The sequence below is a fragment of the Leuciscus leuciscus genome (genome assembly GCF_965113295.1).
Source record: "Leuciscus leuciscus genome assembly, chromosome: 14".
NCBI lineage: Eukaryota > Metazoa > Chordata > Actinopteri > Cypriniformes > Leuciscidae > Leuciscus > Leuciscus leuciscus.
In genome coordinates this window covers 33836425-33903576 of record NC_138738.1, presented here as the reverse complement: position 1 = coordinate 33903576, position 67152 = coordinate 33836425, and the positions used below count along the sequence as shown (strand labels likewise).

The following is a 67152-nucleotide window of genomic DNA, read 5'->3' as shown; positions in this document are numbered from 1 at the left end:
CCCAGTCTTCCCTATATGCCATTGAATTGATACAAATTTGCAAGACTGAGTGTATGAAGTCATTTGGGTGTTATCTGCCCCAGATAAGAAAAGACATGAATTATTTAAATTAAAATGGAGGTTTCAAGTATTATTTTTAATCTTCTGCGGTTGGTGCTTTTCGTTAATAAAGATGACAGTAGCACAAAAAAAAAAAAAGGTTTACAGCAAAGAGCATGGAGTTGATTGATTCTTACAACATAAAATAGGGTCATATCAGCCACATCAATGAGCTCAAGTTGAAGTTTTGAACCACCCAAGTCTCTCATTATGTCATTAGACAGGGATTTTGCTTGTGAGAAGCTCATTATAAGACTATACTGACACGGAACGTTAAAATGGACAGATTAAGAGCGTAATTTCTTTCTTTTCATTTTAAATATGTGGTGTTCAGAAATGTCATCCAGGAGTACTTATAGCACTGTGTATTCTCCCATTCACTTAATAATCTTGTGAATGTAGCCATTTGTATTCTGTTTGCTTTCACTCTCCAAGGCCAAGTCTGAAAGCTCTGACAGCGACCAAAGCTTTATTTGTTTATTTAAAAAAAACCACACATGCTGCTTCCGCTCTTCCCATGTCAAACTGCGGATAACTGAACCTGCAAATTGAGAGCAGAATATATTTTGAAAAGGGCACCAAAGAGTCAATCAAGATCTGCAAGACAAAAACGCATTAATGTTGGAAATCAAGGATGTGCTCAAAGATGCCAAGTGTGTGCAGGTCTTAAATATAGACATATTCCTTTGAATTTTTAACTGCATGCAATTTATTTTTTAATATAAAGGAATAGTTGATAAACAGATGTTTAAAAAATTATAGGAAGAGTTCAAAATTAAAATGTATTATTTACTTGGAACACAAAATACAGCATGTCCAAACGGCTCTTTTCCATACAATTAAAAGTAAATGTTGACAGAACTTTCATTTTTGGGTTAGCTATTCATTTAATATTAATTACTATTTATTAAGTTTGAGTTCTACTAGTAGCGCTGTGTTTATAGGGTTAGACATCTTGGAATAAAAAAGTATTATTTTTAATATGGTCAGCTTGCTGAGGATGAATAATCTTTAATAAAGTTTGACTCTAATGAAGTTAGACTGTGGAATGAGGGTGTAGGCCAAATGGTAAGATAATTTCTTTAATAAACATAACAAAATTGCAGCCTGAAATGAAAATATTTAGCAAAACTTTGAGAGCAGGTTTGGTTTAGATCCCCAGAGCACTCAAAGGGCACAAGTCAGGAAAAGACAGTGGCTCCCAATTTTCCGTAGAGGTGGAACATTGTTCACTACTTGCCAGACATTACAAATCAACCCAGATGCATATTTTTTCCCTCTGGCACAAGAAGTAAAAACAGGTATTTATCCTGGAATGCACATGGACATGCTGATCCAGAAGTGGATCTCTGTGGATTGGAATGTGGTCTGTGTTGACCAGCATGCAGTTGGTTTCATGTAGTCTGCATTGTGATAATAGGCTCATTTTGTTTTGCTACATTCTGCGTTTGGGTTTTTGCTGATTGCTCATTTGTTTTCTCTAGATCGAGGAATTTTGGATAAGATCCCATTGGAGCTGAAACAAGACACAAGGAATGAGCTGTGGGTAGAACTACTGCAGACACAGACGGGTTTGACGTTATACATCTGTTTTTGTTCCCTCATTTAAATAAAGCGATCAATGGTCTCAGTAATATGATTTCTAAAAGGGCAGAGTCTTCCACTGATTTGTCTCTGTGACATTCACAGTAAGGAAAACAACTAAAGCTATTTCCTTAACCAATTAGCAAAGCAGTTACAGATGAGCGCAAACCAAATGTCTTCTCTAGGAGGCAGATGTGGAAGAAACCAAGGTGCCAGATTGGTTCTTGGAGTCTTGCAATCATTTTAAGATTGACAACTCCAACTATTTAATGATGGCACACGTTGATGTTTTTTTTTTTTACTTCAAAGTTGCAAATCAGCATGATTATGCCATCACTTCAGAAATGTCTTGTCCCTTGGAAAGGTTAACAAAACAAAAGGAATATATAATTGCTCTAAATATCTGATTTACTTGGAAAGATGTATGTGTTTCTGTCAAGATAATTCTTAAAACATTACAAAACCAAAGCCTGAATCGCATAAAATAACTAATAATATTGTGTAAATGGGTCAGGAAGTTTTCTAGAAATAATTCCTGTTGTTAACCTTTATCCTCTGACTGTTTGGCCACAGGCTGAATCTTTGGTTTGAAAGCAAGAGACATGCAAAACCAACCATTTGATCTGCAGCCCAAAATTCCACCCAGCCATGAATCTTTCACAAATCAAATGTGGTTCACCACATTCACATTAAAATGTCAAGGCTTTGAAAACACTCCCCCCTTCTATCGCCTGGCCCACCAAACAGAATGCCAATGTGATGTGGGGTGGACGGGTCAAGAAGTATGAGAGAAACCGCTGGTTCCCATGGGCTGATTTTGGTCATTAGTACGACTTGGACAACATTTCCAGTTTTCCTAAAATAAAAAGCTTTTTTCTGATATTACCTTTCATGTAGTGTGTAGCATAGCTGTTTGTGACTGCAAAAGGTCTGCAAAGTTGAAAGTGCATGACAAATAACGTTTTTGTCTCCTAAAAGGAAGAACCGATTCTGAACTGCCCAAACGAGTCGTCAGCAATTCAAGTCTTACTTCCTGTTACAAACCTATGTAATGATGATGTAACAGATTTGTATAATGCATGGTTTTCATTGGCTATCCACGAACAATGTCTACTTTAACCCGCCCTCAAACACAGTTGTATCTGAGGCCTGGTAGAGTTTGATTCTTGTCAATATATCAAGAAGACGGTGTTTTCAGAGCTGCTATTCCACTTTGCATGCACTTCCAAAGGATGAGGACTACGATAAAGCCGACACCGTTACTGTTCGTAAAACTGTGTATCAAGTGCTGAGGAAGCCTCTGGAGCTGAAATTCAGATAATGGCTGTTAACGCACTGTAAGCGCAATGCGCTGATTTCATGCAGCCGTTATTTTGAAATCGAAAGCGAGGCTCCGGTGGGAAGAAAACCGGAAGTGTCGCCTTTAATCACAGGAGAGTAGTGAATGCGATGGCGTATTGTTGTGTTTAATGATGTTGTGTCAATTCAAAAAATTTACATACATTTCTTTCATACTTTAGACTATATACAGTGAAATTCATTTATAAATAAAATATTTTTTTATATATAATTCAGAATGTAAAAAAATAAGCAGGAATGAACTATATACATATCCTATATTGGATATTAACATCCAATAGTGTAAATCGCGGCAGCAGCTTCAGGTTGGTAATCCAAGGCATTGTTGTTTATCTTTACTTCCGGGGTTCTTCCCACCGGAGCCTCACTTTCGATTTCAAAATGGCGGCTGCGTGAAATCAGCGTATAGACTGGGCCGTCTAACCAATCAGAGCAGAGTACGCTCATGGAAAGGAGGGCTTTAGAGAGACTGAATCTTATATGAACCGTTTTAGACTCTTTGAGAAATTTGGTGATGTGCAGTGTATATTATGAGAAAATGTGTGTTTTTGACCTTTGAAGCATGTAAACCTATTGTAGGAGACCTCCAAAACAAAATCAGGAACCGTTAAAATACTGCGTGTTCACACCGCCGCCGCTGCCCTGCCAACGACGCCGCAGAAAGATTCGTGGACGCTTTGATGCTCTGACGTAGATCGAATGCTTGGTCTTTTTTAAAACTTTATTTAAAGGTGCCGCAAAGCAAACAAGAATGTTGACTGTTATTTGTGTAGACTGACCAAGTAGGGTATAAGTTAACCTCATGGAATCTTTTAAATGTAAAAGTAAGAAATTGATCGATGGAAAGAACTTACCAATTATAGTGACATGTTTGCTAATGAAATAAAACAATTACCCAGATAGCAACATTGTTTCGGCCCGGATCCGGCCCACATCTGGCACTTGTGGAATGCGGATCTGACCCACATGCAGCGTGGAATGACGGCCCTTGGGTGGCCCACTCCTGTTGGCCAGATCTGGGCCAAAAGTAGGCCATAGCAATGCCACATGTCAGCCAAGAGCAAAGAAATAAACCAGAACTGGACCTTATCTGAGCCACAAAATCTGTGTATATTAAATATGGAGTCATCTCAGCCTTAATAAGCCTGTTAACAAGCAGAATCACTGAAGAAAAGAAGAGAACAGAAAAAGAGACGAACAGAAACACAAGAACTACAACTGACTTCAGCCACAGCCTTAGATGAAATCAACTGAAGAGAAAAGAAGACATTAAATCTGTGAAGATCTCAGCAGAGGAGGATTAAACAACTCCACAAACAGCATTACCAGCTTCCCTTATTACTAACCAGACTGACTTTATTTCTGTCAGACGTCTACAGAAGTTTTATTGAGAATTAACAGAGGTTTAACTCTGTTTCATTTAAAGTCACCATAAGAGTGACTAGTGTTTCCATTAGTTGGGCTCTTAACTCTTAGTATATCTTAACTCTTGTCTTTTTTGGCCGCTGTGACAGTGTGTTTGTCAAACACATTTACAACAGCAAAGAAAGCTGAAGTGAAATGAGATCAGGTGATGATGGTTACCTGTTGATGGTTTTATAATCATCATGAAATAACCTTTCACTGATGTCTTTGGAATCTAACAATTGTGTTGATCCATTTATATTTTCACATCACAAATCCTGTGTTTCTGCATAATGGGGTCTAGCAATATTATAACTGTCAGTTTAAAGCTTTTAACAAACATGAGATCAAAAATGTAACTTATGCTGACACACACAGATATCAACAATCAACGTATGAATCTCAACAATGGTGACAATCACAAATATTTAGATAAAAAGAACAATTCACATCACTGAAAAGCTACTAATTCACAACAAAAACAACAGCAAAAAATAAAAGCAAATATTTAGAATCAAACAAAATTATAGGACAATTCAGCTGCATAATTTATTCATGTTGCAATGCATGCTGGGAGTTTTTTACTATGCAGGTACCCAGCATGCATTGCAGCAAAGTACTTTTGATTGTCACCATTGTTGAGATTCATACACTGATTGTTGATGTCTGTGTGCGTCTTATTAAACTGACTTTTTTGTGCTCATGTTTGATAAAGTCTTCTAACTTATTGATATTATATTGTTGGATCTCATGCTGCAGAAACACGGGGTTTGTGATGTGACATTATTAATGGATCAACACAATTGTTACATTCCAAAGACATCAGTGAAAAAGGTTATTTCATGATGATTATAAAACCATCAACAGATAACCATCAGCACCTGATCTCATTTCACTTTAGCTTTCAAATGTGTTTGACAAACACTCTGTCACAGCGGCCAAAAGAGATATAAGATATATTAAGAGTCAAGACCCCAACTAATGGAAACACTAATCACTCTTATGGTGACTTTAAATGAAACACATTAGAGTTAAACCCATTAATTCTCAATAAAACTTTTGTAGACGTCTGACAGAAATAAAGTCAGTCTGGTTAGTAATAAGGGAAGCTGGTAATGCTGTTTGTGGAGTTGTTTAATCCTCCTCTGCTGAGATCTTCACAGATTTAATGTCTTCTTTTCTCTTCAGTGGATTTCATCTTAGACTGTGGCTGAAGTCAGTTGTAGTTCTTGTGTTTCTGCTCGTCTCTTTTTCTGTTCTCTTCTTTCCTTCAGTGATTCTGCTTGTTAACAGGCTTATTAAGGCTGAGATGACTCCATATTTAATATACACAGATTTTGTGGCTCAGATAAGGTCCAGTTCTGGTTTATTTCTTTGCTCTTGGCTGACATGTGGCATTGCTATGGCCTGCTTGTGGCCCAGATCTGGCAAACAGGAGTGGGCCACCCAAGGGCCGTCATTCCACGCTGCATGTGGGCCAGATCCGTATTCCACAAGTGCCAGATGTGGGCCGGATCCGGGCCGAAACAATGTTGCTATCTGGGTAAAAGCCATTTGTGAGGTGTGGCTTTTGTGGTCATGGTTAAGTGCTAATCTAATTTGCATTCCCGCTGAAAAACAAGCGTTCTAGCGTGAAAATGTTGCCTATAAATAGTGTTGCGCGCCTTCTTATCAAATTCACATGATCAACCTCTCCTCTATTTTGCTTGGGAACTAATGTGGTCAGAACCAAAGTTTACTTGACTGCGTTCTCTGGATTCCTCTCAAGTGGAGGACTTCTACATATTTTTTTCTTGTTTGAGAATGGTTTCACTCAGATATACAAGACTATCACAACTTCCATTTCATGCCGACTTCAATAACAGAGCTAAACTGTTAAGTGTCAAAACATTATTAAACATATAATGTTGAAAGTAACTAGGCAGCACAAGTAGCATTATTAGAAACTGTTAAATCATATAGTTTTACTTTTCATCAGGATTAGAACAAGATTATTGCTTTGATGGTGCCGGTGGGCTCAAAAGTTGTCATGAATCTTATATATCTATATATTTTTATATTTATAGTATGCACACATGATAAAAAGCCTCTGTCTAATATCTTCATGTAATTAAAGAATATGCAGCGAAAGCACTTTCTTCAATTCACCGTAAGCCACTAAAAAAAACATAATGTTCAGAACAGAAGAGAACAGAGCATTTTCTTCCGATATATACTGCAGCTGTCACGATAATTAGTTGGTTAGAGATTGCAGACAGAGAATGGGGACAGACAGTAACATGATTCATATTAGGAAAAGGGAGAAATAACCCTGTGATCCCATTCAGTAGATGTGCGAACACAGACACGCACCAGAAGATGACCATTTATAAACTTTTTTAATCTAGCACTCATCTGAACATCAGGCTCTGGAAATGAATTTCAAACATTGTTCTTTAAAAAAAAGGTGTCATGACTCATCAGGACATGGTCGGCATGGTTTTCTCTGTATCTCACGTATTCACCAGCCTCAGGGCACCGGGGGTCAATAGGGACAAAAACCTGCGTATGAAGGTCTTGCTTAAGGCCACATGAGACAAACGAATGGCAAATCCATTGAAATCAAATTAGGCTTCAAGCATACTCTTAATTTGCTTTCAAAATACTGTGAGCAAAGCAGTGCAAGTTAGACTGTAAAGGCGTAGGGTACATGCATCTCATAATAAAATTTTTAGCTATAACAAGACTATTTTGCCATGCACACTTGCTTGATAATATTACTGATTCAGTATTGGCTCCATTACCAGATGGTATAGACACAAATCAATTAATGGACTTTTCTCACAAAATGTTCTGTCACTTCCGCTGATTTATTGTATGCATGTTGACCCTTAATGGCTTAGTTAGCAATACTGAAGCTTGCTATTTTTCATTCCATGCTGGCATGTGTTTTATGCGCTTGTGAGTTCTTCAAAATGGCTCTTACAAGAAAACCTTGCTTAAGAAAGTATAGAGGATTATTATGGAAAAGCTCTTTTACCACAGTCTTTTGATCTGAATATCATTTTCTAAATGTGAAAAATGATTAATTGCAGTGATAAAATGCTAGCTGAGCAACTATGATAGTGTAAGAGTAAAATGTTTCTACAGTAGGCCTATGTGATAAATAACTGGCAATAATAATTATCGGTCTATTCCACACTGGCAATAACAACTCTTGGTCCATTAGATTTGCTGTAATTTGTAAGACTGTCATGGGCTGAAAATTGAACATATGGTTGGTGGGTGGCAAGAGGACAATAATTACATTGGGAACGATGTGTAAGAAGATTCATATACTGGGGAACATCCATGGAGTCAACATGAATCAGACAAATTACCTCAATACAGGCATGGTTCGGCTTTGATTATAGAATGGACACTATATTGGCAAGGTAAAGACCGAACACAAACGGTCTCGCTCTCTCTAAAGCCGTCTAATTAACTAATGATGGTTTATAAATGCTTTAATGCGAGGTTGAGCTCACATAAAATGTCAATGAGCGCCACACTAAAAAAAATTAATTCTGCATCTAAAGACAACAACCTTGCAGGGTTTCTTAGCCACAGAAATAGCCTGTTTTTATAGCCAAACATGGTCAAACTCTTGACCTATAATTTCAGAGACATAATCAAAATCCACGTCCTGTAGTCTGGAGGTTATGATCATGGCTAAATGTTGAATTTACCCTGGTGGATAAAAAGCCACTGTTGGATATCAGATGTTAAATAAAACCAAAGTTCGTTGGAGTTGTAGAAACTTGATGGCATGTCTGATTAAATCACGGGACAAATACCAGTCCTGTAGTCTCTTTTATTTTAGGTTCAAGATGCTTAAGTCTTGAGTAATTCACATAACATGAAGTTCATGGATTCACATGAAGCAGATTCACAAGATGTAAATGGACAGGTGTTAACAGATGGACAGGATGAACAGGATGTAAAGGATGGTCTTAAGTCACTACAATCAATACAATAAAGGAAATCAAACTCATATAATTCATCAATAAACATATCAACAACATATATATATATACTCAATCCAAATAATGATTAAATATCCAATCCAAACAATTCATAAACAAATTCAAACAATACAATTGGCAAAACAGACTTACTCTACTCAACACATCCTAAGGAAAGGACTCAAAGGACATGCTTGAGTGTTCATTCAAACACCCACACCTCACCAATATAAAAGAAACAAAGGAAAGAAGTGAGGTCTACTTATAGACCTTGACCAGGGGTGGTTGGGTAATGTAGTGCACTAGATTTGGTAGTGTAGTCTGGAATAGTGGGATATAGTGTCATTTTGTTTTATCTGGACCAAGAATAAAAGTGACACTAAATAAATAAAACATTTTTGAACAAACTTCAGCTTTACTAAAGCAATATCACATGAGCAAGAGTGTGTTATGGTCGCTTATTTGCATGCTTGTGATTACCCGTGTTAACAAGAGGCAGCACATTTGTGTGATTTTACTTTTATACACAGTTCAATAAACAAGAAGTTAATGTAACTTAAATTTTAGGCACAATATTGGCAGTTACTTTGTCTGTTTTTGCTTCGTCAATAAAAATAATTCCACACAAAGCCTGAACAGACAGCAGTGGTGTTGCAACATTTTCATGGCAATTCGTAACTATTTTACATTTTGGATTATTCATAAAAAATATTTATGATCCACTACACCATTATGAAACCCCTTTGTACGAATTCATACGAAATTGCCATCTGGTAAACACTGTCACGTTTTCTCATGAGATCGGGTTGGGTTTCCTTTCTGAACAGATCAGCGTTTTGATCGATTCGTTTGAATGAATGATTCAGTGATCACATGTAATGATGATGTCACCTGCAGAGAGACAATGAAAAACCCCCACCATTAAGGCAAAGACTAACAGTGTGTCTGAAAGAAAAACAGACAAGTGGAGAGATACATTGAAAAATGTGTGCTTTTGGACTGTCAATGTTGTTTGACAAATCAGATTTAAGGACCAGTGTTTACATTTTAAATCTAATAAAAAAATTAAAGGTATAATTTCTACAGATAATATTCCACTTTCTTTTGAAAATATTAGGAAATTAGCCTTTAAGAACAAAGATAGTAGTATCTTAGCCTATATTTGATTAAACAGCATGTATGTTTTTAAAGGTATTTTGTGAAATGAATGCCTTGACTGCAATGTTTTCTCATAAAGTGCAATAAAAGATCTAATTCTGATGCTTTTACTGTGGCTTGTGCTTCGAAATGCCTGAAACACAGATAGAATATTGTGCTGGGAATCTGGATGAGACCTTTCAAGCTGTCTTTAACCTCTTCCCTGCATGAGAGCAGAAAACATCTGGAAGGTTATGTGTGTGGAAGTGTGTTTATCAATGGTCCTTCCGTGGAAAGTTTCATCCCCCTGTCATTCCATGGAAAGCAAATTTCCTCCCCCTGTGGTATTATATAAATAAATGAAACTATAAATGTTCTGAACCCTCTCTATAGCAGCGTCTTCAGAGCGGCCTGTGACCCTAGGTGGTCTGTAGCGGTACAGGGGTCAGCCAATTATTGTTTGATCTCAAACTAACTTTAACTGCATTACACAAAAATACTATAAGTTGTGTAAAATTTGGTATTGACCCTGTCATATTTATCCAAAGCAACTTATAAATGAGGACAAACAGATTTAGTAGATTTCCTGCTTTTATGGTCCTTGTTCTTCCACAGCTGCAGAGGCTGGTGTATCAGATTACAGCTGTACAGAATCCAGACTGTGAATGAACTGGTTTTAGTAATTTGGGAAATCTACTCCCTAGCCATCACAGGACCTCTAGTGTTACCAGTTAATATTGTCAGCTTTCAGGATATGGATATGTGTTTCCACTAATGGACTTTAGATAAATGAAAAGTCTGACTGCATATAACAAACTGCTAAGACTTTTGGGTAAAAAAAAAAAAAAAAAAAAAGAGGTTGCGGTGAGGCAATGTGGACAACAATACAATAGGACAACAATATGCAAGTGCTATTACCCTTCCCAGTACCTGTATTTATTTATTTATTTTTATTTAAAGATGATAGATATAGAATAGAAGATAAAGTGTTAGTATTAATGGATCAAGTGTTGCCGAAAAAGATGCGTCTTCAGGCGTTTCTTGAAAAGGGACACGGACACGGACACGGACACGGACACGGAGTTGGGCAGGTCATTCCATCAGCATGGAACAGACCAGGAAAAGGTCCGAGAAAGAGATTTAGGGCCTCTTTGAGATGGCAGCACAAGACGGCGTTCACTTGCAGAGCGCAAGTTTCTGGATGGCACATAAGTCTGAAGTAATGAGTTTACAGTAAGTAAAAGGGAGCAGAGCCAGTGGTTGTTCTGTAGGCAAAAGTCAGTGACTTGAATTTGATGCTAGCAGCAACTGGCAACCAGTGCAATTTAGTGAGGAGAGGAGTGACGGGTGCTCTCTTTGGCTCATTAAAGACCACTCTAGCTGCTGAATTTTGGATCAGTTGCAGAGGTTTGATATTGCAAGCTGGAAGACCTGCCAGGAGAGTATTACAATAGTCCAGTGCTTGGACAAGGAGTTGTGTATATGCTCTGATAGGAAGGGCCTGATCCTCCTGATGTTGTATAAGGCAAATCTGCAGTTCTACCAATGTGGTCTGTAAAGTTCAATTGATCCTCAATCACAGCTCCAAGGTTCCTGACCTTGATGGAGTTATGGATGACGAGCCTATAGCTGATATAGCTGAGATGCGAGCACCTACCGTCGGATCATCAGGCTGGAATGAGAGGTAGAGTTGTGTGTCATCAGCGTAGCAGTGATAGGAAAAGCCTATCACACACACACACACACACACACACACACACACACACACACACACACACACACACACACACACACACACACACACACACACACACACACACACACACACACACACACACACACACACACACACACACACACACCCCCCGTTAATTCTTCTTTTAAAGCATATACTGTGAGAATCGGTGAAACACCTATGAAAAATCAATACAGACATTTCCTTCATATTAACACAGGACATATTTTAAAATACTTTTCTTATAGTGTAATATCATACATTTTAGGCTTTTAGATTTTTTAGCGCCACACTGATGACATAATAAAATTGTATTTTTTTACAGTAATATACTAAAATCATATTAACATGCATATCTTGTGAGACAGACCTTTGAAGCAGTGAGTATTTTAATGTACTGATTGGCCTCATTCAATTCCATTGTAGTTGTTTTTTTAAAGACATGTAAGGGTGAATATATAAAAAAATATTCTTAACTTGTTCGGAACCCATATTCCTTTAATGATTCTCTCCAGTGTTTTTGATGTCCTTGAGAGCTTTATTTGTTTAATGAAGCTTGAGTCTTTTACCGCTCAGGCAATAATAAACGTCTCCGCTGACTTTTTAATTGACTTTATATGTGAGAATTCAAGCTGTGAGGTGTAGTGTCCAAAGGCTGCCATGGCCTGGGTTGTTTTTCTTCCTGCTTGACCTGGATGAATTCCTGCTTTAATCTTCTTTTTCAAAAGCAGGGTCCATATTACATATCCATAAAGGCAGCTGCCGCTTAATTCCTCTATATCTCATTCTGCCAAGTTTAACACATAAGTTTTCCTTTGAACTGCACTCTCAACATTCTGGATCTGAAAAAGACAAGAAGATTAAATCCAGAAGATTGAAATATTTTGTGTGAACTACTCACAAACCCTTCATTTCTGACAAAGGAATCAATGTAAAATGAAAGTTGAATACATTTTACATCCCACACAACACCTTAACCCTTATTCTCATTCTGATTTATATCAGTAAATGCAACAGATATTTTGTCTTTTGATGAAATGCTAGAAATACTCCATCATAGGGTCCAAAATGATGTGACCATATTGAAAATCAGTGATTTAAAATCTAATTTAAACCTTTAAAAGAAAGGTTATAAAAGAAATCATAGTCTGCACCCTTTCTAGGTTACTGATCAAATGAGAAAATAAATAGCATTATTAATCATGTGAACTAAAAAGGTCAGATTTTAAAGGTGAAGTGTACAATTTGCACAAATTGAATTGCACAAATATTGATTGTTTTCAGACAAGTTTCTGAAACACTCCCCTCCATCTTCTATTGGCCAGTAAACAGATGACCCCGCCCCGCGATCACACCATTGGTCGAGCCAGTGTTCCTGTGTTTGCTGGTTGGATTGCAGAATTCAGGGGAATATATAAGATATGGTACAATGTGTTTAACGGAAAAAAGAATAGGCCTATTAGACACTTTGATAACTGAAAGCATAAAATAAACATACTATAATATAACAAAAACACAAGTTTGAGCATTTGTAGAGCTTTGTGAATGACAAGTGGCCAAATCTTTGGTGTTGATTCTGTTGGATAAGAACCGAGAGAAAATATTTTAATATAAATGTACACATTTCAAATTTAAGATTCAATAGATAATATATTGAGAACAGATCAAATAAATGCATGTGCCAATAAAATCGGAAGGATTACACTCTTTTGCATCTGGAAAAGGTTGATGTTGTGACCAAAACACCATTAGTTAATGTCTCTGGCAATCACAATGGATTTCTCAATGGATTTGATCTTTCCGGAGGCTCTGTGCTCTTTGAAGACTCCTGAGAAATGAAAAGTATGTCCAGAGTCATTAATCATGAGTGGACATACATCTCCAATGTGAGATGTTGAATAAAAAGTGCAGATGATGAAAGATTGTCTCATAACTCATTTACTTCATAGAATAAGCACACACTGGTGCTCTTTGTTGGATTTGCAGTTACGGTCAGTCTGTTCTCCTTGAATAAAACACAAATGGTTTGTCTCTTCTGGGATTGAGGTCTGTTGAAATTACAATAAATGTGCAGAAAATTGTGCAAATGGCTGATTAACATGGACTATAGCAGTTATCTGGCTTTGGTGTAAGAATAATGTTTGTAATTTTTTTTACAATTACATGATTTGAAATGTTATATAAACAATCTAACAAAACAAAATTAATATGAAAAACAGCTTATTTTAAACATCAAATATCTGGCTATTTTTTATGCATACAATATATTTTTCATAATGCATGGTTTAATTTTTATAAATTGATTTATAAAGAGTCTATTTAATTTTGATGTTTATAGCTAGAAGATTACAAATTAATGAATACAATACAAAAAAAATCAGATTCTGAACAACAAAGGCTATCTATCCCGTTTGGCCCGAGCCAACAGAAGGTCTACTGTGCCACAAGTCATTTAAAATTTTACACACATTGCATTGCCCTCTGTTGTGTAGCCTCAGACCAATCAGAGAGCCTATGACCCTTGTCTACAGTTGAAAGCAGCTACAATGGGCACACAAGTGTTAGAACTGGACCTTGGAGCAGTGGAAGAAGGTCGTCTGGTCCAATGAGTCTCGTTTTCTTTTACAGTGCAAAAGTGTGACCCTCTGGGCAATGTTCCGCTGGAAAACCCTGGGTCCGGCCATTCATATAGACTTAAATTTGACGTGCCACCTACCTAAACATTGTTACAGAGCAGGTCCACCCCTTTTAAAATTTTCAGGAGGCTAACCTTCTTTCACAGAGCATTTGATTAAAAAACCAAATTAAGATGAGTTTCAGAACTTTGTAGCCCACTACATTTGATTTGCCGAAAGAAAAAGAGCACTCTAAAAACTGCTGGTTTGTTTCAACCCAACTTTGGGTCAAATATGGACAAACCTAGCCGTTGGGTTAGCTTTTCACATTACATTTTTTACCCAACGTTTGGGTTTGTCCATATTTGACCCAAAGTTGGGTTAAAACCACCCAGCATATTTTAGAGTGAGTCCATGTGAGAATCAGTCAGTGAAAAAAAAAGAAAAAAAAAAGGAACTGGAGAAAGAGAGAAGGTTAGGCAATATGAGAAACACAACAAAACAAGTCTCCAGACCCTCATCTCTGGACTGTTTTGTCTTTCAACGGTGTCTAGAGATTCATGATTCATTACACAAACACTCATGGATTCCATTTGTTCATCACAACAATGAAAAAAGCTGTTTGATATTTCTTATTGCTATTAAATAAACTCAAAAGACCAACTAAGATGCACCTGCAATTCAAATGCACTTATATTTTCCCAAGTCCCTTTTATATTTCCCCAAGTCCCCCAAGTAAGTGCAAGGGAATGTAAATACAGACTAAAGAACCAGCCAATGAATGATTCAGACACTGGGGATAGATAAAGATACATGTTTATCTATTTTAATATTTAAAAGATAAATAGCTGTTTGTCATTGAACATAATCATGCACTGAATGCCAAAGAGAATTAGATTTAGCTTTCTTGTGTGAATGAGTTTTAAAGTATTTTTAAGTAGTAATAATTTCGTAGTAAACTAAGAAGTTATAGGATTGCCAAGCATGACTAGTTAAAGGGGTCATACTTTTGTCATTTTTCATACTCATACAGAGTTATAACAAAATTACTTCCATTTACACAAAAAATTTACACACAAAAATGATAAAAGTTTAAGTTAAATACAAATTTAAGTTTAATTGCTGCCCTAATTTTGCCCTAATCTGCAATTGCAGTTATTTGCGGAATTATCAACTTTACGTGTGTTGTGCCTCGGCACGGCACGGCCTGGATGAATCCAATGTTTTGAGGAGAATGTGCGGCTGTTAATCACTGCGCCGGTGTGGATCCTGTCATTCAGAATCACATGATTCTACTTTTTGGAAGTATGACCAACATAAGAATTTTCACCGGAAAATGTCATCTGAACAAGCAAGTAACATCCATGTTCTGACCAACTAAGCGGAAAAAAGCATTGCAGTAAATCGCGCTGATTAAATATAACGATCGCTTATCATATCACGTCAAACCGTGCAAATTATACTTTGTTCTCAAATTGTTACTGTTAACAACATCAGTATTGCGTGACTACATTTAATGCCCTTCCGATATTTATCCTTGTTTTCACATGGGCCCGGAACTTTTTTTCTGTAGCCACTCCGAAGTCCGAAGTCTTTTGCATTTTACAACGGGTGAATCTCCAGTTGTCACTGGTGATTGTCGTTTGAACCTTTCTGGATCCGCCATCAAATTGATAAGTTTAATTATATCAAGTGCTGTGAGAAAAGGCTATAAATCTCCACTTTCAACATCCTCACACTCATAGCCTACTAGCCGATACACCTTCTTTATGTGTACAGATGTGACGTAATGACACAAACACATGCTCGAATTTCCAGCGGAAATCCACCAGTACCACTGGAATTAAAAACATTATTACAAGCTTACCGTTTTGAATCAAGCTAAGGCAAGCAGAGAGTTTTGAACACTGGCTGGTTATATACTTGCTAAAAATTTTATTTGGATAATTTTTAACCCAAAAAATTACAGACTTCAGCTTTAAGTGAAATCAAAGCTACAACCTACAGTGATGAGTTCATTGTACTTTTTGAACAGTTCGAACATATTGATGAAGAAAATTGAGCTGCAGCTTTAAAACTAAATAGAAATAAAGAGAAAAGATGACAGAAATCATTGTGACTGACAACCTAAATGGAAGGAAACAATAGCTTACAGGAGATCGCTGGAGTATCACAAGGAGATTTCACAGGTAAGTAGAGCAGGTCAATTGTCTGTAATCTGTACTGGAGAGACCAGACTAAGTTCACACAACTGTTTTCAACTAAAAAAGGAAAACAATGTGTTTTGGTTGTTCATTCACACAACAGTGTTTTGGGGGCCTGCAAAACGCGAATTTGTGAAAATAGTGACGTCATGCGCATGCGGATTACGTGTTCAGTCTATAGGTGCTTAGTGTTTCTTTACAAATGTAACGGACGTTGGCCAGTAAGAGCTGTGCATGTAAACCTCATTCCCCTGGCCTCAAGAGGCGCGCTAGTGACTGGCGCTAGTGGCTGCGGTCTATATAGCGTCCTTGTTAGTGTGCCAGAGAAATCCTGGTCGGCGCGGGTCGAGTTTGGTGCCATGACCCGGATAGGAGTGAGGTTTAGGGGGTGAGTGTAACGGACGTAGGCCAGAAAGAGTTGTGTGTGAACTTCACTCCCCTCTTCTCAAGAGGCGCGCTAGCGGCTGCGTTCTTACCTTGTTACGCCACGTTCGCCTCCCATGCCAAAGACCCTGGTTTGAATCCCGCTCGGTTACACTAAGTGTCATCAGCAACTACTGGTCTGGCAGCATAACACAGCATTTTTGGTCATTTTCGTGGATCCGTGTGAACGGGGATCATTCGAAAGGAAAAACTTTTCTGTTTTTAGTACATCGTTGTCGTGTAACCGCACCAAAAGAGTGGCTCTGAGGTGTGTGCTTTTATACAGGGATGCTGTTTCTGACTATGATTGGACTGGTGAACAGATGGAGAGCGTACGTGACTTTTGTAACACACTTTAACATGAACTGTAGCTACTACTAGTAATCAGACTCTCTCTTTCTTTCTCATGCATAAATTGTTGAGACCCTCTGCCTGGATTTGTCATTTAATCTGTCTGCTTTAAAAATAGCCCATCTGTAAGTCAATGCGGTGGCTGGACCATCAGAGAGGCCAAATATCATCTGGAAATGTATTCAGACAGTGTACTCGCTGTCCAGGATATTATTATTAATATTCAGCCTCATATTGTTACGTGTGCTCACATGAATTATGTGCTGAAACATTCTTTTCATTTAAAAAATGTGACAGAATGTTTTTGAAACTCAGATCATCTTTCGTGAAAGTATGACGGTATATAGAACATGCCTCAGGACAAATTCAAAATAACTTTTTTAAGACTATAAGACTAATTATAACTTTAATAAGGCTATTTTTTTGTTCTTTTCCCCCCAATAATGATTTATCTATAAAAAACTAGGGTTTCACACAGATCATAAAATGTTTTTGTTTACATTTTAAACCAATAGCCTTTTTGAGTTCTGTAAGTTAATGCGTTCAATCAAAAAATGTTTGAAGGATCAAAAAATTATTAAAGTAATTATAAAGTATTTAATTTATATACTTATATATAAATATGAAGAAAAAAAATAAACACCTACACCTAAACAAATGTTACAAATATGTAATGTTTCAAATGATGTGCACTCACTGGTAAAAATTACTCACTTGATTTCACACACTAATGTTTACTTCTCGCCTTTGTTTAGTTTTAATTTTCTCCTGCATCAATATTTAGCTAATCTGAATATTTTGAATACTTGCCTGAATATATTGATTACCTTTAGTAAATCATATGTCACACTGAATAAACATTATTGTTTATGCATCATCCTGGATCCATCATCCTGGATCCATCCTGCATCCGATGGAGATATTGAGGAACCATTGAAATTCACTGGAATTGCAGACTGCAGTACGTGTCTAGTCTTTCAAATGTCAAGATCATTTTGTATTGGTGTAATATTTGTTAAATATAACTGAAGTGTGGCAAGAAGCAGGGCGAGGCCGAGAGCCGTGGGAACGGAGCGAAGTCAGTGGCACGAGTGCACCTGCGCGCCACACTGGTCTCGAGTCCCACGGCAGTCGTCCGTGAGGGGCTTTTGTTTTGTTGTTTGTTTATTTTGGTGATTAAAATTATGTTGAATATTCGCTGGTTCCCACCTCCTTTCCCCTGAACCTTAGTCTTTAACCAGACCTCCATTGGCCAGCAGCGCGGACGAGACATCTAGCCTTTATTATATGATATCTATGCTCGACATGACATGGAGGCGAAATAGAATCTGGGAAAGTTTTCAGGAGAGGGCTCCCTCTGGCGGTTGGATGAATGGATACCATTCATTACATTGCTCTGGCAACTAGCTGAAATAAAATAAGTAAATTTTTTTTTTTTTTTTTTTTTTTACATATATTTCATATTATTTCAGTTCATGTTTATTTTATCTTACAAGTAATTCAAATTTTTTTAATTGTTTAAAAAAATCTCGACTAGAGTCTCAAAAAAAGTGTCCAAAAAAACAAAACCTGAAAAAATATCAACATACAGTGCTAGTCAGCTGGTCAATTTAGCTAGCGTTGGCCTGTAAATAAGGACTGATAACACATCAGTGGATTTCACTACAGCCCATCATTAACACTGGTATGTAACTTCCTCTTCTTCCTTCCTCCCTTAATTTAACCTTTCCTTCCACTCATCCTGTCATCTCATGGGATATGTTATCAACTATCATCTTGCATCTACTGTGCCTTTTTGTTCTTTTCTCTAGTGAGCTGCATAATGAGAAGTGTAAAAAATAAACCAGCGCTTGTTGCTGAAATCTCCTGCAAAGTGACACAAATCTATTTGAATCTATGTATAACAGCCACATTATACATTTATTTTATTGAATTGATACAGTTTATGTTTTAATATTATTATATCATTATAAACAATTTAATGATTATAATGATTATAATGATTATGATCAAATAAATCAATCAATCGATCAATCAGTCAATTCATGGACCAAATATTGCACCTTAATGAAATGTAATTAATAAACAATTAAATTCTGATACTAATGTTGAGATGCAAATCTTGTGAACCTGCAGTGAAAAACCCTCAGAGTAACCTTGATAAACATGCTCACCTTAAAATATCCTTGATAAACATGTTATCTTCAGTTACATGATGAGAGAAGGACAACTGAATATGTTCACAATATTCACAACCCGTCAGTGATGAAAACAAGATACACGATACATACGTCATTTTAAGCAGAGCTTTGCCATTCATTCAAGTTCAAACATCCTTTAGTTTGAGATCATCTTACCTGAGCTTTGCTTTAGATAGATGCAGTCGGGTCAGTCGTGTCATATGACAGTTGCAGAATCAATGTGTCATCAGTGGAGGAAACCTAAGATGCAGCGAGCAGCATGATGAAAAACATGGATTTTTCATCTCGTCCTTCTATCACCTAATAGAAGGACGAGCATTAGAATAGCATGAAAGATATTTTCTCTTGTGAAGATCTAAATTATATAAATAATGCTAAGATTTTCTTATTGTAGTTCGCTTAATAATGTATTTTTTTCACTGTGGGTTTGAGTTGACTGCCAAAGCTGATATAATCATCATTGCAGTTTATTCTTTCATCATGACAAAAAACAGAAAGAAATATAGGATGTGAAGCACATCCATTCAATAAGGCTTTAAAGAATAAACGACGTGAATTATAGATGGGGATTATTTTTGTAGAACATTGTGAAGCAGCTCAAGATGGAATACAAAAAACTCCAAGTATCCTCTAGCACAAGTACATCTGCACTGAGAAACGGCTCTTCGGAGAGCTCCGATTGCAAAGCCACAAGTCGTGTAAGAAACCGTCCTCAGTTGCCAAACCTTGAAGCGTATAAATCATCTATCAAAGATTACAGGCCTTGTTTAAATTGAGAAGACGGCTTGGATGCTCTTCTGTAACTCAATATTGTCATCTCACAGTTTTAACCAGACTCCCAGACTTTGTGTTTGGCTCAGCTCTGATACATGGTCTCTTGTACTTTGCAATGATAATGGACTTCAAAAAGGACAACCCCCTTGAAAATGCTGCCGAAATACATTTATCCAATGTTTTAACCTTTGACTAGACAAGAATAAGAACATTTTTAAGATTCCAAATGATTTATTTTAATTGTTTTATTCAAATTGCAGTTCGTAAATCAAGACCTAGTCTACTTGAATGGGACATATTATTCCCTTTTTCAAAGTTTTGATTTTATTTTTGGATTCCCTGAAATAGTAGCCTGGCAAGCCAGACCCATATCAAGATGTTGGGTCTGGGAACTCACCATTAGCAGGGCTCAATCCGAGGGGCGGGATAAACGGTTGTCTTATAGGATAGCGCTACAACCAACCAGAGCGTTTTCCCACCAGTGGAGCTAGTTGATAGATTAAACTTTTGCCCTATCCAGTCGGCAAAACTCCAAACACATCTTCCTTTTTTAATAATGACTTAAGTGCCGTTCTTTGTTCTTTTCTCAAAGAAAAGCTTAACTCCAAGTCCTCAGAGTCGCAGCCAAAGCCGATTCGAAAGACCGCTGTTCGCCAGCAGCAGCCATCGCGGAACAGTCGCAACTCTGCTGTCATCATGTTAAGCCCGCCAACCGACTCTATACACGATGTGATTGGCCTGACTAGAGTTTGTTTTTTCCAGCTCGAAAGCCAACGGAGAATTGCTAGACGACCCTGGCTGCAAAATACAATTTGCTGCCGCTAGGGTGCGTCTAGATTTCTAGGCTACTGAAATAGGTTTTCATGCTGGAATGTTTAAAAAACACATTATTTTTCACATATTTTACACTGTTGCAGCACCTCTCTTCGCAGTCTGTCAGTAACACTCTGTTTCGTTCCTGTCTCTATGAAGCCCCTCCTACCGAAAAGCACTCTGATTGGTTGGTGGACCAGTTTGTTGTGATTGGTCAACTGCTTCAAGCTTGTTTCAGAAATGTCACGCCCCTTGCCATAGTCGTAGCTGTGTTTGAAATGACCCCCTATACCCTCATTCACTATTCCCTACATTACTCCACTAATATAGTCCACTTGAAGGAGTGAATGAAAATGAGAATTCAGACACTGAATGCGTCGGAAGCATTTCACTCGTATTGCGTTGCAAACTCCTTTTCTCAAGAATACTGAAGCCTTTATTTTAAAACGCAGTGCAGCTGCACAGAGAGCTCAGTGCAGGCTGTCTAAGCTCGCTGATTGGCTGTGCTGCGGCAACTGCACAAACCTATGGCGAAGCTGCGAGGACGTGCAATCCTATCAAAACGCTTCCCGCCTCGCTCGCGCCGAAGAGAGCCAGAATGGACGTGGTTGCAGACTAAAAATAGCCAATTCTTCGCCATAGAGACAGATTTAATCGATTTAAAAAGATTTAAAAAGGCGGCTGTTCCTTCTGTGACAGCAAGCCTCTTCCAGCGCTACGATCATGGCTGGCTCTCTTTACGTCGGAGAGGGAGCCCGCCCCTTTTCCATTCCCGGCCCTCCTCGAGCCCCGGAAGAAGAAAAGGCGCGGTCAGAAGACCAACGAAGCGCATGCCGGGTCTTTCCCCGCGTGCCTAGCTCCCTCCAAAGAGCGAGCCTTCACCAGTGCTGTTTACAAAGACCAGTGAGCGCATGCCGGGTCTTTCCCCGCATGCCTCGCTCATGCTAGAGAGCGAGCCTTCACCAGTGCTGTTTACAAAGACAGACCAACGCCCCTCTCGCGAAGCGGCTGGCATCGTCTCATTCAGCGGATTGGTGGAGGAACTGGATGACAGTTTGTCAGTGGCGGCATCTGAGGGCGAGGATTGATCGGCCTCTGCGGACCCCGCCCTTTCTTCTCAGCCAAACAAAAGTGACACTAGAGCGAGTTTTTCCACGTCATCACCCGCGCTGTCGATGAGTTAGGCCTCGACTGGTCTTCGCCGGAAGAGCCTACTAGAAGCTGCCTGGATGAGTGGTTCCTGCCGGGCGCCAGCAGGCCTTTCGCCAACGCTCAGCCCCCTTTTTTCCTGAGGTCCACGAGGAGCTCACAAAGTCATGGCGCACCTCCTACTCAGCCCGCCTGCGTACTTCTGCCTCTACGCCGCTCTCGCCGACGGTGCGGAGGAGAAGGGGTATGTGAAACTGCCACCCGTAGAGGAAGTGGTGGCTGCTCATCTGTGCCCTCCCACTGCTGGCGGTTGGAGAACAAAGGCTACACACCCTTCTAAGCCGTGCAGATGTCTTATGCACTCGCAGACCGAGCCTACACTGCCGCTGGCCAGGCAGCGTCTGCATTACATACTATGGCGGCCCTTCAAGTGTTCCAGGCGAAGCTCCTCCATGCTATGGGCGAGTCGGGACCTGACCCAGCCGCCTTCAGAGACCTGCGCAGCGCCACCGACCTGGCCCTGCGAGCCACAAAGACCACTGCCCAGGCCATCGTTCTTAACATGGCCAGCCTTGTGGTGTTGGAGCGCCACTTGTGGCTGAATTTGACTCAGGGACGCCGACAGAACCGCCTTCCTTAACTCACCAGTCTCCACTTCCGGTCTCTTCGGTCCTTCAGTGAAAGGGTTTGCTGAGCGCTTCACGGAGGCACAGAAGGCATCGCATACCATGAGACATTTCCTCCCTAAGCGCTCTAGTTCTGCCTCACGACGCCCCAAGAGCGTGCCGCCCATGCAGCCAGCCAAACCAGCGCCGCAGGTGTCTCAGCCCCGCCCAGCGGCTGAAACCAGCCAGCGCCTCAGGCCAGCGAAACGCTTCCCGTTCCCCAAACACCAGGGCCCGCGGCCAAAGCTCACGCTGGACCCAGAACCTAGGAAGTCGGCTGATTGCTCAAGTGCTTCTCAAAGCTCCCTCTTCAGTTCAGGCGGAGATGTATTAACTGCAGAACACGGGCCCGTCTCTCTTCACGCACCCCTGCAATCAAACGCTGTTTTAACAGCGACCCACATAAAGCACAAAAGAGCAAATTTCTCCCAAACACCTGGGAGGTCGGGTCCCCGAGTATTGGCAGCCTGCCCCCAGACTTCATTCAACCCCTAGCAACTCGGGCCAAGGCCTGGCAAGCTCTCTCCGGAGTGTCAGCTTGGGTAATGAATACTATAAAGCAAGGCTACTCGCTTCAGTTCGCTCACAGACCCCCGCGCTTTCGCGCAATAGTCAACACATCGGTAAGGAGCAACGAGCGCTCCAGAGTCTTGCCTTGAGTTTGGGCCCAATGACTCCAGAGTCTCCAGAGTTCTTCAATATTCTCGAGAAAAGGAGTTTTCCCAATGTGTTTGCAACGCAATACTCGTTCCCTTATCTCTCAGGGAACCGAGGTTACGTTAGTAACCGAGTACGTTACTGATATAGAGAATAACTCCCTTTGGAGTGGACTTTGTGCTTTGTAACTTCGCAGATCTTTTTCATGTGCAAACAGCAACATTTCACATGCAAAAGAAAGTTGAAAATGTAAGGTTAGGTCTATTTTATTCATGACTTTCAAAGTACACTGTAAAAAGTGGTAACTGCAATTGTTACAATGAACAACTATTTCTACCTGATCTAATCCATAAAAAAAGTTTTGTTGGTATAAATTGCTAAATTTAAGTTCAAACAGTGATGTTAAATTATATTTTTTGACTTGAATAAAACCAGTTACCATTTTTTTCCACACAGCTCGACTACTCTACCTCCTTTGTTGGCCTCCATAATTCTCCATGAATACATCCATTTGAGTGGTGTTGTTTGAATTGCCTGTAATCTGCAGAAATGCTCTGCTGAGGTCTCCAACAATATTTTCAAGGGTCCGGTGCCTCACTACCTTAAGTTTTCCATTAAGATGTCCATTGATTTCTCTACGGGGCTCATGCTGAACTAGAAAAACACTGCATTCTTTGGTGAGCACCTGGGTCATTCTGATATAATTGTGCTGGATAATTTTTAGGATTTTTAAAAATAATTTCATTTGAAAAGGTTACTGCTGAACTTTCCAGAAATCACATTTTCCCACTTCAGCTCCAAAGTATCATTAACTATGATGTCAGAAAAATGAAACCGCAATTTTAATTAGTGAAATGTCACAGCATAATGGGACTGAACTGAAAGTGAAGGGACATGGACAAAAACTACAGACTAAACCTTATGCACCAGAGAAACAAATGCACAGCCATCTTTATAATGTTGTGTTTGAAAATTAGCTGAAGTGGTTTATTGTAGAGTTAATGAAAGTTATCATGAGCATTGTAGGCTAATGTTTGAAGCGGATTTCATAATAAATGTCAGTATAAGATTTCAAAACGAGCGGTTCATTCATAAATCCATAAGATCTTACCTTCTTTATGTGGAAAATTAAATACAAACCTGGAAGACAAGACAAGACAAGCGCAGCGCTGAAAAGGGGCTTTATTTTGGTAACTTGCCTAAAAATGTACTTTTTTTAAATATAGGCCTACACAAATATTACAAATATTACGTGACTATGCAAAAGTCTGTCAGGTATATGACTATCAGTACTGTAGTGTTACTTTAGTAGTGCTAGCAAGTCATGGGGATGTGCATTACAAAAATTGACCATTTTCGTGAATGATTAATGTAATAATAGCATAAATGTAACGAAAAAGTGATTCTATCATTCATTTTAACCGTCACTCAAAGTGACCATTGTTTTTTGCATTTTATATAGACCTATGGGGATTATCATTTTACAAAACCGCGAGGTATCAGTTCTTATAATTCTGCCACTCCATCTCCATAGAAACACCTTTTTGGCGTCTGAACTGAAGTCTTAATGGGCGTTAGCCAAGTCTGAGGAAACGATTGGCTAGTGTTCATACGACTGACATAGTCTGAGACCAATAGACGAAAGGTTTGTAATGATTTTACCGTAATTCACCAATCAAATCCAGAGATTAAAACGAACTGTTTTTCTATTGGACTACGACACTCGGCTTCCGTTTTGAACGCAGCGATTGCGTAGTGGTGGTGATTGTAACAGAGGAGGTTTGTTTTGCTTTTCATCTAGCTTTTAGATTACTACTGTTTGATATGTATTTTGGTCTTTACGTTTTTGCCGTTAATTCGTGCAATAAATACAAGCAATGGTAAACCATTATTAGATCCATATGATCATGATAAATACATATTTACTGCATGTACTGTAGGTGAACGGTGATTTCTGAAGGTTTATCGACTATACATCACGCATGGCAAGACAGGGAGTATCAAGACCAAAGGTAGCGGTTATAAACGATTATATATGTTTTAATTATTTTATATATGATACTATGTAAGTTATTATGCTGTGTTTTGTTTAGCATTAAAGCCAATTGTCTTGCAGGTGGTCTCATCAGGCAGACTGACGGGGTCCGGACGGGGACAAATACAAAAAAAACGGTAACAAACCGGATAAAAGATATCCTAGATAAAAGATATAATAGAATGAATTTTAGATGCTATTTGTTTCACACATTTAACAAACATAAATGTTGTCTGGTTTAGTTTTGCTGGAAGATGTGTGCCTCCTCTTGAACCAGCGTATTCTCTATATTCTACAGACTCTGAAGATCAGGTAAAGAAGCCCCATATATGAGGTTGAGTATAAAGAATCAGTATCATGATTTTTAAATTCATGTGACATTCTTTCACATTGAAAATTGCTTCCAGGTGACAACAATACACGAGGGACTGGACCGATGTGCTGCTTTATTGAATGGAATACTACAAGCAGAACAAGCAGGTATTGTATTTACAAAATCAGACCTCATTTTCTGTGTTTAGCAATTAAGTAGTGATGAGATTAATAATCTTCACACAACAGAATCAACAGAATCTAAGCCCAAACAACAGGGAACAAAAACCTGCACCTTCAAATCCAAACCCAAGAATTTATCAAGAAAAATCGAGACTGACAAAAAAAAGCATGGGAAGAAGACAACCACGGCAATACATGTGAAAAAAAGGGCAGGTAATGTACTCTAAGTGTACATAATTTTTTCATCTTAGACATACTTGTGGAATATCTGTTTTTTTATGGAAGCTGGTTTCCACCATGGAATAAAAAGTGTAAATGCCACTTTATATCTCACAAATCTGAGAAAAAGAGAAATCTGAGACAAAAAACCCCAAAAAACTCCCAATTCTGACTTTATATCTATACTCACAATTACATGGATAAAGTCAGAATTGCAAGTTTACAGTATATCTCACCATTCTGACTTTTTCTCAGATTGGTAAGATATAAACTCGCAATTGTGAGTTATAAAGTCTGAATCGTGAATTGCAAGAAAAAAAGTCAAGACTTGTGAGATAAAAAGTCACAATTACTTTTTTTTTTCTTAACAAGCTTCCATTGTTTTTGAAATTACATCTTCGTCAATCTTTTCGGTTCATTTTCCTCCTTTGTTGTAAAATCCTTATTGGATATGTGTGACTGCCACAGCAGAGTGATTCTTTTTAACAGCTATTTGCAGAAGCACAAAATACTGCTTCACAGCCTATCTATCTTTCTTACTGTAGCTGCAGTGCAGAGGACGATTGCATCCTCCAGTTGTCACCTGAGTTCAGCAGGGCAGCCGAGTCGTCGTGGTGATCAGAACCCTGGGGTCAAACCGGCGCAAGGATCACAGGATCAACCTTCAGCACTGACCCGTGTAACGCAAGCAGAACATGCCCAGCAAGTCTCAGTTCCACTGGCCTCCTCTCAGTCTGCTGCTAGCTGTAATCTGCCGACTTCTGGTAAACAGACACGCTCACTAACACATTATATATTTAATTCTGTGGGTTCTGTAAAGGGCCTGCTCAAATGATGATCATTTATTAGAATGTCTTACTGTACTTCTGTCTTAACTTTTTTACTCACCAGCTGCTGTGGCTAGTGGTTTTCCAAAGTTACCAGCCACTCAGCATTTTCTCTGGCCACAGTTTTGACATCGATACCATGGGGAAAAAGTGCCATATAGATATTTTTTATATTATCTGTGGCTTAATAATAATAATATATATTATAATAATATTATTATAGTGGCTTTATGGTCGCTCACTTTGGTTGTGAGCACAAAATGAAGTAAAATACGCTCAATCCCACGTCGAAATTCAAGCCCTGTAATGCTAACAATATTCATCCGGAGCAAATGAAACGAGTGTGTGAGGGGAGATGGGTTTGTGTGTCAACTCGCTGTCGAAGAGATGGGAGAGTGGGAAAGCGCAGCTGGTCAATTTTTCTTATCGGAAATCGTGCATCTATTCTGGGGAAAATGAGTATTGGAAGCGTTTCAGATATTTCAGAATCAAGATGTATCGAAAAATCTATATTTTTGACAACACTACATTGCACTTAGTTTATTATTTAAGATTCCTTTTTAAAAGACTTTGAAAAATGTATGTATTATATATAAAATTCAACCCGCCAATATGGCTAGTAGTAGTAGTGACTGCGCTACACGACACTGCTGAAATCCACCCGCATTTGGCGGGTGTAAATGTCAAGCTCTGCTGATATCATATCCAAATGGTTTCTCCCTCTGTTTGCAGGTCAGGTTCACACATCCACTCTATTTAACTGTCGGCTGACTACATCCACTCCTGCATTGAGCCCCCAGAGACCTGGATCAGCTCACAGTGAACCTGTAAATTTACTGCACTACTTTGCAAACTAAAATAGAACAGTGAGGGTTGTCAATCAATTAAAAAATAATCAATTGCATAAAATACATGAAATGGTGATTAATCAAATGATTTTCAATATATATCAGTTATTGATGATAAAATCAACCATATTAAGATAATTCATCATTACTTTGGAAGACAAGTAAAGCGTCTATTTGTTTTATTATTATAACTAAACATAAGCCTATCACTTTATCACTTTTGCATAGTCTATGTAAATTATTAACTTTTTGGTCTATGTACTGTACACATGTGTCGGAGTTACACTGCCATTCAAACGTTTGGTATTGTTGAGAATTTATTAATGTTTTTAAAAGTAGTCTCTTATGCTTACCAAGGCTGCATTTGTTTAATTAAAAAGTACAGTAAAAACAGTAATATTGTGAAATATTATTACAACTTAAAATAACAATTTTTCTATTTGAATATATTTAGAAATGTAGTTTCTAGTTATTAGCCATTAATCCAGTCTTCAGTGTCACGTTATCCTTCAGAAACCAAACAGCACTTAATTAATGTTTAAAATAATTTCTTAAAACAAAGAAATTTAAAGGATATGCTAATTTGGTGCTAATCAACAAACATTTCTTGTTATTGCTAATGTTGAAAACGTGTCACATATTTTTGTAACCGTGTCATATTTTTTCAGGATTCTCTGATGAATAGAAATTTGAAAAGAACAGCATTTATTTGAAATCGTTTTTTTGTAATAATGTGTGAAAGTCTTTACTTTCATGTATTATCAATTAAATGCATACTTGCTGGATAAGAGTATTAATTTAACTTATTGACCTCAAACTTTTGAATGGTTTTGATGACTTTCTTTGAGATGCTGCGATGATTCTTATTATTGAATATACACACTGGATGTGTTAAATTAAACAATTGTACTAAATTAACTTCACTTAAAATTGATATCTCTCTCTCTCTCTCTCTCTCTCTCTCTCTCTCTATATATATATATATATAAAAAAAATTTTGGTTACTTTTACACTCTGAGACAAGTAGGGAAACAGATCTAGTGAGTAAAAGTGTCATTCACCTTGCTTTCGTCTTTCTCTGTTGTTTTTAGTGTACTTCACAGTGTGTACTGAGCAGTGGTGGCTCATCTGGGGAGTTTCATCAGTCGAGGGCCATGAGTGCTGCCATCCCCTCCTGCCCTCATGCTTCTGAAGAAATGTCTGCCACTCCAAATCCGTATGTGGCTTCTTTCTCAATGCCACCCCCAGTCCAACGACAGTCTCCAGTTACTGTATCTCCTGTCCAAAATGGGTCCTGCACTCCAGTAAGGCATGGGCTACCTATAATCACCAGCCCTGTCTGCAGTGTTCCTCAAGTTAAATTGACATCATCCACTGGGTCCTTGATCTGCCCCTCAGCAACACAGACGCCCAACCAGCTTCTAGTCAGCCAGACTCAGCCTGATCCAAATGGACCAGTACAGGAGATCTGCTCTGAGGAGAGTGTAGAGGATGAAGATGAAAAACATGGGATGGACAATACAGCTGTCAGAGACATCAGCTGTCAGACCAGCTATGAGAAATTAACAGTTCTGAGTCACAAAGTCAAACCCACCAGTCCAGAGAAAACCGCACGGAAAGTGGTGACTGTTAAATATCTGCTGGGAGAGCTGAAGACTTTAGTTGCTAATCAGGGTGAGAATATTTGATTTATTTTCAAATTTATTTTTTAAATCTTTGACTTTACATCCATCTTAAGTACTTGAATTTAGGAAAAAAAAACTCAAAGTCAGCATGAAACTTTGCAAAAGTCTTTTCTTCCTTGTTGTGACGTAGAGTGAAATTCTACGCTTCTCAAACAAGAAGAAATGTTGGGCATGTGGAATTGATTGGATGGTTGTGGTTTGCTATGGCTGTGATGTCATGTGAGTGACAGGTTGTCCCGCCCTCGCTCCAATAAATACATAATCAGAGAAGAGATGTTACTGCAATTGGGAGAAGTTATTTTAATTAAAGATTATGAGGGCACATTAATAAAAATAAAAAAAAACAAGGATGTGCATGGATAAATCATTTATGCAATATTCAATAAAAAAATAAGAATTGTCGATTTTGATTTCATGGTGACTTTAAAGTGGTATTTAACCAGAAAATGAGAAGTCTTCATGTTGTTCCAAACCTGTATGCCATTCTTTCTTCTGTGAAACTCGATTTAAAATATATTTTGCAGAATGTTTTTTTTCATTCAATGAGCCCAAAATGGGGTTCAAAACGTCACTGACTTTAATTATATAGACGAGACATTTGTCAGCATATCTTTTTTTAAATTTGATATTTTTCTCTGTGTTGTTGTCAGGGTCTTATTACAGGGCTGTCTTCCAATCATCTGGGAGTTTTCGTTTATAAAAGTTGATATCCTGTTTCAAACTTGAGATGGTTAACTAATTCACTTTCTTTAACAATCAAAAAATTGGACATTGGCATTTAAGCAGATTTTTCCCCTCTGGGTGTTATTTTCAAGTTTTATTACACGTTTGCTCTTCTGTGCAGACAGTGAAGCTGTGCGTCTGATCTCTGAGGTGGAGCAGAGTATCTCACTACTTCCTGTCATGGTGGGCAGCACCAACATCCAGGCTGAGATTGCGCTCGCTTTACAGCCACTCAGGAGTGAGAATGTACAGCTGCGAAGGTCAGCAACTCAAAGAGTGTTTACAGACATGCATGTCAGTGTGTTGCAAGGATGTGTGTGAATTTGTATTAAGGCTATTAAATGATTAAAGACTGTAATTGAATTAATTGCATGATATGCCAATTAATCAGATTAACCACATATATCAATGTGTTGGGAAAAGCTCCCACATCAAGTTTATGACATTGTGGCAGACAAAGGCATTGAATAGATTTTGGGTGTTGATGTATTTTGTGGGCGGAGCCTACCTGGTGGCAGAAAGTAGTATAGTGTATGGATAGTAGTTTGAATATATTTACAACATGATGCCTTCTCCAGTTATTTGAATGGTTTGCCAGCAGAAGACATGTTGTCATACACTAAGCTAACCCTTAGCAATGGGATAAGTTTTCCTGACCCGTACTCACGGTCATATGTGGGTCAAGAAACCAATAAATGACCAAAATTACAGTGGCTGGACATCTTCGTATTCCTTTTGTAAAAAACCCAGCGTCTAACAGCTTAAGGCATACAAATCTCTTTACGCATAATCGCATATCATTTTGTACTTTGGTCATGTCTAATGTATTATGGACCGAGGTACTGCCTAGTCAGTGGCAAAAACACAAAACGCAGCAATACAAGTCAAACAACAATATACTAATGGCGAACTGGACTTGCAATGTCTGGGTCAGGACAGTAGGCTACAACTTTTTTTCATGATAAAACACTAGAATTACTACTTCTACTACTATCTAGTCTATTTCAAATGTTATAGGTTTAATTTAAGTTTATTTCATGCTGTAACTGTAAGGTGAATACATTATTCCCTCTTATCAACTGTTTTTGTAATTTATGTAAATCTATTGTTCACATCAAATGTATGCTTTATTCATCAGTCCACTCTGTCTAAATGGTCTGCACTAAATGTCTGCGTTTAGCTTCTTAAGACGATGGTATTGTATGAAAATGAAGAAGACCATCTTTTTTCCAATCTAATTCTGACATCTAAAGGCACAAGACATTTTTTTCATTATTTTGTGGATCTCGCCCCATTTTCCTCCAATTGTTACCACTGTTTTTCTGCCACCATAATGCGCACACAACTGCAGTGACGTAATTCTGATGTTTACTACCAAATGGTCTATACTATAGCATACAAAAATATATTGTTTGTTTTATTTGCATGGCATTGGACATAAGCTTTTGAAGAATGTGTTCATTTTCTATCATGTTTTTTTTTCTCCAAATTATTCACACTTAAATTGATAACCCTAATTTGTGTTTATTTGCATGTCTCCCAGGCGCTTGCGAATACTCAATCAGCAGTTATTGGAGCGAGAGAGAGCAGAACGGCGAGCCAGACCGGAGGCCTGTGACATGGAGGGTGAGTGGAGCCATGCTGTCTTCTCTGTTCTGTCTGTAAAAGGCTTGACTTAAGAAGGAATACATCATATGGAAGAGTAAATGTGCAAATATGTAAATATATTTTTAGAATTTAGCTTTTTATTTTCTGTCTAGCCGTGTGGATGCATGAAAACAACCTTTGTGAACCATTGGCATGGTTCTGTTACAGTGGTTGCCTTGCAGTCTCTAAACTTCACTCTACAAACTCAGTTAAATGAGAGCCATAGAGAGCTTGATGATCTGCAACAGGAGAACATGAGACTACGGAAAGCCATGGAGGACAAAGACGGTGACCTGAAGCAGCACAAAGAGTTGTGTGAGTTAGAGAACAGTCGGATAAGGCTGGGTAAGAGTATTCTCTTATTGTGTTGTAGCTTTAAATCATGTTTCCATTTGGAAAGGAAATTTATATTATATTAGTTTGGTTGTTTTTTATTTTATTCGTTTTTGATCATTTTCTCAAAATGTTCATGGTATTGATACCCCCATAGTATTCTTGTTGTGTTGTGAATATCTGAACATGCAATATATCAAAAGAAAGAACAGACCCTCTGCTTTTAAGCAAAAAAAATCAATTTTATTCTAGCATGCATTCTTTTTTTTAATCAACAAAAAGCTGAGGAAATCACATTAATCTGCAAACTAATGAAAGTGAAAAAAAAGTGACGTGAAGGCCAAGTATGGTAACCCAGACTTGGAATTTGTCCTCTGCATTTAACCTATCCAAGTTAGTGCACAAACATTAGGAGCAGCGAGTAGTGAACAGACACAGACAGACACACACACACACAGACACACACAGAGCAGTGGGCAGCCATGGGTGTTAGTTGCCTTGCGGAAAGGCACTGCAGTCGAGGGTATTGAGGGTGGAAGAGAGCGCTGTTCATTCACTCCCCCACCTACATTTTCCTGCCTATATTGAGAATCGAATCTGACTCTCTAACCATTAGGCCATAACTGCCCAACATTTACAAATATTAATGTTTACAAATTAGACTTCATTGTAAGGTGTTATCATTGACTTTATAATCACTATATTTACTGTTAAATTGACATTTCAAGCCCTTTTCTTTTTGCTGTAAGTGATTGTCATGCTATTTTACCCATGCAGAGATGAATGAAGCATTAGCTGAAATGCAGAGGTACCAGGGTAAACTCAAAAAGGATGAGATTGAGAAGACTGTACTGTCTCTGAGTCTCCGGCAGAGTGAGGCAGAGATCAGCAGACTGCAGGAAGTCATCAGGTAATTTAACAAGTGGTTCTTACTGATGAGTAGGGTACTGTATGTTCTGATAGTGTCACGGACAACAGTGAAATACGATGCTAAATGCAAACGATCATATAATTGTTAGTACTTAAAGGTGCCGTAGGTGATTCTCTGCAGAATTTTTTGTTTTGTTATGCTGGTTGAAAGTCTATTAAATGCGCTGTGAAGACAGAGCGAGAATGGCAAGCAGCAACAACCTCACTTTCCTTCTGAACCGACAACAAGTGACACTGGCAAAGGATCTGCGATCTATATATCTTCTTTGGAGCCAAGCAGACTCTCATCGTGGGAACTCTGTCATGCAAGAAATATAACACACTGACAAGTCTTGCTAGCTAAACAAACCGAAAACTTGCTGCATCTAATTCTGTTTTTAAGAATTTGTTTACATTTGGTATTGTAGTGTTACTAACTGTGCTAATAAAGCTCTCTCACCGGTGAATGACGGCGATTTGCAGGGAGGGATGGACGTACACTTTCACTGCTATCAGGCTAAAGCTAGCATTTTCCCAGATGTCCTACAGCACCTTTAAGATAGTCAAATAAATATCCTCATCAGCTTTTAAAAATAGGAGAAAACTTGTCTGTTTTGTTGGCTTCAAAGGCTGTGCATCCAGTCAATCAAACTCTATTTTGATGCACATTCATTTGTTCACCCAAAACTGAAAATTCTGTCGTCATTGAATTCTCACCCTCATGTTCCTGTTACTCACCAACCTGTATGAATTTCTTTCTTCTGCTATTCACAAAAGAAGATATTTTAAAGAATGTTGGTTACCAGACAATTGACGATAGCCATTGCCTTCCAATAGTCAATAGCTACTGTCAACTGTTTGATGATGACAGAATATTCATTTTTGGGTGAACTATCCATTAAGCCATGTTAGACATGCCAACATGGACAGGTTGTGTGACAAGCCCTCATCTTTTTGAGTGTGGGACAAGCCATTTTGATACCATTATGTTGCCTCTTGATGTTCACTCATGAATCACTCATCTAAACTATAAAGAAATTACATCTTCAAATGAAATCTTGAGAATCTAGCATGTAACCGAAGATGCATGTGAGATGCCGGTCATTGTAACCTTTGTTTTTTCATGCACACAGAAATCTGGAGAGAAGTCAAACAAAAGACACTAGCAAATATTCTCCTCAGCAGGACTTGTGCCAATCAAACTCTCAGCTTACTAAGAGTGTTCTGGAATTGCATGAAAATGCACAGAGGGAGTCCACTGTGTCAGATCAACTTTCAAACTCTGTAAAGACCTACCTTCAGACCCTGGAGGGCATCGGACAGGCCTCTCCTCTCCACCGAGTTCACTGTAAGTCCCAGACATTACAACTAGTCTCCCCTGGTCAGATTAATGGTGGAAAAGACAACTTTATGCCATCAGATGTTAAAGTCTGCTCACCAACGGATAGGGATATACACAAACAAACCCTGGAAACTATAGCTGAGAATATTCCTCAGTCAGAAGAGCAGAAAAGAACAATGTTTGCTCCTTTAAAAGAGACTCCAGTAGTGCAACTTCCCTCAGGAGTTGCTCATAGTAAACCGCTAACTCAGTGTAATGAGCTGAGAACAGCCAAGAATCAAAGAGAAGAAGTGGATGCGGATGTAGGGCTTAAAAAATATATGGGCCGTGCTTTTGAAAAGCTGGACATCTCAGATGGGCTCCACATTCAGGATGCAAAGAATGATGGCAGAGATTTCCTTTCAGAACATCAAGGTGTGGCCTTGCAGTTAAATCAGAAAATGAAGGGCCTGAATAATCAATCGGTGCAATCTCTGCGTGCCCGAAGGATGGGTGTTCAGTCAGCATACTTTGGACACCCTTCAGTGATAGAGAACACCTTTTCCTCTTGTGATATTAAATCTTTAGCCTCTGATTGGAGCATAAACTCCTGGTCCACGTTTAACACACAGGATGAACAGAATTTTAGGGATGGGCTTGCAGCACTAGACGCCAGCATAGAAAGTCTGCAGAAGACCCTGAGAGTTGATCGAAACAAGTAATTTAATATTTCTGAATGCTGAGTGTGTTGTTTTTAAATGGATTACATGTAATTAATGGATATCTTTACATGTCTCTTTATTTTTATTAAATTATTATGTGAAACATCACTGAATATTACATTTCTTGTTGTATTTTTTCTTTGGTCTTAAGACTACCTTTCCACTAGGGTTTCCTACCATCTCGTATTACACAGAAACATCAGGTATTTAAGCAAACAATGTGCCCCATATTAAATCTCTAGAGGGCAGTTTGTCCTGTATTGTATCATTATACATCCAAACGGCTGACATTAAACCTCTGGAACACCTAACACATTATTTAAATATCCTTAGGCAAGTTAAAAATGCCAGACACTAATTTTAGGCCGCCAGATATTAAGCTGACTGGAGGGCTCTGGAACTGAGGTGGTAAATAGGGGAACTTAAATTTATATTTAATTTGGAATTACATTATCCCCCTTTTCACCATGTCTGATTTAGTGAACTGAAACACACACACACTCACACTCAAATCAGGTTTGTCTGCATCTGTGGAACGCTTGTTAGCAAGCATTGTTAGGGCCAGGGCCGGCCCTGACCAATTTGCTGCCCTAGGCAAGATTTTACCTGGCGCCCCATGCATCACAGCCCATTTCACCCCGTCATTGTGTTCATGATTTAGCATATATATAGGCCTATATACACACACACACACATTACAGCCTAAACACAAATACCAAGAGCATTACATAGCATTCAAGTCAAGTCCCCATTATCTTTTATAGCACGATTTACAATAAAGATTTAATGTGAACTTTGCTATTTTGAATAAACCTGTAAATAAATATCATTACTATGCCATAAAATGTACAGGCCAAAAGTTTGGAAACATTACTATTTTTTATGTTTTTGAAAGAAATTTCTTCTGCTCATCAAGCCTGCATTTATTTGATCAAAAATACAGAAACATTTTTAATATTGTGATATATTATTACAATTTAAAATAATTGGTTTTCAATTTATTATACTTTAAATTATCATTTATTTCTGTGATGCAAAGCTGAATTTTCAGCATCATTACTCCAGTCTTCAGTGTCACATGTGACATCCGGTCTATCACATGATCCTTTAGAAATCATTCTAATATGATGATTCATTATCAAAGTTGGAAACAGTTCTGCTTATATTTTTTCATAACCTGTGATACTTTTTTAGGATACTTTGATAAATAAATAGTAAAAAAAAATTTTTTTTAAATGTTTTAAAAATAGAAATCTTTTGTAACAACAATATACACTACTGGTCAGTAATTTGGGGTCAGTTTTTTTTTTTTTGGGGGGGGGGTTTTTGGGTTGAAATAAATCAATACTTTTATTCAGCAAGGATGTGTTAAATTGATAAAAAGTGATCGTAAAGATGATTTATATAATTAGAAAATATTTTATTTTAAATAAATGCAGTTCTTTTTAACATTTTATTCATCAAATATATTAGGCAGCAGAACTGTTTCCAACACTCATAATAAATCAGAATATTAAAATGATTTCTAAAGGATCATGTGATAAACTGGATGTCACATGTGACACTGAAGACTGGAGTAATGATGCTGAAAATTCAGCTTTGCATCACAGAAATAAATGATAATTTAAAGTATAATAAATTGAAAACCAATTATTTTAAATTGTAATAATATATCACAATATTTATTATTTTTTCTGTATTTTTGATCAAATAAATGCAGGCTTGATGAGCAGAAGAAACTTTTTTCAAAAACATTAAAAATAGTAATGTTTCCAAACTTTTGGCCTGTACTGTATCCCCACAACTGCACAACTGTAGAGTAAAACATTAATAAAAAAGTGATAATAAAAAATGCGTCTTAAAACTGACATGATTGTTACAAAACCACACAGTCTGGGGACTCTGGAGAACTCAGAACAACTGCTAACATTAAGTTTAAGGTAAAAATAACTGCCATGAAATTATAGTATCTTACTCCTATGCCATAAATTGTTCATTCACTACATCACTTTACCTCTGTCTTTATCCCCTTTTATCCTCTTCTCTTCTTTTTGGCACTGTATCTATCGCAGACTATGCTCATTTATAATGTGTCATGTAAATTCGGCCTTCCGTCACAATCAGGAAACTTTCACCGCGTCTAGAACTGGCGCGAGCTGCCAGGCCCGTTTCTACGAGCTGTGTGTTAACAAAAGCAGTGCTGTCTACATTGGATGCGGAGTCGCGCACGCTACACAACAAATTACCAACAACTGATCGCGCGCGCGCTCTGTTTCTGACGCACTTCAAGCACTCGATGGGCGGGGGACGATTGGTGAGCTGGACTTTTTTTTTTTTTTTTGTATTTCGAATTAATGGTTTTAAAATGGTCACGTTGCTCACACTGTTGTAATTCACTTGCGCGCTGTGTTTATGCGCTTGCGCTGTTTTGTCCACCATTTGACGCCATATTAAAATAGTATTATATATATAAAAAAAAAAAATTGTAAAAAAAAAAAAAAAAAAAAAAAATTCACTCGTTCACTCATTCTGGCGCCCCTATGGATGAGTGGCGCCCCTAGCATTTGCCTATACCGCGGGCCGGCCCTGGTTAGGGCAACCTCTAAGGGAAGGGGCGCAGGATGACCAGTCTCGAGGAAAGATCATTTTTGTGATTGTTACACAAGGTGCTTTCCCAAAAGAAGCAATTAAGTCCAGTCTTGAACAATTTGTTGTCAATGGGAGTTTTAAAAAGCATTTGTAGTCTATGATTATTATTAATATAAGAGGTTTTAAATCGAAAAATTTGAAAAAACATGGACGCAGGAGCCTACTTACAATTCTGATATATTCCGTGGTGTCCGTCTTCAAGGCAAATTTCAGTGCCACCTGATCAACAAAACAAAACTTTGCACGTCAACTATTACATTTTTTTACAGAGGTCATGTCATTATTCAATAACTCAAGTGCCCTTACGGTCTTATCATTTTCCCTAAATTGTGGACATAATATACATTAAGAATGAACTGGAAAGGATACAATGAGACAAAACAATTGGCTAACTAGATACTGAGAGTAAAATATAAAAACTTAAGGCCATCCTTCAAGCGAATCCCTGCCGATTTCATAGCAGCTCAAAATGTCACCTACAAAAAAATAAATCATTGGAGTTGACAACATAAACAACATTTTTTATAATTGTTAAACTTGGACTTAGCAGAATATGAAGACAAGGCTTTTGATGTACAGAGTTCCAGTAAACCACATTGGCATTCACATCACATGAGATTCACCTTCAGTTCCCTGGTCCTCCACTTTTACTCTGTGACCTGAGCCGGGTCAGAGAAATAACGAAGTAACGATAGGGTGAGTCCATCCTCCTGCTCTTTCTCGTCTGCCTCTCGATTCCCTCACCAACACCAACGGGCTGAAAATGGTTCACCGCCACATTAGTGCTGGATGTTGGAGGTGCACTTTGATCGAAGTTGAACACCAAATCATTCTCAGCTTTTGCGCTGCGAGAGCAACTTCTTTTTATCTTCTGTCCCATGATCACAATGTGCGCTTTTCGGATTTAGGATCAGCAGAGAAAGCAATGAGAGAATAGATTCACGAATCTGTCTCGCGCGCAACATTTTATTTTATTTATTTTTAACTTGTACATTTAGTGTTTACAGTGCTCACAGATGCTACCCAGACTTGTTTATTTGCATTAGTGCTATTGTGGCAAAGCTCCAAAAAGGAGACGCTCTATAATGGCAACAATGGTTGACTACGCCACCCCAAAATATTGGGGAATAACAGCCCTAAGGGCACACAGGTTCTCATCAAAAAATGGGTGAGGAGACGTGGGTCATATATAGTAAAAAAAGTAACATTTTATTGATCAACATTGAATAATAAATAGCTAAACCATCACAGCAAGATTCAAATCAGCTATACAGTAACGTGCACAAATATGCATCACACACACACACACACAAACAAACAAACCTAGATCTGAATTGAGCTAGTTGACCAGCAGCGGAGGTACCTGGAGGTACAGGCTAGTAACCCGATACACGTACACGCACCCACACACACGTAAGAATTGGATGCAAGAAAGCACGCAGCACTAGGTGTAATCACTACACACCATACAGAAGGTTGGTCTGGGAACGCCCCGTCACGTGATGTGAATTTAGCCCGTGGGGGAAAACATTGCCTTCGCGCTCATTGAAATACACGGGACAATCATGCCGAAGAGTTGCTGTGTCGTTTTCTGTACCGCCAATAAACAAACAAATTATGAATTGAAGTTCTACATCCTTCCTAATAAACCTGTAGGGGTAAAATCTTTGCGTGGCAGGGGGAGCTGCCACTCGACCAGTCACGGATATATGCGCCTGCCATAACCGCATATATATATCTATAACCGCGGGCGGGTATAGATGTATACAATAGAAGTCGCCTTGGCTACTGCAGTTCATTGGAACGAAACCGTAGCCAATGCGACATCTAGTGTTTATATCTATACCCGCCCGCGCTCTCAGATCACTTGGACGTCCACTTGTACACAGGATCACTCCTGTGTACAAGAGGTAAAAACGATATAAATACTGTTCGTTTTCTCACACAAACCGCTCGTTTCGTGTCTTGGGCCATCAATGTGTACTTACGATGGGGAATTGTTTAATTTGGACAATGGGGAATTGTTTTAATTTGGACTCTGTGCATGCTCTTTGAGACAGTGACCATCGACCTGCATTATATGACTGACAGACAAGAACGGTTTGACCTAAAAATATCAAAATTGAAACTACTGCGGAAAAAAAGACACCTACATCTTGGATGCCCTTGAGGTAAGCTAAAACATAGCAAAATTTAATTTCAAAGTGAACTATCCCTTTAAGGGCCTGAGTGTGCTCGTTGTGCCACGGCGTTGGACTATTTTCTTTAATCTTCTTTAAGCGCAAGGGAGCAACTGTGTCTAAAGTACTGGAAAAGAGAGAGTTAAAAGTTTCTGTCGCAATATCTAGTTCTTCTAAGCCAGGGGTTTTCAAACTGGGGGCCGCCAGGGGGCGCCAGGGGGGCCGCAGCAAGTTGGAAAAATTGTTTGTGTTAATATGAGTATTGTTATAAAATAACATTTTAATAATTTGTTGCATAGCCTATCTGAACATTATACTTTTAATGCTAATCTTTTAGAGATTAACTGATTGATCGGCTGGTGACCAGAATTGGCCGATTTTCACGTGATTTTCAGTCTGACATTCAAATGCACTCGGGCGCCGCATGATTAACATCGCGCAACATCAGCATCACAAGTGCACACAGAACGCACATGTAGGAAACCTTGTGAATTACGGCCGTTTCAGACCGCGAGCGGCGCGTGAGTAGCGCAATTTTTTTTCGCCGTGCATGTTCAGTGAGTGCATTCACACCGCGAGCAGGAGCAGCGCGTGAGCGTCAAGCAGGAGCGTCGCATGAGCAGTAGTGAAGCAGAGGGTTCCGGCGCCGAGTCTATTTTTGCTGCGCTGCTCATGCTCAGTTAAAGTGAAAGCACACTTTTGATGGACAAAATAAATATGATTTCACACAAAAAGTACCAAAAATGCACATAATTTGCATGTATAGTGTGTTTTAACAAGAACTTCAGTAGGCTTCAAGAAAATGAAGACTCAAAAATATTTATAGAAAATGTACCCATTTAAACTTGTTTTTATTAATCAGTTTGGATAAAAGTGGTGTTTTATAAAAAATATATATATAGAAAATAAATATTTGTGTGTGCTGTAAAGTGGTTAGAAAAAAATAAATCAGAATCGGCTAAAATCTGTATTGGCAGGTCAAACTCAATGACAAATCAGAATTGGCCTTGAAAATTGTAATAGGTTCATCTCTATAATCTTTCTGATTGGCTGGTATCAAACACCATCTCATAATCTGATGTTCACCTAGATGTTTTATTTATTTATTTATTTCTACATTTGCCATAGTATTGTCAATGGGTTCAATAACACATCCTGCAAAAGGGGGGCCTTGGCCAGAACCTAGTGGTATTTGGGGGGCCTTGTCATGGAAAAGTTTGGGAACCCCTGTTCTAAGCTATCTGGGATGCTGAGATGATGAAACTGATCAGGAAGTTTATTCATAAAGCAATCTTTAGTGGCAGAAGTGATAGGTCTAACATATTTGTAACACGGAGTCGGCTTTGCAGCCTTGGCTAAATTAAGTTTACACAAGACTAGATAATGATCTGCGATGTCATCGCTCTGCTGCAGAATTTCAACGGCCTCAACATTGATTCCGTGTGATAATATTAGATCTAGGGTATGACTACGACAATGAGTAGGTCCTGACACATGTTTTCTAACTCCAATAGAGTTAAGAATGTCTTTAAATGTCAGTCCCAATGCATCTTTTTCGTTATCTACATATTAAAATCACCAACAATTAGGACTTTAGTGAATTGGTAAGTTTCGTCAGGGTGTGAAGTATCATCAGCATAACAGTGAAAACTAATTCCATGCTTCCTAATGATATCTCCCAAGGGTAGCATGTACAGAGTGAAAAGCAACGGTCCGAGTACTATGCCTTGTGGTACGCCATACTGAACTTGTGATCGATGAGACATCTCTTCATTTACTGCTACAAACTGATAACGGTCAGATAAGTATGATTTAAACCATGTTAGTGCAATTCCACTAATGCCAGCATCATTTTCGAGTCTATTTAAAAGAATGTTGTGGTCAATATTATCAAATGCAGCACTAAGATCAAGTAACACTAATAGAGAGATACAACCACGATCGGATGATAAGAGCAAATCATTTGTGACTCTGATTAGAGTTGTCTCAGTAGTCAGTACTATGGTACGGTCTAAATCCTGACTGAAAATCCTCGCAGATATCATTTCTTTCTAAAAAGGAACATAGTTGTGAGGATACCGCCTTTTCTAGTATCTTTGACATAAAAAGTAGATTCGAGATCGGCCTGTAATTGACTAATTCTGTACGATCAAGTTACCGTTTTTAACAAGCGGTTTAATCATAGCCAGCTTAAAAGTTTTTGGAATGTATCCTAATGACAAAGATGAATTAATGATATTAAGAAGTGGATCTATGACCTCTGGAAGCATCTCTTTCAGTAGCTTAGTCAGTATAGGGTCTAACATACATGTTGTCGATTTAGATAATTTAACGAGTTTAACGAATTCTTCCTCTTCTATAGCAATGAATGAATAAAATTTTTCCTTAGGGACACTACAATGCACTCCCTGATGCGATACTGTAGTAGACGGTTGCATACTGTAGTTATAATTTTCTCCCTGATATTATCAATCTTATAAGTGAAGAAGTTCATAAAGTCATTACTGCTGTGCTGCTTGGAAACTTCTGGGCTTTATTTTTCATTAGTTTAGCCACTGTTTCAAATAAATACCTAGGGTTTTGTTTATTTTCTTCTAATAGGGTTGAAAAATAAGCAGATCTAGCAGCGTGTAAGGCCTCTCTGTATGCAATCTAGCTCTTTCTTTCCATCTTTCCAGTCTGTCATTTTTCTGGCTGCTCTCTTAAGGGCCCGAGTGTGCTCGTTGTGCCACGGCGTTGGACTATTTTCTTTAATCTTCTTTAAGCGCAAGGGAGCAACTGTGTCTAAAGTGCTGGAAAAGAGCGAGTTAAAAGTTTCTGTCGTGATATCTAGTTCTTCTAAGCTATCTGGGATGCTGAGATGATGAAACTGATCAGGAAGTTTATTCATAAAGCAATCTTTAGTGGCAGAAGTGATAGGTCTAACATATTTGTAACTCGGAGTCGGCTTTGCAGCCTTGGCTAAATTAAGTTTACACAAGACTAGATAATGATCTGCGATGTCATCGCTCTGCTGCAGAATTTCAACGGCCTCAACATTGATTCCGTGTGATAATATTAGATCTAGGGTATGATTACGACAATGAGTAGGTCCTGACACATGTTTTCTAACTCCATTAGAGTTAAGAATGTCTTTAAATGTCAGTCCCTATGCATCTTTTTTGTTATCTACATATTAAAATCACCAACAATTAGGACTTTATCTGCAGCCAGTACTAACTCTGATAGAAAGTCAGCAAATTATTTGATAAAGTCTGTATGGTGGCCTGTATACAGTAGCCAGCACAAATCTCAAACGTGATTTATCATTTACACTATATATTGCTATATTAAGCACCAACACTTCAAAAGAATTATATTTGAAACTAGACTTCTTAGTAATTCTAAAAATATTAATATAAATTACAGCAACACCTCCCCCTTTGCCTTTCAGACGAGGTTCATGTTTATAACAGTAATCTTGCGGGGTGGACTCATTTAAAGTAATGTAATCGTTTGGTTTTAGCCAGGTTTCTGTCAAACACAGCACATCTAGATTATAGTCTGTAATCATATCATTAACAATAAGTGCTTTTGAAGTAAGGGATCTAATATTCAGCAACCCAAGCTTTATCATTTGCTAATTTGTATTATATTTGTTTTTTATTTGTTGAACATCAATACAAATTTTAACCTTAGATGGGTTTGGAAGTTTTTTGTATTTCCTAATTCGGGGAACAGACACAGTCTCTATATGATGATATCTAGGTGAAAGAGTCTCTATGTGATGTGATTTATCTGATCTCAGTGACGTGAGACAGCTAGCAGACGGTCGGTTTAGCCAGTCTGTCTGCTTCCTGACCTGAGCCCCAGATTGTCATGTTTAAACTCTAAGACTATGTGCCATATTACTAGAGAGAAATTACGATTAGCATTAGCCAGCACTTTTAAATTTGCTTTGATATTGCCTATCAGAGAAGGATATGCTAAACATGTTGCATGAGGTGCAAGTAACAATAAGAGGAGAAGATGACATGACTTACCGTGTTTGTTGACTGATCCTACTCACCTAAGTTATTTGATGGACTCATAAAAGGCGCAAGAAAAATAAATAAATAAATAAATAAAGAGCGCACAGATGTGCTAGCAGTAATGATTTAGATTGAAGCTAGCGAAGTCAGGTTAATGTGTTATGTTGAGTAAGTTATATTGGAATGATAGTAAATAATGATTCAAAACAGAAAGATGTCCAGTACGGGTTGCAGTGGGGGCCGTTGTTGAGCACTGTTAGTTCATTGCCAAAATCTGAATTAAGTGATTTGAGAGAAATGTTAGAATCCCAGCAGGCACAGCTGGATCAGCTTACTAAGGGTTTTGCGTTATTACAGGGTTTTGCTGCTCGTAGTCAATCTCCTCATTCGCGCAGTCATCCCCCGTATCCATGAAATCAATTATCACGCACGAGTCCTGTAATATGTAGAAGTAATATGTAGATGTCAACAGCCTGGCCATTTTGCCAGGGAGTGCGATGGGGAACGTGTTCCCCCTCGCTCTCAATCTTCTCTTGCGGCTCCTCTTGTAGGTGGGAGTAGGCAGCCTTGCTTTCAGCAGCCGTCGAAAAACTAGTCCCCACCGGGCTGCAGAGCCACAGCTCGGTTGAGGAAAAGAATGGCTTAGAAGTTCTTCAGAGTACTAGTTCGGTGTCTCGTTTAATGTCGTCATGGCCACACTTGGTTGTTCTTATTGGTGGGGTTCCGGTGCCTTGTTTGTTGGATACTGGCTCTATGGTTTCCACCATTACCGAGAGTTGCTTTGTACAGCATTTCGGGCCGTGGGGTCAGGATCGCCTTCGGTCGTGCCAGTGGCTGCAGTTGCGGGCTGCTAACGGGCTGGACATCCCTTATATTGGATAATGTAGAGTTGGATGTCGAGCTCTGTGGCAGGTTAGTGTCAAATTGTGGGGTGCTTTTTGTCAGGGATCCTCCTGGTGGCTTATGCACTAAAGTGCCAGGTATTTTGGGAATGAATATTCTCAGTCGTTGTTACCAGGAGCTCTTTGGCCAGCATAGCCCTGCCCTTTTTGAGTTGCCATCGCTACTGCAGCCCCCTACTTTTGTAACCCAGGCGTTTCACCACTGTCATGAGGTCAACTCATGTTCCGATCGAGTGGGTCCGGCACTTTGTTGTATATAGAGTTCATGTATTTTGTTTATTATTTTTGTTATGGTTTATAATTCTCTCCAGGCACTGTAATTTATAACTGCTGGAAGTATGAGTGAATTCTGTGCTTTAAATTTAATTTGTTCTTTCTAAAGAGAAAAGCCATTTATATTTTTTTATTTTGTGTTTGTTTTCTTTGTTTCCTTTTGCAGTGTTATATCTATATTGTGTTTTTTTTTTTCAAGTTGTTGATTTGTATTTTTGTGTTTACTCTCTTTGCAGGAGCTGGGGGTTTCTGGAGAGGGGAGGCTAGCTGCTATCGTATACATACAGTCGGCATCTAGTCATAGTTGGGGGCGTGGTCTGGCGTGGCGAGGGTGGAGTCGGCGTGGGGGAAAACACTGCGAACATTGTGTGTATTTGAATGACAAAAATGTCGTATTGCGACTGACGCCTGCCGACCGGCAACGGTACATAGCAAAATTAACTGCAATAGGTTATGATTGCCCTTATTTAATAAAAAACTGGGTCAATGACCCAACCAAATGGCCGGAGGTGTCGTTTCCAGACATATTTTGTTATCTGGTTGAATCTCCAGGTAAGACATCGCGGTAGCTGTAGCGGTAACATTAGCCTATAACTCAATCAACTTTCGTATATGTTGCATACTATAACTTCATAAAACCTTGTCACTTACCAATTGTATGTATGCTTCACTCCAAACTATTAATCCTTTTGTAAAACGGTGATCAGTAGAACGAAGTTGAAGAGGGACTGTGCTGACAGTTATCCCTAACTCACAGAGACTGCAGTCTGTATTGAGTGTAGACCTCGAACTACTCCATAGGTTCGCGATTGGCCTTCAGCTGATAACGCTAATGTGAATGAGACATCCCTTATGAAAAACAACTATAGGAATCTTGTAGGACAAAAATATTATAGGAATACTATAGTATTTTGGGACATAACGTTACTATAGAAGTACTATAGAGGTATTACAGAACATCACAGAAGTATTATACACTACTATAGAAATCTTATAGGATTACTATAGTTCTTTTTCGTAAGGGATGTAGACAAATCTGGCCCACTGCCTAATACGAGTTTAACACCCACTACTATATCACACAGGGATCTACTCACACAGTAATCTCAAAAATTACAAGTCCCTGTCCTCCTTTCCGTGAACCGTGATCTCAATCTCCTTTTGAGATCCCTGTGTGATATAGTAGTGGGTGTTAAACTCGTATTAGGCAGTGGGCCAGATTTGTCTACATCCCTTACGAAAAAGAACTATAGTAATCCTATAAGATTTCTATAGTAGTGTATAATACTTCTGTGATGTTCTGTAATACCTCTATAGTACTTCTATAGTAACGTTATGTCCCAAAATACTATAGTATTCCTATAATATTTTTGTCCTACAAGATTCCTATAGTTGTTTTTCATAAGGGATGTCTCATTCACATTAGCGTTATCAGCTGAAGGCCAATCGCGAACCTATGGAGTAGTTCGAGGTCTACACTCAATACAGACTGCAGTCTCTGTGAGTTAGGGATAACTGTCAGCACAGTCCCTCTTCAACTTCGTTCTACTGATCACCGTTTTACAAAAGGATTAATAGTTTGGAGTGAAGCATACATACAATTGGTAAGTGACAAGGTTTTATGAAGTTATAGTATGCAACATATACGAAAGTTGATTGAGTTATAGGCTAATGTTACCGCTACAGCTACCGCGATGCCTTACCTGGAGATTCAACCAGATAACAAAATATGTCTGGAAACGACACCTCCGGCCATTTGGTTGGGTCATTGACCCAGTTTTTTATTAAATAAGGGCAATCATAACCTATTGCAGTTAATTTTGCTATGTACCGTTGCCGGTCGGCAGGCGTCAGTCGCAATACGACATTTTTGTCATTCAAATACACACAATGTTCGCAGTGTTTTCCCCCACGCCGACTCCACCCTCGCCACGCCAGACCACGCCCCCAACTATGACTAGATGCCGACTGTATGTATACGATAGCAGCTAGCCTCCCCTCTCCAGAAACCCCCAGCTCCTGCAAAGAGAGTAAACACAAAAATACAAATCAACAACTTGAAAAAAAAAAACACAATATAGATATAACACTGCAAAAGGAAACAAAGAAAACAAACACAAAATAAAAAAATATAAATGGCTTTTCTCTTTAGAAAGAACAAATTAAATTTAAAGCACAGAATTCACTCATACTTCCAGCAGTTATAAATTACAGTGCCTGGAGAGAATTATAAACCATAACAAAAATAATAAACAAAATACATGAACTCTATATACAACAAAGTGCCGGACCCACTCGATCGGAACATGAGTTGACCTCATGACAGTGGTGAAACGCCTGGGTTACAAAAGTAGGGGGCTGCAGTAGCGATGGCAACTCAAAAAGGGCAGGGCTATGCTGGCCAAAGAGCTCCTGGTAACAACGACTGAGAATATTCATTCCCAAAATACCTGGCACTTTAGTGCATAAGCCACCAGGAGGATCCCTGACAAAAAGCACCCCACAATTTGACACTAACCTGCCACAGAGCTCGACATCCAACTCTACATTATCCAATATAAGGGATGTCCAGCCCGTTAGCAGCCCGCAACTGCAGCCACTGGCACGACCGAAGGCGATCCTGACCCCACGGCCCGAAATGCTGTACAAAGCAACTCTCGGTAATGGTGGAAACCATAGAGCCAGTATCCAACAAACAAGGCACCGGAACCCCACCAATAAGAACAACCAAGTGTGGCCATGACGACATTAAACGAGACACCGAACTAGTACTCTGAAGAACTTCTAAGCCATTCTTTTCCTCAACCGAGCTGTGGCTCTGCAGCCCGGTGGGGACTAGTTTTTCGACGGCTGCTGAAAGCAAGGCTGCCTACTCCCACCTACAAGAGGAGCCGCAAGAGAAGATTGAGAGCGAGGGGGAACACGTTCCCCATCGCACTCCCTGGCAAAATGGCCAGGCTGTTGACATCTACATATTACTTCTACATATTACAGGACTCGTGCGTGATAATTGATTTCATGGATACGGGGGATGACTGCGCGAATGAGGAGATTGACTACGAGCAGCAAAACCCTGTAATAACGCAAAACCCTTAGTAAGCTGATCCAGCTGTGCCTGCTGGGATTCTAACATTTCTCTCAAATCACTTAATTCAGATTTTGGCAATGAACTAACAGTGCTCAACAACGGCCCCCACTGCAACCCGTACTGGACATCTTTCTGTTTTGAATCATTATTTACTATCATTCCAATATAACTTACTCAACATAACACATTAACCTGACTTCGCTAGCTTCAATCTAAATCATTACTGCTAGCACATCTGTGCGCTCTTTATTTATTTATTTATTTATTTTTCTTGCGCCTTTTATGAGTCCATCAAATAACTTAGGTGAGTAGGATCAGTCAACAAACACGGTAAGTCATGTCATCTTCTCCTCTTATTGTTACTTGCACCTCATGCAACATGTTTAGCATATCCTTCTCTGATAGGCAATATCAAAGCAAATTTAAAAGTGCTGGCTAATGCTAATCGTAATTTCTCTCTAGTAATATGGCACATAGTCTTAGAGTTTAAACATGACAATCTGGGGCTCAGGTCAGGAAGCAGACAGACTGGCTAAACCGACCGTCTGCTAGCTGTCTCACGTCACTGAGATCAGATAAATCACATCACATAGAGACTCTTTCACCTAGATATCATCATATAGAGACTGTGTCTGTTCCCCGAATTAGGAAATACAAAAAACTTCCAAACCCATCTAAGGTTAAAATTTGTATTGATGTTCAACAAATAAAAAACAAATATAATACAAATTAGCAAATGATAAAGCTTGGGTTGCTGAATATTAGATCCCTTACTTCAAAAGCACTTATTGTTAATGATATGATTACAGACTATAATCTAGATGTGCTGTGTTTGACAGAAACCTGGCTAAAACCAAACGATTACATTACTTTAAATGAGTCCACCCCGCAAGATTACTGTTATAAACATGAACCTCGTCTGAAAGGCAAAGGGGGAGGTGTTGCTGTAATTTATATTAATATTTTTAGAATTACTAAGAAGTCTAGTTTCAAATATAATTCTTTTGAAGTGTTGGTGCTTAATATAGCAATATATAGTGTAAATGATAAATCACGTTTGAGATTTGTGCTGGCTACTGTATACAGGCCACCATACAGACTTTATCAAATAATTTGCTGACTTTCTATCAGAGTTAGTACTGGCTGCAGATAAAGTCCTAATTGTTGGTGATTTTAATATGTAGATAACAAAAAAGATGCATAGGGACTGACATTTAAAGACATTCTTAACTCTAATGGAGTTAGAAAACATGTGTCAGGACCTACTCATTGTCGTAATCATACCCTAGATCTAATATTATCACACGGAATCAATGTTGAGGCCGTTGAAATTCTGCAGCAGAGCGATGACATCGCAGATCATTATCTAGTCTTGTGTAAACTTAATTTAGCCAAGGCTGCAAAGCCGACTCCGAGTTACAAATATGTTAGACCTATCACTTCTGCCACTAAAGATTGCTTTATGAATAAACTTCCTGATCAGTTTCATCATCTCAGATATTGCGACAGAAACTTTTAACTCTCTCTTTTCCAGCACTTTAGACACAGTTGCTCCCTTGCGCTTAAAGAAGATTAAAGAAAATAGTCCAACGCCGTGGCACAACGAGCACACTCGGGCCCTTAAGAGAGCAGCCAGAAAAATGGAGCTCAACTGGAAGAAAACAAAACTAAGAGGTATTTCGCATTTCATGGAAAGAGAGCTCGATTGCATACAGAGAGGCCTTAAACGCTGCTAGATCTGCTTATTTTTCAACCCTATTAGAAGAAAATAAACAAAACCCTAGGTATTCATTTGAAACAGTGGCTAAACTAATGAAAAATAAAGCCCAGAAGTTTCCAAGCAGCACAGCAGTAATGACTTTATGAACTTCTTCACTTATAAGATTGATAATATCATGGAGAAAATTATAACTACAGTATGCAACCGTCTACTACAGTATCGCATCAGGGAGTGCATTGTAGTGTCCCTAAGGAAACATTTTATTCATTCATTGCTATAGAAGAGGAAGAATTCGTTAAACTCGTTAAATTATCTAAATCGACAACATGTATGTTAGACCCTATACCGACTAAGCTACTGAAAGAGATGCTTCCAGAGGTCATAGATCCACTTCTTAACCCTTATGTGCTGTTGGGGATGTTTTCATTCACTACTACGGGGTATTTTTGAGTCTTAATTTGGTCATAACTTTCTCCGTGTTTCAGCAAATGGAATGATTTTTGGTGACTAATCTTATTTTTAACACACATTTTGGGAAAATGCTTTGAAATTTTTCAAAAACTCAACAGTACACTGTGAGCAAATTCACTACCCGTTCGTTATGTTCGTGGCTGAAAACAGCCACTACTTTAAACTGCTGTAAAAATGTATCAGATAAATATTTTTTTAAATTTTTTTTGCATAACTCTATTAATCAACCTCAGTCCTTTTCAAAACTACTAAATGTTTAAAAAAACTTTTAACTCTTTAATTGCCAAATTCATAAATGCGGTCACTGATTTGGGAAAAAAAAAACACAAAATGACTTATTTTCAATATAAAATGTGAATGTGGACTGGATTTTTTTTCACCTTTTATCACAGTCTTGGACATGTCAAAGATTAGAAACAACATTGGTTTTGATGCATTGTTAGTTTTTGTGCAGCATCAGATTTTAACTTTTTCTCCCTCATTTACTGTTCGTGGCTGTTTTTGCCCCATTGACTTCCATTATAACCAAATTTTTTTATTGCAAAGCCATGACACCATATAATCATGCATTTTTGATTGTTGGTGGTTTTCCCTGTTGGGAAGAGGTCAAATTTGTCATTTTTACTGTTGATAACCAGGTGGCAACATTAAAGGGATAGTTCACTTTGAAATTAAATTTCCAAGTGATCTGAGAGCGCGGGCGGGTATAGACATATATACACTAGATGTCGCCTTGGCTACGGTTTCCAATGAACTGCAGTAGCCAAGGCGACATCTATTGTATATATCTATACCCGCCCGCGCTCTCAGATCACTTGGACGTGGCTGAGTTCAAGAGGTAAAAACGATATAAAAACTGTTAGTTTTCTCACACAAACCGCTCGTTTCGTGTCTTAGGCCATCAATGTGTATTTACGATGGGGAATTGTTTAATTTGGACGACGGGGAATTGTTTTAATTTGGACTCTGTGCATGCTGTTTGAGACAAGTGACCATCGACCTGCATTATATGACTGACAGACAAGAACGGTTTGACCTAAAAATATCAAAATTGAAACTACTGCGGAAAAAAAAGACACCTACATCTTGGATGCCCTTGAGGTAAGCTAAAACATACCAAAATTTAATTTCAAAGTGAACTATCCCTTTAACCCTTTAGATAGGCCTGTGCAAAAAAAAGCTTAGTTTCTGGCTTTTACATGGAGTTATATGGAGTGTGAGTGAGTGAGTGAGTGAGTGAGTGAGTGAGAGAGAGAGAGAGAGAGAGAGAGAGAGAGAGAGAGAGAGAGTGAGAGTATGAGAACTCACCTTGATGCGTCTGAGAAAATCAAAATATGCACCTCAGCTCTCAGAACTACATGGAGTAAACAAAACAAAGTAAGTGTATTTATGCATCTGCTGCCTTTTGATGGTGAGAAATGCAGACTAAACAAAGCAAGTGGATTTAAACACTTGCATGCAAGCCTGCTGGTCATTTGATGGTGAGAAGAGCAGCAAGCAACATGAGAAAGGGCTTGACTTGTTGTGAAGTTTTAGAGATGATTATGCAGCCTGACCCCTGTGGCGATCTGCAGGATGTATCGTCTTCTCCCTCTGACACCACAGACTCAGGAGAGTCAGATCCTGATTTAGATGTGGCACCCTCATCATCCTCTCTAGCTTCCACTGAAGGCGAGGAGGATTCGGAGGATCCTGGATCTGGGTGGATTGGGAGAAACGGCGAAGTGTGGTTTTCCACCAACGCGGAGACAACTCCCTTTCTTCAGCCTGCCAACTCCCGTGACTCCAGGGCCGACGTGCTATGCCATCGCAAGGGTCCAGAACATGGATTCTGTGTTCAACGGATTCTGTTTTTTACGGAGGAGATGATTGACCTCATTGTCAGCATGACCAACCTCCATGGGCGCCGCACAATGAGAAACTGGACCGGGGTGGACTCCACAGATATCCGTGCCTACATGGGGCTACTGATTTTGGCCGGCGTCTACAGGTCCAGAGGGGAGTCCACACGTTGCCTGTGGGATCATCGCCTTCCCCTCCTATTTTTACTCCGTAAAAAAACAGATTGAACACAGAATCCATGTTCTGGACCCTTGCGATGGCATAGCACGTCGTTCCTGGAGTCACGGGAGTTGGCAGGCTGAAGAAAGGGAGTTGTCTCCGCGTTGGTGGAAAACCAACCTTCGCCGTTTCTCCCAATCCACCCAGATCCAGGATCCTCCGAATCCGCCTCGCCTTCAGTGGAAGCTAGAGAGGATGATGAGGGTGCCACATCCAAATCAGGATCTGACTCTCCTGAGTCTGTGGTGTCAGAGGGAGAAGACGATACATCCTGCAGATCGCCACAGGGGTCAGGCTGCATAATCATCTCTAAAACTTCACAACAAGTCAAGCCCTTTCTCATGCTTTCTGCTCTTCTCACCATCAAATGACCAGCAGGCTTGCATGCAAGTGTTTAAATCCACTTGCTTTGTTTAGTCTGCATTTCTCACCATCAAAAGGCAGCAGATGCATAAATACACTTACTTTGTTTTGTTTACTCCATGTAGTTCTGAGAGCTAAGGTGCATATTTTGATTTTCTCAGACGCATCAAGGTGAGTTCTCATACTCTCACTCTCTCTCTCTCTGAGAACTCACCTTGATGCGTCTGAGAAAATCAAAATATGCACCTTAGCTCTCAGAACTACATGGAGTAAACAAAACAAAGTAAGTGTATTTATGCATCTGCTGCCTTTTGATGGTGAGAAATGCAGACTAAACAAAGCAAGTGGATTTAAACACTTGCATGCAAGCCTGCTGGTCATTTGATGGTGAGAAGAGCAGCAAGCATGAGAAAGGGCTTGACTTGTTGTGAAGTTTTAGAGATGATTATGCAGCCTGACCCCTGTGGCGATCTGCAGGATGTATCGTCTTCTCCCTCTGACACCACAGACTCAGGAGAGTCAGATCCTGATTTGGATGTGGCACCCTCATCATCCTCTCTAGCTTCCACTGAAGGCGAGGCGGATTCGGAGGATCCTGGATCTGGGTGGATTGGGAGAAACGGCGAAGGTTGGTTTTCCACCAACGCGGAGACAACTCCCTTTCTTCAGCCTGCCAACTCCCGTGACTCCAGGAACGACGTGCTATGCCATCGCAAGGGTCCAGAACATGGATTCTGTGTTCAATCTGTTTTTTTACGGAGTAAAAATAGGAGGGGAAGGCGATGATCCCACAGGCAACGTGTGGACTCCCCTCTGGACCTGTAGACGCCGGCCAAAATCAGTAGCCCCATGTAGGCACGGATATCTGTGGAGTCCACCCCGGTCCAGTTTCTCATTGTGCGGCGCCCATGGAGGTTGGTCATGCTGACAATGAGGTCAATCATCTCCTCCGTAAAAAACAGAATCCGTTGAACACAGAATCCATGTTCTGGACCCTTGCGATGGCATAGCGCGTCGGCCCTGGAGTCACGGGAGTTGGCAGGCTGAAGAAAGGGAGTTGTCTCCGCGTTGGTGGAAAACCAACCTTCGCCGTTTCTCCCAATCCACCCAGATCCAGGATCCTCCGAATCCGCCTCGCCTTCAGTGGAAGCTAGAGAGGATGATGAGGGTGCCACATCCAAATCAGGATCTGACTCTCCTGAGTCTGTGGTGTCAGAGGGAGAAGACGATACATCCTGCAGATCGCCACAGGGGTCAGGCTGCATAATCATCTCTAAAACTTCACAACAAGTCAAGCCCTTTCTCATGCTTGCTGCTCTTCTCACCATCAAATGACCAGCAGGCTTGCATGCAAGTGTTTAAATCCACTTGCTTTGTTTAGTCTGCATTTCTCACCATCAAAAGGCAGCAGATGCATAAATACACTTACTTTGTTTTGTTTACTCCATGTAGTTCTGAGAGCTAAGGTGCATATTTTGATTTTCTCAGACGCATCAAGGTGAGTTCTCATACTCTCACTCTCACTCTCACTCTCACTCTCTCTCTCTCTCTCTCTCTCTCTCTCTCTCTCTCTCTCTCTCTCTCTCACAAACACTCACACACACACACAAATATGCTATTATACTCCATATAACTCCATGTAAAAGCCAGAAACTAAGCTTTTTTTTTTGCACAGGCCTATCTAAAGGGTTAATGTTGCCACCTGGTTATCAACAGTAAAAATGACAAATTTGACCTCTTCCCAACAGGGAAAACCACCAACAATCAAAAATGCATGATTATATGGTGTCATGGCTTTGCAATCAAAAAATGTGGTTATAATGGAAGTCAATGGGGCAAAAACAGCCACGGACAGTAAATGAGGGAGAAAAAGTTCAAATCTGATGCTGCACAAAAACTAACAATGCATCAAAACCAATGTTGTTTCTAATCTTTGACTTTCTAATCCAAGACTGTGATAAAAGGTAAAAAAAAAATCCAGTCCACATTCACATTTTATATTGAAAATAAGTCATTTTGTGTGTTTTTTTCCCCAAATCAGTGACATCATTTATGAATTTGGCAATTAAAGAGTTAAAATCCTGATTTTTTAAAAAACATTTAGTAGTTTTGAAAAGGACTGAGGTTGATTAATAGATTTATGCAAAAAAAAATGGAAAAAAATATTTATCTGATACATTTTTACAGCAGTGTAAAGTAGTGTCTGTTTTCAGCCACGAACATAACAAAAGGGTAGTGAATTTGAACAATGCACAAGGGTTAATATCATTAATTCATCTTTGTCATTAGGATACATTCCAAAAACTTTTAAGCTGGCTATGATTAAACCGCTTGTTAAAAACGGTAACTTGATCGTACAGAATTAGTCAATTACAGGCCGATCTCGAATCTACTTTTTCTGTCAAAGATACTAGAAAAGGCGGTATCCTCACAACTATGTTCCTTTTTAGAAAGAAATGATATCTGCGAGGATTTTCAGTCAGGATTTAGACCGTACCATAGTACTGACTACTGAGACAACTCTAATCAGAGTCACAAATGATTTGCTCTTATCATCCGATCGTGGTTGTATCTCTCTATTAGTGTTACTTGATCTTAGTGCTGCATTTGATAATATTGACCACAACATTCTTTTAAATAGACTCGAAAATGATGCTGGCATTAGTGGAATTGCATTAACATGGTTTAAATCATACTTATCTGACCGTTATCAGTTTGTAGCAGTAAATGAAGAGATGTCTCATCGATCACAAGTTCAGTATGGATTACCACAAGGCATAGTGCTAGGACCGTTGCTTTTCACTCTGTACATGCTACCCTTGGGAGATATCATTAGGAAGCATGGAATTAGTTTTCACTGTTATGCTGATGATACTTCACACCCTGACGAAACTTACCAATTCACAAAATTAACGGAATGCATAGGTGATATAAAAAATTGTATGACTAGTGTATGACTAGTAATTTCCTACTACTTAAAGGAACACTCCACCGTTTTTTCATATTAAACTATGTTATTCCCTTATAGCACTTATATAGCACGGAATAGCACTTGGGAGCACTTTGACTCGGCACAGTAAAAAGTCACGTTGGTTCTAATGACAGAAGTGAGAGGGAGAGGGGGAGAGAGTTTTTCAGGAGTGATGATATTACTGCGCCGAGTCGAAGTGCTCCCAAGTGCTATTCCGCCATACATTATAGTTATCCTTTTTACCCGCTTAGAAAAGCGCCACGTTTTATTTTGTCACCATACTTGGTCGTGTAACTACTCGTGTAACTGTATTTAAATAGGGAAACTGTGGAGGTGTTTGGTCGCTTCTAGCTTCATCTCTGTTTGGATCCTAATGAATGAACTGGGCTAAGCCAAGTGCTATCAAAGTGTTGCTGCGCGCCAGAGCGATTGAGTGCACGCACTGAGACGAGAGAGGTATGTATCAACTCGTCTTAGTTAAGGGAATAACATAGTTTAATATGAAAAAACAGTGGAGTGTTCCTTTAATTCTGAAAAAACAGAGATTCTAATTATTGGACAAAAAACGTCCTCACGTAATAATCTAGAATACTGTCTAACACTTGATGGCTGCTCTGTCAAGTCTTCGTCGTCGGTACCAATCTTTCATTTGAAAGTCACCTGTCTAGTATCTGTAAAACCAAATTTTTCCAACTTAAAAATATATCTAAATTACGTCATATGCTCTCATTGACAAATGCGGAACAATTAGTTAATGCGTTCATGACATCAAGGCTAGATTATTGTAATGCTATTATGGGTGGTTGCCCTGCACCCTTAATAAACAAACTACAGCTGATCCAAAACGCAGCAGCTCGAGTTCTTACCAGAACCAGGAAGTATGACCATTTTAGCCCAGTTCTGTCAACACTGCACTGGCTCCCTATTAAACATCAAATCAATTCTGTATCAAAATGTTAAAGGAACACTCCACCGTTTTTTCATATTAAACTATGTTATTCCCTTAACTAAGACGAGTTGATACATACCTCTCTCGTCTCAGTGCGTGCACTCAATCGCTCTGGCGCGCGGCGACACTTTGATAGCACTTAGCTTACCCCAGTTCATTCATTAGGATCCAAACAGAGATGAAGCTAGAAGCGACCAAACACCTCCACGGTTTCCCTATTTAAATACAGTTACACGAGTAGTTACACGACCAAGTATGGTGACACAAAATAAAACGTGGCGCTTTTCTAAGTGGGTAAAAAGGATAACTATAATGTATGGCGGAATAGCACTTGGGAGCACTTCGACTCGGCACAGTAATTCATGGGTTTCATCAGGTCCCTTTCCACAGGTGTATAAAATCAAGCACCTACATTATGAATGCAGACTGCATTGTGCTTGATTAATACACATGTGGAAAGGGACCTGATGAAATCCATGAATATCATCACTCCTGAAAAATCCTCTCCCTCTCACTTCTGTCATTAGAACCAACGTGACTTTTTACTGCGCAGAGTCAAAGTGCTCCCAAGTGCTATTCCGCCATACATTATAGTTATCCTTTTTACCCGGGATAAGTTTAATTTGAAAATTACGGTGGAGTGTTCCTTTAAGGCCAGACAAGTCGTTTTTTAAGGCTTGGTTTGTAGGGAATTACAAACCTGCGCACATATATTCAAATAGACGTAGAGGCAAAACAGCAACGTAGTCACAATTAGACGTGTCACGATTCAATATTGATGCTCAACCCCAGCAAGTAGCCAGGGAGACCCTCAGATCTGCAGATAAACCTGCAGAGCATGACAAAAGTATGTTACAGGAAGCAACCAATTACTAAAATCAACAAAGCTGTAATTCTACATACCACGAGATGGTCAACGTAATCAAAACCATTCATGGTCGCGCACCATGCGGGAATACAGCAGCTCGATAAGTAACTTACATACAGCTGTAAATGACATGCTATGAATATTTCACTGGAAATAGAACCGATAGTAGCTAACCGCAGTCAACAATCGTGTTTATGACATGGCTGAACAACATACCTGTGAGGAGTAAGTTAAGCACGGGAAGACAAAGGCTTACAATCTAAACAGTAGCAGGTAAACTCAAGGTTAAACAACGCCTGCACAATGCAAAGAGCACGGATGCATGCATGCGTACGATCTCCCAATAGGTGGAGTAAATCCACCCTGCTACACTATATTGCAGCAGGAAAATATAGCCCAAACTGTCATCCCGAATTAAACCTGCTTCTAAGATTTCCAGACCGCCTCCATGTAACTAGTAATATCCGTGTTCTGCCGTGAAAAATTGAATCTTCTGTCACCGCGATCTGTGGAAAGTAGAGGAGCGGATATCCATCCTATCTCTTGTGATGAAGTCTGAGGTTTAGGGTACTTCTTTTCTGGCTCCAGACGGGCCCGTTGCACGGCCAGGAGGACAGCAGAGCCTTCCTCTTCCTCTTCCTTTTGGGGGGTGTTGGGTTTGTCAGTCAAAATGTGCAGTTTCTTGGTGAAGTTGATATGAAACTTCGTGTAAAGCGTCTGGTTTCTATTCTCCTTCTTAACTGTTTCGACATGCAGAGCATTCTGCTTAATCATGTCCACGGGCTCTCTTTTGTTACTTTTGGACATATTGACTAACGTTAAGGTGTTACCAAATATTTTTCTGTTGCTAATGTTTGTTGATATGATCACCGAATCACTTCCAGCAGCTTCACTCTTCTCTACCCTGCGCGTTATGACGTATAAAGCTCACTCACCGCCACTAAGCTCTATGACGTCATAAAGCTCACCGCCATAAAGCTCTATGACGTCACAAAGCTCACTAACTGCTCTAGGTGCTCTAAGCGATGTTGTGTGACGTCACTTCTTGCTGACCATAAATTATTTGCATTTTATATAGGCATGTAAATACTATATTACAGACTATATACAGAGTGTTTCGGTTCCTTGCCACTGTTGCCTTTGGCTTGCTCAGTTGGGGATATTTTGGGGATATTTAATTTAATTTTATCAATCAATAAATTCCTCTTGAAACAAACTTTGTTGTATTATTTAAATTTAATACTGTGAAGCTGCTTTGATACAATCTGTATTGTGAAAAGCGCTATACAAATAAACTTGACTCTCAGAGATATAGCATGTGTAAAGCACATAATAATTAGTTTTTTTCCTAACAGAACAGTCCAGTGCTCGATTTCACCTTACTCTTTTCCTCTCTGAAAAGACCTTTTATCCAAATAACAGCTTCATAAAGGTGTCGGCCCTGTAATTAACATCTCTCAGCATTGCTGGTTTAAACAGACTCCTCACTGCAGGAAGCAGACGATACTCTTGAAACAGGAGGGTTTCATTTACATAGGAATATAGCATTAGCAGACCTCATGAGTGAAAAACAGCCATGAAAAACTCGAAGGGAAGAGTAGCTCTGGGAATATCACCATCTTTTATGTCTCAGATACAAGATATAGGCTACTACAGTAAAGATGCTGAATTGTTTATGCAGAGGATTCAGTAGTTGATGAGGAACATGAAAATGTACTGCAATATACTGTATATGACCCACAAAGCAGTAAATGGATTCAAAGTGTCTTTATTAACCAAATGCAGGTATAAAAAGCTTCAATACTGTATTTTACCAAATTATTTTGCAAGGATTACAGTTTGTCATAGACAGTTTCAACTGACTTAAAATCTTGCAAAGCCTGACTAAGAAAATGGTGAAACAAAACCTCATGTATCCCACGAGAAATAATGTACATGGAAATATGCAATTTCCACACACATTCTGGAAACACCCTTTAATCCAACCAGACACTGGCACAGTACTTTACAAAGACAAATACACAAGTACATGTAATAGAATCACACTTTTGACTAATTTAACTGGTAATATGGAAGATACAGGGAAAAAAAACAAATCATCAAGGTGTCAAAAATACAGTAGTAAAAACATATTAACAAAGACATTTTAAAGTCTCATTTAATGCTGAAATAACTAGACATGGCCTGGCTTTTCTGTAGTGCTGGTTTCTGCTTAAATTTGACAAAAATAAAATAAAACAAAAAACACCTGAAAATTTTCATTAATACATATGAATGAAAATCTGTAGAAATCCCTTTTATTTGATTTTTTTGGCATCGAAAAATCTGATTGTTCACACATGTGAGAAGCAGTTTTCAAAATACTATATTAAAAGGTAAGAACAACAACTTCATTTCAATGACCAAAAGCTGGTCTACACTATTTTTTTCACAAAACATTCTTTAAAACTTAACACATTAAGTACTATTGGAAACTTTAAGAACAGTATAAAACAGGTTTGAAATCTTGTTAATCAAGAAAACAGCTAAAATGTGGTAACACATGATCAAAATACAATTAAAACAGTGAAATGCAATAAAAAGTACAATACATTCAAAACATCCCATCTGGAAAACACTTTGACATGTAAGAAACGCTGTGGTCATAGTCTTTTTCAGTAGTGTCTTGCAAAAATGATCATCAAAAAAAATAAAATTAAATCCACATCACAGTTGGCAGTTAAGGTCCAGGTAATAGAGCAATATTTGTAAAAAAAAAAAAGAGTCAGTGTAGTATGATTGTAGAATTTCAAAATGATGAAAATAAAGACCACACCAGAAAGAGTATCTAGACAGCCTGAGGGCCGATAAGAAGCGGCGTTTCGGTATGACCGAGAGGAGGCTGAGGGGATGAGGTTGAGGCCGAATCCTTCTTAAGCTTCAGGATGTGTTGCTGTAGGTGCATGACCCAATCCTCCTGTATGGACAGCGGTCCTTGGAAAACCTCTTCACAGAACCTATAAAATAATTTATAGAAGAGCACTTATTGTTCTAATCGTGTATTTATAGGCATTAAACTACAATCAATGCAGTTAATGACAAGGAGAGAGACAACTATTGGTGGGACATAATGCAGGTCAAACTCAAAATCTTCATGCACCATAAGTACAAGCACTGCTTTAAACTAGGTTTAAAGACTAAGATTTGTTTTTTAATTTAGTTTAAAGGCCATATTGTTTTTATTTGGCACTGGCCTTCAGAAACTACAATAGATACTTACATTTGCTACAAGACAAAATAATCATCACATTAAAAAAATTAAGTTCAATACCAGTGCCGAAATACAGGCTTTAATTTATACTGTACACCTTTAATGTAGCATGTAATACAGCTGTTTGTGAATGTAAAAGGTTTGCAAAGTTTTAAAGATCAAAGAGCATGATAAATTGAGTTATTGTCTCCCAAAAGAAAGTGTCAATTCTGAACTGCCTGAAATGAGTTATTCCAGTCTTCATTCACAATCCTTCACAGGTATGTAACAAATTTGCGTAAAAAAAAAAAGTGTCTTGCTCAAGTCGTGCTTGCAACCGTGGTTCGGGTTGATCAGCTACTTCTTCCAAAGTTTATTTACCGGACTCGGGCTTGAATTGATGCTGTAAAATAGATGCCATCATTACTGTTCGTATCACTGTGTATCAAGTGCTGAGGAAGCCTCCAGAGCTGAAATTAAGATATGGTAATGGTGGTTTCGTTTCTGACACACGCTTTAAGCAGTACAGATGGGCCATCTGACCAATCACAGCAGAGTAGGCTCTCGGAAAGGAAGGGTTTAGATAGACTGTAGTCTTGATTGAACCGTTTCAGACACTGTGAGAAAAGGGGTGATGCATCAATGTATATTATGACTAAATTAAAGTGTTTTATTTTTTCTACCTTGGATGCATATATAAACCTATTGTCGAAGACCTCCATATCATTTTATAAACAGCATAATAGGGGCACTTTAATTGTAGTGTAGACCAGAAAGTGGAGGGAGACAGGGAGAATGGGATCAGGTCATGATGAACCACTCAAACCTGCTTCTTTGTAAGCGCACAGCTCTTCTCCACTCCCAGGCAGCAAAACCACCAGGTTTACAGAACAAACTGATTTGTGTTTTCAACTCACCTGCACTTGAGGGAGTACACCTTCCCAACCAGCTTTACTAGGCTGGTCTCTGGTGGTCTAGGCACCAAGGATGGAATGTTTCCAGTCCGAGAGGGCTTTGAAGATTCTGTTTCCCTGGATCCACTCTCAGAGTGGGATAAATGCTTTGGAGGACGCCGTTCACAGCCTAAGACAAGCACAGCGATTATCACAATGCATAATCATTTTCCTTATTGGCTAAAACTGAACTAATACATAATTTGGAGCTCTAGTATGAGCAAGAAATACATATTTTCCCTACCTCGAGGAAAACGAACATTCAGCTCCCTGCGGGCCGTGGGAGTCTGGAACAGGTTGTCTGAGGAAAGTTCATCGGATGAAGGCTGTTTCTTGTATGTGGAGGAGGAGTGGCTCATTCCTGCTTTGCCCTCTCTAGCTGTTGCCACTGTTGCTTTGAAAAGCTGGTATACCTGTGGCTGACCAGCAGAGTCTCGGACTGCTGATGAACCCTTGTGAGAAGCAAGACGGACAGACTCAGAGTCTGAGGAAGAGTATGGAGTGGAGGATCTTTTGGAGCTCTACACCAGAGGAAGACAGGGAGACAATTAGTGAATAGCAAAGATACCCCAAGATTCTGACAACTTTGTGTTTATGCAAATCTTAAGAAGGAACAAAAATACTGCAAAAGACAAATAAATCAGTATTTTTGTCTTACTTTCCATTACAATATTTTTATAAAAAATTTTGTTTTTAATTTTACTTGAGAAGAAAAACTGCATAAGATATCAAGATTTGTTTTTTGGGGAATATATCTTACCCCTTTTTTATGTCTTAAGTGTAAATCTAACAAACTTTAGTGAGTTTATGCATAAGAGATAAGAAATATCATTCTAGTTTGGCAACAATTCAACCTGGACATACCTTCTTAACAAAAGGCAAGTCCCCCCTCATGTAGCTTTTGTGGAGCTCTGCTACTTTCCCCGGCTCACTCTTCATCCAGGCCTTCAGGGTCTCAATAGGAGAGCCGATGACCTTCCAATCCACTCCCTGCTGCCTTAAGTGGGCTCTTGCGTGGCTGGCCAGTGCCTTGCGATTCTCAAAATCAAAACCACAGAGTTCACAGGTGGCATCACAGCCTACAGCAGAAAGGGAAGAGAGTGGAGAACACAAGACATGAAAGTAGACATATTGCATCAACACCCAGAATAATTTAACATTGTCAAAACGATCCCCGTTCACACTTATCCACACAAAAGACTAAAAAAGCTGTAATATCGGCATATGTATTTATCGGCCAGCACTAGAAATGAATAACACTTCCCCTTTAAGAGTGCACATCAAACATATTAATAAAGCAGAATAGACTCATAATATTTGCTATTTTTTAAGTTAGCAGCCATAGCATTAAAATAATTTTTGGTATCAGAAAATGCAACAAACATTACGAAGACAGTGTGGCATGTTTCATTCAGCAAGTCACATCCAGTTATCAACGTGGAATTTAACAGTTATTTAGCAATTTTATCGAATTGTGTGTAGAAATATCTTTGTTTTCACAGTCTGATCAAATAATAAATAATAATGCCACCTTGATTTCACCAGAAGAATGCTATTTTGAACATACCCTCTGATTAGGTTTACAAGTTGCATGGGTGTCTGAGCAGTTTTTGGGAGGTTGTAATGTTAGTTAATAAGAGACAAATAATTCTTGGTTCAACGTACCTGTAGTTGTGTCGTCTGAGGCAGGTTTCTCTTTTTCCACAGGTGATAGAGTAAAAGTGTGAGGTGAGGATTCTGTTTTTTTCAACTGCACTGCCGCCCCTGAATCAGGTTCCGGTTTGATTTGGGATGCCCGTTCAGAGTCCTTCCTCTTCATGAGCTCATACAGGGCCTCTATGGGCGGGACTTTCAGCGACCACCTTGCTCCCATCTGTCGTAAGTGACCACGTGCGTGACAGGACAGGGCTTTACGAGTATCAAACATCTCGCCACAGTAGTCGCAGCAAACAAACTGTTTGGGCTCCTGCTTTTCATGCTTAGGAGCTGTGGAAGGCAGACACAAGTCATTATAAACTCAACAAAATAAGGGATTCACAATAAAACATGAGATTTCTAGTGGCAGTTGATAGTTATTTATGTGTTTTTTTTAATGTGTTTACGCTAAAACGTTGAACATCACATTAAGCTACACAATTAACCTGGCAAATAAATAATCAGAATTCAAATGCAAATTGTACAATTACGTATTTATCTATTAATTTCCTAAATTTATACTCTTAATACATTTAGAACTATTTAAGGAGGGGTGGTCACACTACACCGTTTGTTCACTTGACTTCCATTTATGCACATGCGAATACAGGAAACAGGAAATGCAAAATCATGTGAATTCCACTGCATTTGAAAGTTCAAGTTTGGTGAACCCTGACTTGCAAATTCGTATCAGGTAAAGACGTGACCAACAGAAGAACGATTCGTCATAGCATGAATATCTCTTAGCTGAATTACAAGAATTCAAACTTTAAAGCTGCAGGTTTGTAGTAAAAGGGAATTGATTGTATAGTTTTAGTCTAGTGTGACTACGTCTTAAGGATGAAAAATCTACAGAAAGTTTAAATAAATAGAAAGAAAATAATAACAGAAGTAACTGGATGCACTGTCATTTTTACGCACCGATCATGGGTGATCTAACGGTGTTGGAATCAGATGGAGGTGTTAAAGGGGTGGTGGGTGCGCTTTGTGGCTTTGGAGACTCTATGATAGAGATGTCAACTTCCACAGGTTCGTCCTTTGGTTTTGGGAACACAGTCCTGGAGCCTTTCTTGGCCTTTGGAACTTTGTGAGGAACAGGAGGAGGAGAGGAAGACTGGGTAATGGGTTGTGGGGATGAGAGGAGAGGGGGTACAGAGGGGGGTGCAGAGGGAGGTACAGAGGGGGATACCGGTGGGGTCAGCGAGGGCGGCCCAGGGGAACTGAGAGATCCAGCAGAACTACCATGTTGGGCCATCACCTCTCGCAGAGTGGCCATGGGAGACCCGTTTACAGACCACTCGGTGATGCCCAGCTGGCGCAGGTGATAGCGGGCGTGACTGGCCAAGCTCTGACTCTTCTTAAACTTCTCGTGACAGAATTCACAGGTGACACCTCTAGATGACTCGCCTGGAGGGTAAGAAAGAGGGCATCTCAGAAATGATCAGAGCAAAGTATGTAAGGACACTTTTTTTGTAACATAACTGTATGTGTATATTTTATAGTTAAAGACACAGGTCACAAAAATAAAATAAAATGGTTTGTTGGTTATTGGATGTAAAATTATGTCATAATGCCCCCTGTGAAGAAGCTTAAGGTTAACTGTACATCAACTATATTACTGTTTAAAAGTTTAGGGCTGGTAAGACTTTTGAATGTTTTTGATAAAGGTCTCTTTATGCTCACCAAGGCTGAATTTATTTGATCAAATATAAAAATGGTAATGCTACAAAATGTATTCCTGTGATGGCAAGCTGAATTTATCAGGATCCTTCAGCAATCATTCAAAGATGTAGATTTGGTGCTCATTCCAGAAACACTTAATATCAATGTTTAAAATAATTGTGCTGCTTTATATTTTTTTGGAAACCATGATTGATTTATTTTTTTTATTCTAGGATGAATAGAAATGTCAAAAGAACAGCATTTATTTGCAATTTGTTGTAACAATGTAAAAGCCTTTAATGTCAGAATAGTACTTTGTTACTGACCAAAATAACATTTCAATGACTTTCCAGTTGTTCTTGACTGAAAATACTTTTTAAGATTGCGCTCAAAAAGAGCAACTTCTAGTCTATAGAAACATGCTATATTTAACTGGTCTTTTAATATATACACAGGAATTTATATGACTTTAGTATTTTATTAATTTCCATGAGTTTTCCAGGCATGGGTGTCAGACACTCCTAAAAATCCGGGTTTCCCATTACCATATTTTGCTATAAATTATCACCCAATTATCAGTCCAAACATTCAAACATTCCCCAAAAAAAGAAAAAAAAATCTGAGCTGGACCACATTTGTTTTTCTGTAGACCTGTTTTATAGATGAAATTAATCAATTTAATAATTGACGATCTTTACAACGGACCCCAATCAATATTGAACTGACTTCAGCTATTTTCTTTTAGAGCTGCTGTACAGCTGTTTGCATCATTGATTCATTTTCCTGTTGTCACTGTAAAGCTGCTTTGAAACAATCTGTATTGTCGAAAGCACTACATAAATAAAAGTTACTTGGTTTAAAAATATACTAAATAAAATAAATGAATACATAATTTATATTCTTACCTCGAGAGGGTGATTTAAATACAGCTTTTTTGTTGAGCGGCAAGCCCGCCGAAACATCTGGAGAAATCTCCTGCTTCTTCGCTGAGGGAGGTGATATCAATTCTGTTTTCTCAATGAGAGGTAAAGCCTCTGAAACATCTGCAGAAATCTTCTGTTTTTTGGTTGGCGGAGATTTCAATTCTCCTTTACCAATGAGGAGCAAGATTCCTGGAACATTTGAAGAAATTTTCTTCTTTTTCTTTGAGGGAGGTGATTTCAATTCTGTTTGGCTGCTGAGGGGCATGTTCCCTGAAACATCTAATGAAATCTTCTTCTTTTTGGCTGAAGGAGGGGATTTAAATTCTGCTTTGTTGCTGAGGGGCAAGTTCCCCAAAACATCTGGAGAAATCTGCTTTTTGATTGGGGGAGGTGTTAGACGAATGGATGTCAGTCCTTTAAACGATAGAGGGGTAAGAGAGGGAGTTTTGCTGATGGATGATGAGGTGGAAGGAGCGGAAGAGGGTGAAGAGTGATCCTCAAAGTCCGACCCTTCCAGCTGCCCAGCACCGGCCTTTTCCTGGAATTCCTCGCTCTGAATAATTTTATGGAGCATCTCAATGGGAGCACCTTTAGACTCCAAATTCACCCCAAACTGCCGCAGGTGGGCCCGTGCGTGACTGGAGAGACCTTTACGGGTCTCGTACCAGGCTCCACATAATTCACACACATGGACGTCATCCCTCGCAGCGGAATTTTTTATCATAGTTGCTGGTGAAAAAGTACAGAACATTTCAAAATGTATTTTGTATGCAAGGATTGCTTCATCAGATTAACTAGCTTGCTTCAGTGAGTGGTAAAAATTGCTAGTTTTTTTATTTTTATGGATCCCACTTCCAAGCACATACCAATACATTTTTAATACTGTTACTTACTTAAATTGAGAGGAGCGTCTGTTTCCTGAGGGGCCCAGAGGGGCTTGGCTGAGGCCAGTGAGAGGGAGGAAGATGGGATGCCATCAATGAGCCTGGGTTCAACAGCCTTGAGAGGAGACAAGGCTGGAGACGGAGTGGACACCAAAATCTTCTTTGAAGATGCTTTATGAGGCTTCCCTACAGCGAAAGGTGAAGAAGAGTGACCAGATGCTGCTGATCCTTTGACAGCAGAGGGGGAAGACGAGGAAAGAGCATATTTTTTCTTTACAAGGTTGGATATTTTAATCTTTAATTTGGGCCCAGCGTCCTTTTTGAGTTTGTGGGACTGGGGTTTGTATTTTTTAACAGGGCTGGCCTGTTTTTTGAGCTTGGGTA

At 39.1% G+C, this 67152-nt stretch overlaps 3 protein-coding genes across 8 annotated transcripts in view; 1 reads left to right on the top strand and 2 right to left on the bottom strand.

Moving 5' to 3' along the window:
• Window positions 1–24664: 24664 nt before the first annotated feature.
• ccdc14 (coiled-coil domain containing 14) lies at window positions 24665–35035 on the top strand. Of its 6 annotated transcripts, XM_082189788.1 has the most exons (14): window positions 24665–24932; window positions 25094–25165; window positions 25270–25325; window positions 25431–25500; window positions 25596–25668; window positions 25750–25896; window positions 26448–26666; window positions 27462–27556; window positions 28669–29251; window positions 30107–30245; window positions 31551–31611; window positions 31746–31977; window positions 32743–32875; window positions 34008–35035. In XM_082189788.1, exons 2-14 carry the CDS (start codon window positions 25136–25138, stop codon window positions 34915–34917), a joined length of 2748 nt encoding a protein of 915 aa, XP_082045914.1. In that variant the 5' UTR covers window positions 24665–24932; window positions 25094–25135; the 3' UTR covers window positions 34918–35035. The 6 variants fall into 6 exon arrangements, with proteins under 6 accessions (XP_082045914.1, XP_082045915.1, XP_082045913.1 ...); XM_082189789.1 differs by lacking the exon at window positions 24665–24932 and having other exon boundaries at window positions 24939–25165; window positions 31554–31611; XM_082189787.1 differs by lacking the exon at window positions 24665–24932 and having other exon boundaries at window positions 24939–25165.
• Window positions 35036–57848: 22813 nt separating this feature from the next.
• On the bottom strand, window positions 57849–58229 carry LOC309514031 (cilia- and flagella-associated protein 144-like; the record flags this gene model as incomplete). The annotated part of the gene is made up of 1 exon (XM_082190145.1): window positions 57849–58229. One exon carries the CDS (start codon window positions 58227–58229, stop codon window positions 57849–57851), a length of 381 nt encoding a protein of 126 aa, XP_082046271.1.
• Window positions 58230–59174: 945 nt separating this feature from the next.
• The window catches only part of wiza (WIZ zinc finger a), a 10743-nt gene continuing 2765 nt past the window's right edge, over window positions 59175–67152 (bottom strand). The window contains exons 3-10 of the mRNA XM_082189786.1: window positions 66778–67152; window positions 65867–66613; window positions 64221–64706; window positions 63270–63590; window positions 62469–62683; window positions 61849–62125; window positions 61569–61734; window positions 59175–60418 (exon numbers count right to left, since the gene is read on the bottom strand). The exon at window positions 66778–67152 is cut by the window's right edge and continues 165 nt beyond it. Of these exons, the coding sequence (XP_082045912.1) occupies window positions 60250–60418; window positions 61569–61734; window positions 61849–62125; window positions 62469–62683; window positions 63270–63590; window positions 64221–64706; window positions 65867–66613; window positions 66778–67152 (2756 nt within the window). The 3' untranslated portion in view covers window positions 59175–60249. The remainder of the gene's footprint in view (window positions 60419–61568; window positions 61735–61848; window positions 62126–62468; window positions 62684–63269; window positions 63591–64220; window positions 64707–65866; window positions 66614–66777) is intronic.

Excerpts from the sequence above, each read along its gene's own strand:
- ccdc14 (XM_082189788.1), top strand. The coding sequence starts at position 25,136 with ATGGCAAGACAGGGAGTATCAAGACCAAAG. Across the intron at positions 25,326-25,430 it reads GGACAAATACAAAAAAAACG|TTTTGCTGGAAGATGTGTGC; the intron begins GTAACAAACCGG and ends TGTCTGGTTTAG. Across the intron at positions 26,667-27,461 it reads CTGTAATCTGCCGACTTCTG|GTCAGGTTCACACATCCACT; the intron begins GTAAACAGACAC and ends CTCTGTTTGCAG.